This window comes from Daucus carota, chromosome 3, assembly GCF_001625215.2.
Source record: "Daucus carota subsp. sativus chromosome 3, DH1 v3.0, whole genome shotgun sequence".
NCBI lineage: Eukaryota > Viridiplantae > Streptophyta > Magnoliopsida > Apiales > Apiaceae > Daucus > Daucus carota.
The window spans coordinates 62,193,752-62,265,840 of NC_030383.2; the positions used below are offsets into that span (position 1 = coordinate 62,193,752).

Here is a 72,089-nt window from a genome sequence, read left to right on the forward strand (position 1 = left end):
TACCAAGTCATTCCTTATGATGTGAACTTATATTACTTTCAACAAAGAAATTAAAATTCATCCACAAGTTCTGTTTCTTATATGGCTATATAAAAATTAGATTTTGCAAATATAATCAGGAAAGAAAACCTCTTGTATCTACCTCCAGTTCAAAAATCAAAGAAATAAGTTAGGTGTGTGAGTTGAGAGTGTAATGGCAATGGGGCTCATTAGATCTGCTTAAAATCTCAAACACAAAACACAGGCCACGGCAATTCACCAAAAAACATGACACGATAAACACGAAAAGTTCCAAAGAACACAATTTATGAACCAAAGACCTTGAGGCTTTATAATTATACCTGAAGACCGGCACGAGAAGACCTAGAAATCGGCCTTTTCTTGTCATCCTTCCCCTTATTAGCTGAGGCTGATGCAGGTGTCTTCCCTGCTACAAGTCCCTTCCCTCCTTTTCCGGCCATCTATATCCCCTAAATTAAACAACTATCATAAATAAATAAAAAAAGCACATATTAACACACAAAAGCTTACAATTACATACACACAATTAGAATGATACAAATTTAAAAACACAAATTCACACACTCTTCTCCCTCCCTCCCTCTCCTCTCTCTATCTCTCCCTCCCCACTCCCTCTCATCTCTCTATCTCTCCCTCTCTCTCTCGCGCACATAAATATCTCTATCTCTCCCTCTCTCTCCCTTCCCCTCTCTCAATCTCTCCCGCACACAAACGCTTAAAAACAGTCACAATTAAATTACTAAAACAAAACTATGAAACAGTGAAGAAACACACACGAGATCTACGCAATTCGAGTTAAAGATCGAAGCTTTATCACCAAATCAACATCACAAAATCACAATTCAACCACACAAACATATACATACAGGCGCGTGCGCTTATACATCTAGAGAGAGAAAGCGTACCTGAGAGTCTGTTTGTGTGTAAAACTGAAAGAGGCGACGAATGCTAGAGAGAGAAAGCAGATGGGGTTTTGGTATTAGTAGTTGTTCGCTTTTATTTTCTCGAATTTATATTTTTGCCCCTTAAGTTTGGTTTATTTATAATTGGTCCCTGGAATTAGGAGGAGTTACATATTTGGCCCTTGAGATGGCGTGAGGATGACTTCTCATCGGTTTTAAAGTAGTCGGTCAACGGCTTTTACTAAGCTTCTCACGGATAATGAATTCTTAATTATTTAGAAGTCGTTGATACCATTGTTTTAGAAGTCAATAATTAATTACAATTATTTTATTAATTAATTCATTTTTTGAAGTTTATCAAATTATATTTCTTATTAGTCAATTAATTTTCGATCAATCTAACTAATTTTCGATTAAGTTTTGTTTTGCTATTCTTGTTTTTCTCAATACTGATCGATATGTTTTGATTTTAATATGTTCGATCAAATATGAATTTTGTTTAGAGAAAATAAGAACAATGTGTGATTATCAAAAATAATTTTTTTATTCAAAATCCGAAATTGAAAATTCAGATTTGAGGTTTGTGTTCGAATTTTCAAAATGGGGAAGTAAGAATGGACTTGTGAAGTTTTGATTTATATTCGTCTTGCTGATGGTTTTTTGGGCTGAGGACTGTTGGAGGCACTATTTAAGGCTTTTAGTGGGCTGAAATATGGACTTGAAAATTATTGTAAGACTCGACTACTATTTGCGGGCCTATATTTTCTTGAGGATTATTGCTCTGGCCAGTTTGGCAAGCAAGTCTTTCTCTTCTTATAATCATATGAAAAATTATGGAGCGGTTTCGACAAGATTAAAATAAGTGCTTATTGTTTAAAATAAATGAGTGAAGTAGAATTCAGAAGATAGTTCAGACTTATAAGTGGTTAAATTGTTTGGAAAAAAAAGTAGAAGTTCTCAAACAAAAGTTAGGATTCTTATTTTTTTTATACGTATTTCTCGACTTTTTACACAAACGATACGAATAAGTGCTTTTAATTTATAAACTCAAAAGCCTGACTTAAAAGTGATAGCCAAACCCCCACTACATAACTAGTCTGCCCGCTATGTATATTTTCAAATTAGCAATATAAATAAATATTGATAAATATTTTATTTCACATATCAAAGTTATTCATTATAAAATTTTAATTAGCCTTCAATTTGTTTCAAGAATAAAATTATGGGGAACGCAATTCAAAATTTTAATTTTGGGTAAACGAATCGAATTTTATCCTTACACAAACAGTAACGCTTATTTTGGACGAAATTTGGATAAATAAGTGTAATAGAAAGTAAATTAACAGTCAAGGATTGCATTCTGTCAGTATTATAAATTTGGAACCAAAACAAAAAAATGACCAAAAATAAACATACAATGTATTATTTACACTATATATTTATTTCCATTACAATAGTTGATATAGTCATTAGGATAAACTTAATTCATATAATACCTCACAGTATCATATTAGGTTTATCACATTACCTATATAAAATATAATTGAAATTGATATCTATAAGAATATATTAGTTTATTAAAATATTTTTTTTAATATGTTATATTTAGAAGTTAATTAGGAGGACGTGAAGTTCTTTTCGGATCAGGGGACCTGAAGTTTCTCAAATCCACCGAGTACAAATTTCAAACGCAAACTTAATCAGAACTTTTACTTTGCACTAAAGTTACAAAGAAAAAAGTTAAAATTCAATTGAATTGAAATTTCTTTACACAAAAGTAAACAAGAGGAATAGTAAAGTGAAGCACATCCGTGAAATTCAGGGTCACAGTCAAATAATGACTTGCACTCACCCACCGTAAAATGCCTTATCGCCCTCTAAAGTAAAATGGTGAAACAGTGTGAGAAGTAAAATTGAGTATTTTATTTGATTAATTCGATACTGAATCGAATAATTGAAATAATTTGGTTCAATTAAATATAAAGCACTAAAATATCAGGGTGACCGAGGGTGTCTCTCTGCTCAAATATCAAATTATATTATTTTTAGATTGTCTAAATTTAGGTTAAAAAAATATTATTTTTAGCTATTCATTCAATTATTTCTTCGATATTTGGTGATTCGTTTCGTGTCGGTTTCACATGTCCAGATATTATATTTATCATAAAATATTTACAAAACGGAAATTGGTTTACAAAGGAATAAGCTTTTATCAGCATTTAAATTTGATAATATAAATTTATATTTAGTGGAACAAGAAATAAAAATATGTCCAATTCTATCATATATGTAATTTCTAGAAGACACTATAGAAAAAACCCTATAATGTATTATATCCGCTCATTCGATTGCTCGAGCTGCACAGTGAATTGCCACAATATTTTTATGTTTCTTTTTTCAAGACTTTCGTTTTTTTAATTATTAGAATAATAGAGTTGTATTTGGAAGTTAGAGGTTTGGGGTATAATTAGAAGTTTGAGGTTTTTCAAAAATTTGACATTTTCAATCCGCTAATGCTAATGTTTGATAGTTAGCGGATTAAATAGAGTTTTGGACTTAAAAAATTATTTTAAAAAGTTTTTTTAAGTTATAGATTTTGGTATGTGGCATAAGAAGCTAATCAAACATCTATATGATAAATCATCTAGTTAAAAAGTCTACTTCAATCAGTTAATCAAAACTTCTATTTCAATTAACTAGTCGAAATATCTAATTCAATTCGTTAACAGATAACCCGCTTCTCGCTAATTCTCATACACGGGCCGAATATTCTTTTCATTCGCAAAACATCTAATTCAATTCCTTAACAGGTACTAACCCGCTTCTCGCTAATTCTCATACACGAGCCGTATATTCTTTTCATTCGCATGACTTTTACGAGTTTTTCCCAATCAGATATTATCAAGTAACCAAATGGTTTCCTTAAAGGTAGACTAGTTAGTGGATCGTGGACCCATATTTGATTTGATGAAGATATCAAATAAATCTGGCCCATGGATCTCTAGTCATTGTATATTATTATCATGGTGTCAGTAGCTTTGATTTTATACGGCCATATGACCATCATTAAGAGTATCGTGCAACAGAGGTCGGTAATATTAAAAAAATTCTTTTAATAAAATTTATAATTAATTACAAAAATTAAATCTTTAATGAGGAGGTTGGCGAGGGGTCTCAAGATTTTTAAAAAGTGAAATATTATAACTTATCACTTTAACTTATGTGCAATATATTTGAATGTTTTTATAAAACATATTTTTATAACTAATTATTTTAAAAAAGTATTCATAAGTAAAAATTTTAATACCAAAATTTCATCCAGAAGAAATTGTTTTAATTATTTATCATACTATATTTTATAAAATTCTTAAAAAATACGTGTTTTAAAGATGTATCCCAGGTATATACAATTTGTTGAGACAAAATAATAATATTTATATATTTTTATTTTTAACGGTGCTTGGACATCTTTCTTATCAAAACCTACTCCTATATATAAAACACAAAATTGTATATATATTCTAATAAATTATAACTATAATTGTCTATTAAGGTACATGTCCTTAATGTTGATGCGAAAACTTGCCGACCTTACTTGACATCTCCATCGTATCTATAAACGTCTAACAAAAATATCATGCAACATAAATTAGCGAAAAAAAATAATAATATCATGCAACATAAAGAGATCACTTTACCATTTGACAATCTTTCTTAACCCACCATGATAGGAATTGTTCAAAAAAGTCCAAAAATATAGTATGCGACTATGCGGGCATGAGGACCTCATCTTTTGGTAAGTTGATGGACAATGTTAAGTTGATAGTAGGAGAGATATATAAATCACGTATTATTCTTGTCATTTTAGTTATTATTTTGATTTTTTAACGTAATTTGTGATGATTAAAAAATGTTCTCGTTTATCATTTTTTATGAGATTTTATTTGTTTTGAATAAAATATATAAGCTAGATCATTGTTAAAAATATATTTTATTAATGAATTTTTTCAATTATCTTAATTTATGTATGAAATACAAAAATGATATAAAAAAAATTGCCAAGATGATTAAAATCATATAATGACGGTGGCCACGGACCAGTCAGCACAAGGAACTTGATCCCCAAAGTAAAACACGGAGGACAATATTATTGTTGCTCTTGGCCCAGATGGGGTACAACATCATGTCCACGACCTAACTTTAACCTGAGTGTCCTAAAAAAAAATTAAACTATTGTTTATACTTTTGATATTCTAAAAAAAGTATAATATGATTTTTATTTATCTTATATGTAAAAGATTTGTCGGTCATGTATTTGTATTATATGTATCGAGTATTTATTAAATTGTGATATATTTTTCTTACTTATCAAATACTCTAGTAATATTGAAAAATAAAAATTATTAGACTATGATAATAATTTAAATTTAGATATGTGATCTGTTTTTTTCTTTTTTTGTCATAAGATTTTCACGTCAGTGAATCATACCGAAATACAATACCGAAAGTATCGGAAGGAAGAGTTTCATTCATACATGAAAAAAATTCATCTAACCAAAGGGCACTTCAAAATGTCTCACAAGAAATTAGATAAAAAAATTGATGTTTAATTAAAAAAACACTTGAAATAAAAGTAGATTTCGCTGCACCAAGAAGAAAGGAGAACTTTAATTCAAAAAAGTCTACCGACCAAACAAATGTCATGCAAGTATGATACCGAAAAATTAGTCAATAAAACTTTAATGTTTGAAAGGAAAACCCAGATGAAAGACAAAAATCCGTGGAGAAGAAAAAAAATAGAAGGAGAAAAAAAGAGTAAGGAAAGAAAGAATCGGGCACAAAAGATTATATCAGGCACCGAAACAAAGTCATCAACATGACATAATCGTTGATAAACGACAGACCAAATCGTAATATACGATCAAAAAACATCAACTATGCCACTCCACTCGAAAAGGACATGATAATTAAAATTAAAGAAACAACAAGTCTAAAACACAGTTTGCAATATAAAGTCTTATATATCTCGTTATAACCGAAGCACAAAATTTAATTACGAAATAGATAACTAATAACAAAAGATATATATGACAAATGCATTTTAAAGCACTAAGACAAAAATTTTGAACTCGTACAATTGTCATGGTGTAAATTCACACGATCATTACCTTATCGAATATAAATATATGTAAACATCGGGTATGACCGAATCGCAGTTATCTAACTCGTCATTAACTCATCCCAATTGATTTATCATTGAATCAAAATCCAGAAAATCGAGTAGATCTAACATGGAACATACCCGGATGCGGAGTATTATTAAAATAAAAACAAATCAAAATAAATTAACTGATTCGGAGCATAATTTGAGAAAAGTAGTATTACTCAAACACTACACAGTAAAAATGTGATATATAACATGTTTGTGTCATCTTTAAGTCAGAGATTTAAAGTTCTTTATAACTTTAAATCATCAACGAATAATAATCAAAATAATATCAATACCCAAATAAATACGATGGGTGTTTGTTTAACATTTATAAATCCAACTTTTGAGTTTATAAGTTAGAAGCATTTATTCGTACCGTTTGTGTAATAAGTCAAGAAGCACTTATAAAAAGTTAGGAATGCTAACTTTTGTTTCAGGATTGCTAATTATTTCCCAAACATTTTAATCACTTATAAGTCTTATCTTACTTCTAATTTCTACTCTATTTATTTGTTTTAAACCACAAGCACTTATTTTAAACTCATCCAAACAGTTATCTCAAATTTATGATATAATTTGGATTATACCCGTGACTCAACCCTTATCACATACGGGATCATAATTTTACAAAAAAGAAAAGTATTATAGACTAGCTCTTTAAAAAGACAAATAATTAAATCAAAGGTCAAATCTGTAATTCCACTTTACACTCCTCCCACAACAAACGCGTCTTCCATTCGCGACGTGTCACCACAACAATCCACTCCACCATCCTCATCTCTCGCCACGTGCCCCCATATCCACAACGCCACGTCACCTTCCAGCGTGGCACTCATCCTCCACGTCATCACCACCCCACTCTCTTTAAAACTCCCCAAACTTCTAGTCCCCTCTTTAGTCCTCACAGCCTTATCCTCCCCCTTCACACATTTCCCGGCGATCATTTCACCTGAAAATCTAACCTCCGGCTGCCGGAAATTGGCCTGACGTCATTTCCCGGCCACTCATTTCATAAAAAACAAACAAAAATATAGTTAAGTTATGTGTGTTGATTTGAGATATTAATCGATAAACATGCCTTTTCCGTTGAAAATACAGCCGGTTGATTTCAATTCACCGGTCGACTCGGCGTTCTCTAAACCGGTGAAATCGCGGTTCAAGCGGCTCTTCGAGAATGTTCTCCGATCATCGGCGCCGGAAAAAGCTGTTACCGACGCCGGCACCGGTGTGACTAAGGATATTAGCGACGAATTTGAGCCGAGCTCGGTTTGTTTGGCTAACATGGTGCTGAATTTCATCGAGGAGAGTAACGACAAAACGACGTCGGTTAAGTGTTCGAAGAGCAGGTGCTATTGCTTCACCGGTGATCGGAGTGATTGCGATGATGATGATGTGGATTCTAATGCTTGTGAGCTTTTAAAGGTGTTAATTAATTGTTGTTTTATTTAATATGCTTTCAATTAATTCGAATTGAATCAATTTTAATAATTTGTTTCTTAATTTCATCAGAGTTTGGTGATGTGTGCTAGTGTTTTCGAAAGAAATTTGTTAGCGGATGCTTCCCGAATCGTTGAGAAGAACAAAATTTTTGAATGTAAGGATAATTCGAGTCGAAAATTGGTCACAGATGGACTTCTGGCTCTCGGATACGATGCTTCGATTTGCAAGGCGCGGTGGGAGAAGGCTCCTTCGTATCCAGCTGGTACGAAAAATTTGATCATTTCGAGTATTTAGGGTTTATTAGTGTGTTTTTGGTGGAGATGATTAATTGGAATTGAATTGTACAGGTGAGTATGAGTATATTGATGTGATAAGAGAGGAGGAGAGGCTAATTGTGGACATTGATTTTAGATCTGAATTCGAGATTGCGAGATCGACTAAGACCTATAACAGGATCCTGGAAACATTGCCTGTTATTTTTGTTGGCAAAGATGATCGCCTTCAGAAGATCATATACTTGGTTTCCGAGGCTGCGAGACAGAGCCTGAGGAAGAAGGGGATGCCCTTTCCGCCTTGGCGAAAGGCGGATTATGTTAAGTCGAAATGGCTCTCTCCCTATACCCGAACACCGCCACCAACACCATCACCGTCACCACCACCACTGACTCTAGAAAACCCGACTGACCTAACAACTGATAGCCTGATCCCCATGATCAGGCACAAGAACCCCTTTAGTACTATGAATGAGGGTGCTGATTCTCGTCTGAGGATAACCCCGTCTAGTACTGTGAATGAGGGTGCTGATCCTCGTTCGAGGATAACCCCGTCTAGTATTGTGAATGAGGGTGCTGATTCTCAGACGATGATAACCCCGTCTAGTACTGTGAATGAGGGTGCTAATTCTAAAACTGTGAATGAGGATGCTGATTCTAAGACGAAGATAACCCGGTCTAGTGCTGTCAATGAGGGTGCTGATTCGCCAAACTCTTCAGATCATGGTGGCGATACAGTCTTCACTATGTCTGAAGACGACGAAGACAATTAAGGTTCTGATCTTTCGACATGGATCACTGGTTAAAACTATATGACTACATCCTTATATAGTGTTTTTGTGAATTTTCCGCGATTTTTAGTGTGGCCGGAAAATCTAAGAACTACTAAAACTGTAGTATTAGCAAGGTTACATCAGTATATTGTAGAAGGAACTATGATCCCCTTATCCTTTTTGCTTGTAAGGGACTTTCAGCTACTAATATGATACTATATGGATCAATAAATTGTATAAGAAGCAGATTGTTATAAGTTTGTAATTCTCAGTCTTGATGATTATTAGTCAAATGGAGAATTTACTATGTTTTGGTAAAGTTTTTTGGTTGGTTTGGTCTATTGTTGTTCAGCTGCATATTTGATTCTTGTTTTGTTTTTACTTTTGTCTGTGATATCTTGTTTTCTCAGGTGAGAAGCAGCAGCTGGTAGGTTTTGTAATTTGTTTTTTCTCGTAAACCTTTTTACTAGTGTTCTGATTTGGCTTCATATGGTTGAGTGTTGATGCCTATCTTGAAATTTGCAGCACTTTTCTTACTCCCTCTGTTTCGATTTATAGGTCCATTTTGAAAAAAAAAATTGTCCCAAAATACTGTCCCACTCTTCTTTCAATGTAAATTTATCTACATATTAATTGTTGTGATTTTTTGAAACTCAACTATATTCTAATTTATCGATGTACTAATTAATAATACATGAGATAAGATTCTATCTAACCAACTTTTTTCTTAATATGCGTGTTTATTTCAAAATGGACCTATAAATTGAGAGGGAGTGAGTAATATTTATGCACAATCTTATTTATAAATCTTTGTGGATCCGGTAGAAAATCAGATTAAAGTGGTACTGTGGTAGTCTCCAGATAACGTCGGTGGACTTTTTGGTGTGAGATTTTTATCATTTCATAAAGATTTGCTCATATTTTCCTTCATCTGGTTTCTATTTGAAAAACTGAAATTTATTTGAATTTTTTTTGTTTATTGTTGTACGTCTCTAAATTTTGTTGATGAGCTTGGGATTAGATATGTGCTAGGTAAAAGCGTCCATTATCTAAAATATATAGATTTTAAAAATTCCGTAGAATGTGTCAAATATATAGGAATTAGTGTTATATAAACTATTTAACCAGGATATCGGGAATTTGATTTTGTCCAGTTTTATCGTTTTTTGACCAATTTTCTCTGATCTGGTAAAAAATATTTTTATTTTTATTCGATTAACGATCAATCAAGATTTTTTTATTCGAATAATGATTAATTATGGTTAACTGCAGACATGTTTTATCAATTTTTAACTAATTTTTCTAAGAAATAATTTTTTCTCCTGATTAATCGAGACATTTTTTATCAAAATAATAATTAATCATTATTAATTATCGACTTTTGGAATAATGTTCTCATGTATTAAGTTTTTCACACTGTTTATGTAAAAAGTAAATATAAATATAACAGTCAAAGACTGGAAATGTCTGATTATTCTATTTCTTACAGCCCGGATGCGGTGGTTGAAATTTGAAACTTAAAGCGAGATAAAGTGTAATTATACTCTGAGCCAATAGCGATGGTTTCAGAATTTTAAGTCAGTCTACTGTGAGTTAAAAGAAGAAGAAAAGGCAAGTTGAATTTAAGCTTTTGCTGGTAACTTACGATAAGGGATAGGTTGGTCCATACCCTCTTTCCTACGTAAGGAATTTCTAGTTCTTGACTTGTATTGCACAGTACAATAAAACAACCAAAGCACAAACCAAAACAAAAAAGATAACATACGCGATGAGGAAACTCAAAATTTGAGAAAGTCCAAAACTCAAAATTCAAGAAGTTTAGTATTGATGAATGTAGAAACTGAGATTCGAAATTAATCAGTTGACCTGTTGACTGATAAAATTTAGAAAAGTCTATAATCAAAATTTAATCTGTTGATCTGTTGACCGATTCATAATTTATAGGAGATTTTTTTGGATAAATTAAATTTTTTTAGTCAAATCGGAGTATAAAAAGTAAGTTCGAGACCTTTTTTCAAGATTAATAAAAAATGTTTAGAACACTGAATCAATTTAATCAAAAATGCAAATATTTATTTATCAAATAGTTAATCTTTTAATCGATCATTAATCGAAAACGCGGGTTCACAGGATATACAGAGTCTGCACTCTGGAGGCCTCTGTCTCTGTTTGTGGAAATTGTAGGGGTGATCAAAAAACCGTCCGCACCGCATCAAACCGCACCATAAAATACGGGTTTTAATTTTCGTGGTGCGGTTGCGGTTTGATTTTTTCACAAACCGCGGTGCGGTGCGGGTTGCGATTTGACATATTACTAGTGCGGTTCAAACCGCACCCCACCGCGATATTATAATATATATATATAAATATATTAATGATTGTCAAATAAAATTATATTATATACATGTATTTTATTTAGAATTATGTCAAATAAAATTATATTATGTTAAATTATATTATAAATTTTAAATCTCTTTAAATAATAGTTAATTATTATTTATCAATCTCGCATTACTATCATACCGAATTTGTATGAAATGATTATATTTTTATAATATGTCTCTTATTACTCATATTTATTATTATATTTAAATGTGTATTATTTAAGTAGTTGCAGTTCTGAAATGATAAATATCATTTAAATTCATTACAAGAAAATATTTTAGTTATTTTACATTTAAATTTTATGACTAACTTTAACTAAGAATATTTATTCATAAACATACACAAACCACACAAACCGCGTCGCACCACACCGCATTTTCGTGGTGCGGTTTACGCAGTTTTTATCCTAACGCGGTGCAGTTGCGGTTTGAGTTTTCATCGTGCGATTTGATTTACGGTTTCGAAGAAAAACCGCACCGCGATCGGCCATAGGAAATATGAAACTTTTAATGAACTAAAAGTACTTTTATTTCATCTAAAGAAATCAGTGTAGTTATGTGCCTTACTGTATGCAATCATTGCGAATCTAAACCGTGTAAGTAATTTAAATATTTAATGGAATGTGCTTTATATTTTATTAGGTGCTAGGTTTGTACTATGTCATGTACTAGTAGTTTAATTATACTAATACTACATGTAAGTTAAGATGTTTAAGATAGGAGTAGTAATTGTTTGTTAAAGCAATGTCCCACCAACTTTAGTTTACTTGTTACCGTCTAAAGTTCCGGTTCACTTCTTTCTACTTCCCTGTTTCTAGAACCCCTGACAATACCATTTGATTTTGTTTTTCTTGACGAGCCAAGGATTCTATCAACCTCCCGAATCAGCTTTCAAAGTAATACTCATCGATACTGATACGGACTCGTATCGCAGACTTGATCTTAACATGAATATGATATTCTAGCTAACTCATGGACCATAGCAGAAGGTTTAATAAAATTTGAGAAAAATAATATAATTGTGTTGTTATATCAAATCATATCTTGACAATCCTCAACAACTTCGATTGATAAAAACAGAGTGTATGATTATGATTATGCGGAATGATGTATTTGTTGGATGAGAGTCAACATAAATCTCACATCAGAAGATAAAAAAGATTTATTTTCAATATAAGTAGCCAAACAATTTCATTACAGAAGATCTTTTGAAAGGATCAGAAAATAACGTGTTATAATCATTGAATGTAACATATTGAGTATTATATTTTGTACTCAGGATCAAAATGATTCCATCCCAGATCGAACTCCTTATTAAGGCCTTCAAATTTTGAAGACAGACTTGATGAATTTTAAAATTCCGTTTAATACATTTCAATCTATTTTAAGTAAAAGTCATAAAATAAAAACTAATTTTTTCAACTTTTTATAGGTACTTCTTATAAGTATTTTTGGATCTTTTATACAAACAGTACAAATAAGTACTTCTAACTTCTAATCCAGAAGTCGGGTTTTTAAGTCCCGGCCAAACACCCACGCAATGTTCACAATTCATCCGCAAAGAACACAGCATGTATATTCAAGATGCCGATCATTGTTGAAGCACAAGACACTGCAGGTCTGCAAAAGTCATTAGCTTAAATAACCAATAGAAAGAAAAGCAAAAGATCCGGCAGTGAACATGTGCTTAATTAGGCAAATCTTTAATCAGAAACTCTAATACAGTATTAGTGCTTTGCAATGAACAAAGGACTCTTAAGTTGAACATGTTAAAAATGATTTATTTTCCTTGAAACAAAAGGAGGAGGTGAGACTCACGTGGTCCTTAAAGGCCGAAAGGCTACAAATCACGTGATAGAAGTACAAAATTGGCTCTATATACTTTTGCAATATTTGTGTGTTTGCAATATTTGTGTGTATCACAAATTTTATATGTTTGTGGAATACTTGTCAAGAACAAGATTTCGTTTACTTTACTTTAGGCCCATACCAAATTTGTAGGTTTACTATAAGTGTTTCCCTAGCCTAGGCTCTAACTCAAAGTGGAGTGTGTTGGTCATAAAGCTTGATTCAGTAGCATTTGTTATTGTTCATATAATTTATTATCACTATTATTAAAATAAAAATAATCATAATCAATGTTATACACACACTATATACATATATGATATAAAAATAATTCTCCATCTGGTTGAAATTGATGTTTAAAAAAGCTTAAAGCGTATGTCTAGAAAAAATCAGGACCCAAAACGATTCGATTTTGTACTAAACAGATATTGTAGCATTTTTTTTAAAATTAAGCGAACTATTAAGCGGAGTAAACCGTCAAAATGATATTCACTTGCTATTTTTTTTTTAATTTTAAAATATTTTTTTTAATTTAACTATAATTATATTTAATCAATTACATTATCTATAACACTGATCGAAATATATTTATTTTTCTGATTAAACTATAGTAATCACCAATTCACCATTGCCCATGGCTGGTCCAGAGCTGTTATGGACTGAAGTCACAGATCTGGTCTTATCCAAACAAAAAAGCCCATAAATTCACTAAGGCCTAACAATCAGCCCATTAATAAACCAACGACTGAGGTGCCTCAGAACCGCCCAGCCCATCCAATCAAACCCAAAGGCCAAAGCCTTTAGCCTTCTCCGTTGCGAACACGAAATCATAATTATTCTGACCAAAAATACCCCTGATTTCATTCCCTCTCTGATCCGGTTTTATATCAAATTGCCCACTAAACTCAGCAAAATATGTAACTACTTGATCTACACGGCAACTCGTTTAAACCACTAAACTATTATTATATATCATTCCTTCTGATTAACATCACCATCGACCTAAAAACTGAACCCCTCATATCAATTACCTCAAACTTATCCGTTATTAAACATGACCGGAACATAATCTTCATGTGAATGGATGAAAATAAAAAAGTTCTACCTTATGGTCCTACCTCCTGATCTTCATTGATCTTAAAGATTCGGTTTAAATCCCAGTTAAAAATCACAGGTCAAGGAATGCAGATGAAATGAAAATTATCTATATTCATACTTAGACTTTTTCATTAGTCTGTCATCAGAAATTTTTTAAAATTTCCTTGACTACCTGACAGAGTCTTTTTTGTAAATAGACAGACCATTCAGAGCCTTACTTAGGAATATTGTAGAAAGATTTTGGAGATCCGATATTCTCTGGTACCCCCATTACAAACTCCAAACACAGGTCAAGAAAATCAAAGCCCGTGGCAATAAATTATTAAATTGGAACAATACAAGACCCTTGCAATTATTTTCATATATGAATCAACAAATGTGCAGCTAAAGGAGATGTCAGACAATCAAAATTTTTTAAGAAAATTAACGAAATGATATATACTAGTACTTTAGCGGTTTAAATGAGTCGTCGTAGAGATTGAGTAGGTACTTGATATAATTTGCTGAGTTTGATGGCCAATCTATTATTATATATCTAATAGAGCAACCTTGAGTAAATTAATTCGAAATGACTAATCTACCCTTTGCTCATTATACATATATTTATACATATAAAGGTTACTATTGACTTTTAATACTAACGTATATATTATACATTAATGTCTAATCGTTAATATACATTAATTATAACATGATAATTATTTGGAATTAATTTAATATTATTCATATAAATAATATATATCTAATCAGTTTTAAAATTTCCGTACAAATTTTGTAAATATTAGTATTCTACGTGATTTTTGACTGATTAATCCAGTTTTGACCAATTAATCATCGACTTAACCGAATTTTGTCAAATCGTATTAAAAATCCGTCTAATTATCGATTATACGGTTCAGCCGATTTTTAGAATATTTAATTATTATGATTCAGTAAAATTATATATATATATATATATATAATATTAGAATAATTATAAATATAATATATAACTATACGACAATGACTCTGATCCAACAAGAATCTCATTTTCTATGTCAAATTTTAAATAATTTTAGTTGAGTGATAATTTATTTATATAATAAATGTAACGACCGCAAAACTTCAAGCACGTATATATATACACGTTATTATCATTATATTTTTATTTTTATTATTATTATTTATGCACTAAGTAGCAATTTTTTTTAAAATCAACAGACACAAGATTCGCGAAGTACGATTTTAGTGCAATGGAATAATTATTATATCAGGCACCGATACTAAGAGATTTTGTTAGACCTATATAGCGTATTATTTAAATAAAATTGAAACAAGTGTGTGTTTTAAAAAGCTAAGTTAGGAAGTCTTTAAAAGCAAATAACCCCAATCTATCAATTATAAAAAGGGGGCAAAACAAGAATTTATTGGATAAAATACAACTTCTAGAGTGAGAAGGACTAGAGAGAGAGAAAGAAATTGAAGAAAGAGAAGGTGAAGGAGGAAGGAGAAATTACAGTGGGAGAAAGGAATTGACTAAAAGCTTTTGATTAAGGTAACTAATCTTGATATCTTTCATTTATTTATTTGATTATTTAAGAAAAAGATATATGCATGAGATATATTCTATGACAAGCATTTATTTCTCTCATACACATGTTTGAGTTTAATTCAGAAAACCAAACTCGAATATATTACTATACCATCTCAATTGTTTATACCACTGGGTAATTGGGGTATCTTCAAATGCATTAAATTAGGGTTTCTATCATAAATTAGGGTTCTTTAGAAATTTGGGCATTTTGATTATGTTGATGATTATATGAAATTGAATGGGAGATTTTGTTAGTGTGTTTGAGGGATGTATTCGGAGGGTGGAATTGATGGGAAGGAGGGTCGGAGAGCCGCCGTGACGAGCTCGTCGACGGAGACCGACGTGGGGAGGCAAAGCGAAGAGGAAAAAAAGAAGGGGAATAACGAGGGTGTTGGGTAGTGAACGAAGGAGAGGGTGGTGTAGTGCCACCACGGCCTGACGCCGGCAGCGGCGGCGATGGTGATGTATGGCAGGGGAGAGAGGAGATAAAAGATGTGAGGGAGATGAAGAAGGGGCAGTTTTGTAATTTGCTTGTAAATGGGTACTGATAATTAGTCTGCTGGGTAAAATATTGTTGCTGGATTGTAAAATAAATTGTATATTTGGATTCTTTGCGGAAAAATAGATGGAATAGGCTTTTGAATCGTTAAAAACGGATTAGAAACGAAGGAGATATTAGCGGTCAAAGTTTCACCATTAGAGTTGACTTCGAGGAGAGAGAAAGTGTTGGTGAGGTTGAGGAAGATGATGATGATGTGTCATCTTCTAATTGGCTAAAATATTTAAGGTTAGTATTTAATTAATTTGAGGGATTAAATGATGGAATTAGTAGAAGTGTAAAATATGAAGATTTAAGTAAATAGTTTTTCGGATTTAATGGTGAAATCAAATTTTGGGTTCGAGAAATATTAAATACAATTCTATATTGGGTGATTTAATAAATAATTACTGAATTTGTGGATATGGTTAATAAGGAAGTGAGACTTTGGGAAATCGATATAATAACAAGAATGGAACAAATTAGAGATATTTGTGTGGATTCTTGTCGCGAATAAATAAATTATAAGTAGAGATTTATAATACAATATTTAAAGATTTGATTAACGAATGATTTAAGTGGATTACTTAGATTAATAATAGGGATATCATTATTTAATTGAAGTCCATTATTTGGGGATTTAAGGGATAATCGATAGACTAGAGGAATAAGATAAAAACAATCTATATATTATCAAAGGGAGGAGCTATAAATTATGAATTTATAGTAGATTAATCGAGATTATTACTTAAAGTGGAGAATTACTAAATTTGTTATTTCATGTGGTATAGAATATTTCTTATCTGGAAGGCGAGCTCAATTATCCAAATTGAGATAGGAATATTTTTATTTACCAAAGGATGCCAGGCAAGTTCACTTAATTCCTTCTCTTGATGTGCCAAAGTTGTGTTATTGATTTATCAAATGTGATTATGTCTGATAATTGATTCTATGCTTGAAACTCGATACTTTAATATATTTGAATATTTCGAGAAGATCTGGGAGAGACGGACACTAGAAGATTTGACATTTATTCATATTATTATTAAAACAAACTTTCTTTGTTACCCAAGTCCACTCATTGCTCTGGGTTGACTCAGTATTGTGGAAAACCAGAAATACCATTAATTTTCAAATGTTTAACCTATCATATTTTTTTTTTGAAATGATTATTCTATTCAGAAATCTTTGCATCGTTACAGAATTCATATTCAATATTTGATTACAACCTTGCTCGCAATTGAGAAGTCTAGTTCATATCTTTGAGTTATTGTTTCAATACGAGCATAATTCAATTGAATTGTTCCAACCCTGATTATTCGCTAATATTGCTATTTTGGTTGTCGAGATCCCTATCTTTTGATTCGCTCCTTCTTATGAACTTTGATGAACCTGATGTTCCCTTCAAATAACTGATTATTCCTTCCATATACCTTAAAGTGGATAAATTGCTTGATTATTGATTTCCTCTTATGTTTCCTTATTCTCTTTCAATCTGTTAAACTTCTATTCTTTAATTCGAACAATGATTAATCGATTTTATACAAGGATCGTTAACCATGTTCGGTTCTATGTTATTGTTCTTGGAATGTTGTGATCGGATTACTTGTCTTCATAATCCGAGAGGTATTAAATTCTGAATTGTGAGGATGCATTTGTTCGCATTCTTGTGAGAAAAGGGAAGATTTATTCAATATGAAGTGTGCCAATTTGTACTCAGGGGATGAATTTCATAAACTGGTCAACACGAATGATTTGCATTCGTGGAAGTGGTGGAAAATGTAAATTCTCTATGTGGGGTAAATTTGAGGGTTGAAAATGATAACCCTTATGCTAGCAAAGTGTGGAATTTGTGGGTGGCGCCATTCGACAGTCGCGATCAGGCTGCGAGGGCGACACAGGGTGGTACTCGCTCAATGGCAGTGATCGAGCCTTGTGTGGGACCACTGGGATGGAGACCAGTAATTGATATTTTATTCTTTCTTGAACTCTGTATGTGTGTTTGATTGCAGCACTTCCTTTGAATCTGCTTAATTGACCTGTGTAAATCCTTTTGTGATTTATCTTGTGATGATTTGTGTCATAGTGGACTTGCTGAGCATTCAATTGCTCATACTTGCAATTCTTGATTTCCTTTAAACAACAAAGGTAGAATAATGCACGATTGAGAAGAACAATCCAAAAGCGCACAATAGCACGAACAAGGACAAGGCGTGAGGCTGTGGCAAGACGAAGGGTGGGAAGACTTGTTCCCGTGACGAGGATAAGTGTAATATCGACTTTGGACTTGTGGGGCAAGGTATGCATCGTAAAACAGGTATGCTGAAGGGGTGTGACGGCCTAGATCCGAGGAATGCGGATCTGGGGGCGTTACATATTTGGTATCAGAGCTGTGTTATATTCTTAGGAGACGGGAACCCTAGGAATATAACGAGAGAGTGAGAAACAATAATACAAGAGATAAGATATATGTATATGATAGTTATACATCTACGAGAACAGGCAACGTTATACATGAAACCCGAAAATCTATAGTGGGACATGAAACCTCATAGTTATAAATACATATATGTATATACATGTATCTTTAAGATGAGAAACTTACAATGACATTGTTTAATTATTTGTGAAGATGATAATAGCTAGAGGACGCTCTTATACACCCTATCTTTAGGAATAATATGGGTTGTGGTGCATCAAAGTAAATTATGATTGCTCATAGCAATTCAGAGAATATGATTATTCTAGTCATTGAGCCTTCACCACCTGAGGTTATAGGTTTGGTAACCTACTAGTTACCCAGTAATTATTACCATGTCAGAGGGATAGGCATCAAATTTACCTTATAAATTTTTTCCGAGACTAACGTCTCACTATCATTGAATATCCAAATATCCACCCTCGTCTTCTATCCTTTCATTACTTACATCAGAGGTTAGATATGATCAGTGATTGTCGAAGATACTTGGATGCTTTCAGCTGACTTTTCTAAAGGCTACTTCATTCACTTTTGATTCCACTACGATGCTAACTCCTTATCGGTATCAATTCAAGTTCCATACCTATAACAACACCACATATTGGCGAGATTTTTCTCCCATATTTTGCAATTTTCCAGTTCAATATATATATTCAAATACCAAGCCATGAGCTCGAATGTTACAACTAGAGATTTCTACCCCAAAGACTTTTGTTCCCATCTCATGTTATATTAAGATTCCGATCTTTCTATTATAAGGTTCCTTCTTTTCTACTTTGAAACTCTTTTATCAATTTCTGTTCCAATTTCCGCATCAATCTCAACACCAAATTTTTATTCCAACACCAATCAGTTCTTGTTCTTATGCTCCATATGTTGGGAGCGAGACAGTGCCACTCTCTAAACACTTTACATTATATGATGGTATCAGATGTTATCGAAGTATTACTTTGAGTTTTCAGTTTTTCATGACGTATCTTTGGGGATACGAGAATTATATATTTGTTCAGGAAGTCTGGGTTCCTGGCTCGGGTAATTATGATAAAAGAATCTATCGAATAGTTATTTATGTATTCGAGAGATTTTGGATATATATTCAACAGACTTTGTCAACCGGCTTCGGACACATTGGAGCCATTGTTGTGAATTGAAAATTCTAAGAATTTTGGTATAAAGTTACAGAGATATTCAAACATCGATGGTTCAGATTTCTTTGGTATAATTTGATTTTTGTAAGATAACATTTATAATTTACGAGTATTTGGAGTTCTATTTCTGTTCGTATATAGTTCATGACTATTGACATTGTACGCTAACGGGCATGAGAGTCTTGCATTTCCTTATTATTACAATGCAGATTCGTACATAAGATCTTTCGAGCAAATAGGGATGTAGCAGACATCTTATTAATCATGATTATATTAATACCTCAGTGATTATTAGGACAATAATGTCTTCGAATAATGACAAAATGGTACTCGAACTTAGTGTGCATATGATGAAGACCAGTGAAAATGGACAGTTTTTTTTTGAGATGATTTACAATATGTGATATGCGTGATCTTTTGTACTTATGAAACCGCTGTTCTATCCTTGATCTCGGTATCTTGTATCACCTTTTTATTAAAAAACGTTTCACATACCTATTTCTTTTCAAAACCGCTTTTAAATCTAAACCACCTACCTTTTGCTAATGTGAAACCTTAGGCATGTTGATATACTTCCTTGAACAATTATTAAACCTTAACTGTCTTTACCATTTAATCTTTATTTCATAAACAAAACTCTTGTTAAACATTTGGTAAACAATTTTGCACCACTATAAACAGTTGCTATAGTTGCACTCTTGCATTTCAAATAAACCTGTACACCATGTGAGAATAACCTATTTTTGTTCCTCCCTTATAGAAACAAGATGAACTCTGAAATTGGTAAAAACCAAGAACATGAAATTCCACCAGAGAATGTTTCAGCCAATTCTGATCCGATATAAATGCTCTTTGATCTCTTAAAACAACATGCTCCCAACCTACCAACTCATACCAACGGAGCATCAATCAACCAACCACCTAAATCATTTGTTATATTCAAAAACTTTTAATTTTGTACACCTCCTGAGTTTTAAGAAACCACGGATCCTATTGAAGCTAGGACCTGGTTAAAAGAAATTTAAAAAGAGATTTTGAGATTGTGGGAGTTGAGGATGATAAGGAAAACTCTATTTGCTACATATATGTTAAACGTGGAAGCTAACTATTGGTGGGATGCTAAAAAGGATCTAGAAGGGACTAGTGTTATGACGTGGGAATGCTTTACGAAATTATTCCATAGAAACATTTTCCTAAATACCATGAGAATCACGTAACTCAGATTCTTAGAACTTAAACAAGAGAACGTGTCTGTGGCTGATTATGAAGCCAAATTTACATAACTTGCGAAGTTCGTACAACACTATGTTGATATTAATAAAAAGAGAGCCCGACGTTTTCGACAAGAATCGAAACCCTGGATCCTAAGCAAGGTAGTGATTTGAACTTAGTAATCATGCGAATCTGTTTTAGAAGGCTGTTATCGTAGAAAGCGGGAGTGAGCTATACAGCCGTGAAAAGAATGGCAAGAAATGGAGGGCACCAAAGCCTGGTCGTAGCCAAAAGAAGAAGATATGGGACTAGAATATTAAAAAAAAAAAACCTTTTGTTAAAATGCTATTCAACAGGGAGGGAACACTTTGAATCAGAAATTGAGAAAATCGCGACGGGAATCAGGGGTTCAGGCCCCCATATGCTGCAAATCTTCTCCAAGGAAGACCTCTTCTGCGTGAATGCAAGAATTGTTGAAAGAAGCATCCAGCTCCGGGCTATCAAGAGTTTGCCGTTTGTTTTATCTGTTGACAGAAAGGACATTATGCTTCGAAATGCAAATAAAAACCTGTTACTTGCTTCAACTATGACAAGATGGGCCACATGTTCAGGGATTGTTGAGCACGACGTAAAGAAGACACTATTCTGAGATTATCAACACCTCTAGAAAGGAGCAAGGCAACATTGTACACCTTTAATATGGCAATGAAAGACGCTATAGTCAATGACGACATTATTTCATGTACACTTACAGTATATCTTTAAGATGTTTGTGTGCTGATTGATTCCGGCGCCATCAAATGGTGTATTTTTGTAAACTTTATGCCAAAAAAAAAAAATACAAAAAAGTTAGGTAGTGTTGCGATACCTCTAGAAGAACCCACGAATATAAAAATAGCGAATCAGGATGTGAATTCTGTGGATCAAGTGTTTCCTAGTTGTGAAGTAACGATTCAGAAATAAATTTTCAAAGTAGATTTAATTCATTTTAAGTTAGGGGATTTTGACGTGATATTTGGAATGGAATGGTTACGAGTTACGGTTAACGAGTTACGACACTCAGATTTATTGTAGACGAAAACGTATAAGAGGTAATAGTGGAAAGAGAGTGATTGTAAGAAGACGAGACCAAGATAAGAAAATTTTGATCATGATACAGTCCAAGAAATTGCTTCGGCAAGGATGTCAGGCCTATTTGGTGCACGTGATAGATACGAAGAAATAGAGTCCTGAGATGGAAGAAATCTCGGTGGTAAATGAGTATGTGAATGTTTTTTTTTTAAAAGAGTTACCGGGATTACCCCCAACTAGGGAGATTGAGTTCACTATAGATCTTGTGCCAGGTACCGCACCTATATCAAAAGCTCCTTATAAAATGGCATGAGCATCAATAAAAGAGTTAGCAACACAAATACAAGAATTATTAGGAAAAAGAAAGAGTCATTGGGCCAAGTGTATCCTCGTGGGGAGTTGCAGTGTTGTTTGTAAAAAGAAAAAAAGATGGAAGTATGAGGTTGTGTATTGAATTTAGGGAATTGAATAAGGTGACAATAAAGAATAATTACCCTTTGCCAAGGATTGATGATTTATTTGATCAATTGAAGGGAGCAGCTCACTTTTCTAAGATTGATTTAAGATCTGGATATCATCAACTTAAGATTAAACTTGAAGATGTGCCTAAGACGTCTCTTAGAACGAGATATGGACATTATGAGTTCTTAGTAATGCCTTTTGGGTTAACCAATGCACATGTAGCCTTTATGGATCTTATCAATAGAGTATTCAAGAAATATTTGGATAAATTTGTGATTGTTTTTCTTGAAGACATTCTGATTTACGAAAAGAGCATATAGAGCATCTAAGAACCCCATTGAAAATTTTGAAGAAGAAAAAGTTGTATGTGAAAGTTTTAAAATGTAAGTTTTGGTAGGGGCAATACAATCTCTTGGATATGTAGTTTTAAAGGATGGTATATCAGTAGACCCTGTGAAGATTGAAGCAATATGAAATTGGGAAAGGCCTAGGATTCTGACTGAATTTAAAAGTTTTCTTGGATGGGCTGGCTATTATTGAAGATTTGTACAAGATTTTGCAAATATTGCAACTCCTTAAATACGATTTACCAGTAAGGAAGAAAATTTCGAATGGACGCCAAAGTGCGAGGAAATCTTTCGAGAACTTAAGAAAAGACTTACAACGACTCATGTATTTGCGTCACCTGATGAAAGTGGAAACTTCATGATTTATAGTGATGCGTCTCACAAAGGCTTATGATGCGTATTGATGCAACACGAGAAAGTAATTGCTTACGCCTCTAGACAGCTAATAGACTATGAGCTCAGGTATTCTACCCATGATTTGGAGTTAGCGTTGATTGTATTCGCATTAAAGACTTGGCGATATTGTCTATATGGCGAGAAGTGTGAGATATAACTGATCATAAGAGTTTGAAGTATTTGTTTACAAAAAAAAAATGAAAATGAGACAGTGAAGATGGTTAGAATTGATCAAATGTTACGATGTGCAATTAGTTATCGTCCTGGCAAAGGAAATGTAGTGACTGATGCGCTAAGTGAAAAGAAAGATTAAATATGCTAACCTTACCTTTAGAATTAAGGAAGGAAACAGAAAGTCTAGAGTTGGAAATAAAAGATTTGAGTTTAGAAGGAGAAAGACTTTACGTGATGTTGTTACAACTTGAATTACTAGGAAAAGATTAAGACATGTCAAGAGAAAGTGGTGGAGAAGCAAATGAAGGAATTGACATAAAGAAAGATACTTATGTCTAGAGGATGAGAAAGGAATTCAGAGATTTGCTATTAGAATTTGGATTCCTAGAGTATTGGAGTTGAAAGGAGAGATTCTGAGTGAAGCACAGGATTCAAATATTATGTACCGCGGGAAGTATGAAGATGTACCAAGATCTTAAGACACACTATTGATGGCCAAATATGAAATGTGAAATTGCAGATTGGGTGTGTAAATGCTTAACTTATCAAAGAGTAAAAGAGGAACACCAAATATCAAGTGGATTACTATGGCCTTTAGAGATCCCAGAGTAGAAATGGGAACACATTACTATGGTTTCATTGTAGGGTTACCGCAAGCACGATCAAAGCACGACGCCATTTGGGTTATCATATATAGACTTATGAATTAGCTCATTTTCTACCAGTAAGTGAAAAGTATACAATGGAGAAGTTAGTGACTATGTATTTGAAGGAGACTGTGAATCGTCATAGAGTGCCCGTGTCAATTGTATAAAATAGAGATGCAAGATTAGCTCAAGATTCTAGAAAACCTTTCAAGAGAGCTTAGGAACTAAGTTGAAATTTCAGTACTGCTTATCATCCACAAACAGATGGACAAAGTGAAAGAACAATTAAGACAATCGAGGATATTTTAAGAGCCTACTCATTAAATTTTAAAGAAAGTTGGCACGATTATCAATTAGCTCTTCCATAGGACTTGCAACATATTCGTAATGTATTTCACATGTCGCTATTAAAAACTTACAAGACTGATAAACGACATATTTTGGATTATGAGCCAATAGACGTACAACTTGACTTGACTTGAGAAGAAAGAATCGTTCAAATAATGCATACAAGAGTTGAGAACACAAAAAGTAAAGTTGGTCAAGTTGATATGGCAAAATAAAGCTGTTGAAGAAGAATTTGGGAGCTAAAAGATGAAGTGCAGAAGAATCATCTCTCTTTGGTTGGAAATCAAACATGATTCCGAGGACGGAATCCTTTAAGGGGGAGAGACTGTAACGACCGCAAAACTTCAAGCACGTATATATATACACGTTATTATCATTATATTTTTATTTTTATTATTATTATTTATGCACTAAGTAGCAATTTTTTTTAAAATCAACAGACACAAGATTCGCGAAGTACGATTTTAGTGCAATGGAATAATTATTATATCAGGCACCGATACTAAGAGATTTTGTTAGACCTATATAGCGTATTATTTAAATAAAATTGAAACAAGTGTGTGTTTTAAAAAGCTAAGTTAGGAAGTCTTTAAAAGCAAATAACCCCAATCTATCAATTATAAAAAGGGGGCAAAACAAGAATTTATTGGATAAAATACAACTTCTAGAGTGAGAAGGACTAGAGAGAGAGAAAGAAATTGAAGAAAGAGAAGGTGAAGGAGGAAGGAGAAATTACAGTGGGAGAAAGGAATTGACTAAAAGCTTTTGATTAAGGTAACTAATCTTGATATCTTTCATTTATTTATTTGATTATTTAAGAAAAAGATATATGCATGAGATATATTCTATGACAAGCATTTATTTCTCTCATACACATGTTTGAGTTTAATTCAGAAAACCAAACTCGAATATATTACTATACCATCTCAATTGTTTATACCACTGGGTAATTGGGGTATCTTCAAATGCATTAAATTAGGGTTTCTATCATAAATTAGGGTTCTTTAGAAATTTGGGCATTTTGATTATGTTGATGATTATATGAAATTGAATGGGAGATTTTGTTAGTGTGTTTGAGGGATGTATTCGGAGGGTGGAATTGATGGGAAGGAGGGTCGGAGAGCCGCCGTGACGAGCTCGTCGACGGAGACCGACGTGGGGAGGCAAAGCGAAGAGGAAAAAAAGAAGGGGAATAACGAGGGTGTTGGGTAGTGAACGAAGGAGAGGGTGGTGTAGTGCCACCACGGCCTGACGCCGGCAGCGGCGGCGATGGTGATGTATGGCAGGGGAGAGAGGAGATAAAAGATGTGAGGGAGATGAAGAAGGGGCAGTTTTGTAATTTGCTTGTAAATGGGTACTGATAATTAGTCTGCTGGGTAAAATATTGTTGCTGGATTGTAAAATAAATTGTATATTTGGATTCTTTGCGGAAAAATAGATGGAATAGGCTTTTGAATCGTTAAAAACGGATTAGAAACGAAGGAGATATTAGCGGTCAAAGTTTCACCATTAGAGTTGACTTCGAGGAGAGAGAAAGTGTTGGTGAGGTTGAGGAAGATGATGATGATGTGTCATCTTCTAATTGGCTAAAATATTTAAGGTTAGTATTTAATTAATTTGAGGGATTAAATGATGGAATTAGTAGAAGTGTAAAATATGAAGATTTAAGTAAATAGTTTTTCGGATTTAATGGTGAAATCAAATTTTGGGTTCGAGAAATATTAAATACAATTCTATATTGGGTGATTTAATAAATAATTACTGAATTTGTGGATATGGTTAATAAGGAAGTGAGACTTTGGGAAATCGATATAATAACAAGAATGGAACAAATTAGAGATATTTGTGTGGATTCTTGTCGCGAATAAATAAATTATAAGTAGAGATTTATAATACAATATTTAAAGATTTGATTAACGAATGATTTAAGTGGATTACTTAGATTAATAATAGGGATATCATTATTTAATTGAAGTCCATTATTTGGGGATTTAAGGGATAATCGATAGACTAGAGGAATAAGATAAAAACAATCTATATATTATCAAAGGGAGGAGCTATAAATTATGAATTTATAGTAGATTAATCGAGATTATTACTTAAAGTGGAGAATTACTAAATTTGTTATTTCATGTGGTATAGAATATTTCTTATCTGGAAGGCGAGCTCAATTATCCAAATTGAGATAGGAATATTTTTATTTACCAAAGGATGCCAGGCAAGTTCACTTAATTCCTTCTCTTGATGTGCCAAAGTTGTGTTATTGATTTATCAAATGTGATTATGTCTGATAATTGATTCTATGCTTGAAACTCGATACTTTAATATATTTGAATATTTCGAGAAGATCTGGGAGAGACGGACACTAGAAGATTTGACATTTATTCATATTATTATTAAAACAAACTTTCTTTGTTACCCAAGTCCACTCATTGCTCTGGGTTGACTCAGTATTGTGGAAAACCAGAAATACCATTAATTTTCAAATGTTTAACCTATCATATTTTTTTTTTGAAATGATTATTCTATTCAGAAATCTTTGCATCGTTACAGAATTCATATTCAATATTTGATTACAACCTTGCTCGCAATTGAGAAGTCTAGTTCATATCTTTGAGTTATTGTTTCAATACGAGCATAATTCAATTGAATTGTTCCAACCCTGATTATTCGCTAATATTGCTATTTTGGTTGTCGAGATCCCTATCTTTTGATTCGCTCCTTCTTATGAACTTTGATGAACCTGATGTTCCCTTCAAATAACTGATTATTCCTTCCATATACCTTAAAGTGGATAAATTGCTTGATTATTGATTTCCTCTTATGTTTCCTTATTCTCTTTCAATCTGTTAAACTTCTATTCTTTAATTCGAACAATGATTAATCGATTTTATACAAGGATCGTTAACCATGTTCGGTTCTATGTTATTGTTCTTGGAATGTTGTGATCGGATTACTTGTCTTCATAATCCGAGAGGTATTAAATTCTGAATTGTGAGGATGCATTTGTTCGCATTCTTGTGAGAAAAGGGAAGATTTATTCAATATGAAGTGTGCCAATTTGTACTCAGGGGATGAATTTCATAAACTGGTCAACACGAATGATTTGCATTCGTGGAAGTGGTGGAAAATGTAAATTCTCTATGTGGGGTAAATTTGAGGGTTGAAAATGATAACCCTTATGCTAGCAAAGTGTGGAATTTGTGGGTGGCGCCATTCGACAGTCGCGATCAGGCTGCGAGGGCGACACAGGGTGGTACTCGCTCAATGGCAGTGATCGAGCCTTGTGTGGGACCACTGGGATGGAGACCAGTAATTGATATTTTATTCTTTCTTGAACTCTGTATGTGTGTTTGATTGCAGCACTTCCTTTGAATCTGCTTAATTGACCTGTGTAAATCCTTTTGTGATTTATCTTGTGATGATTTGTGTCATAGTGGACTTGCTGAGCATTCAATTGCTCATACTTGCAATTCTTGATTTCCTTTAAACAGCAAAGGTAGAATAATGCACGATTGAGAAGAACAATCCAAAAGCGCACAATAGCACGAACAAGGACAAGGCGTGAGGCTGTGGCAAGACGAAGGGTGGGAAGACTTGTTCCCGTGACGAGGATAAGTGTAATATCGACTTTGGACTTGTGGGGCAAGGTATGCATCGTAAAACAGGTATGCTGAAGGGGTGTGACGGCCTAGATCCGAGGAATGCGGATCTGGGGGCGTTACAATAAAATTTTAGATAATGTATTTTTTTATATTTATATTTTAATAAATATCATAATAGTGAGGATATATGTACATTTAAACATTAAGATACTATGACTTAAAATACAAATAAATATAACATTTAAATTATTTTTAAAATACAAATAATTTAAAAAGATATAACATATATTAAAAATTAATTAATTAATTTTGAGCAACCCGTGGGTTAAAAAGCTAGTCAATCAATCATCAATATACTTATATAAAGGAGAAGCGAGGGGCGTGTAGGTGGCGCCTCTCACATCGCTCCGTTCTATTTTTCTAATTTTCTCGAAGTTTTGGATGAAAAATATCAAAAATTAAAACTACCTTTTTTAGGTTCGGATATATTAGAAGCAAGTTTCAGAATCTGATTTTGTTTCAGATTATTTGTGGAATATAGTAACTTGAAAGTTTTAATCTGATTTTGTTTCAAATTATTTAAATGAAAAATATCAATTTTTTTTTTTTAACGTAGGAACCCGCAGCCGCTACCCTTCGGGTGCGCACTGGGTAAACCCACGAGCTCACGCAATAGCCTGCAAACTACGTGAACCAAGGTAAACCACATGCTCTGATCCAGGAGGCATAATCACAAATTCTGCTCCCTTCGGGAGTCGAACCTGTGACCAAGAGGATACATGTCCTCTCTTTAACCAGCTGAACCAACCCTTGCGGGCTATAAAAAAAAAAATCAAAAATTAGAACTACCTTTTTTAGTTTCGGATATATTAGAAGCAAGTTTCGGAATCTGATTTTGTTTCAGATTATTTATGGAATATAGTAACTTGAAAGTTTTAATCTGATTTTGTTTCAAATTATTTAATTATGTGAAATAGAGTAGCACACAAGTCTCTCTGCACCTATAAATACCCATATAGATTGTAGGGTTTTGAATCATCTAAACACAACCTCTTCTCTCTCGATAAGTGAAGGCTGTTTATACGGTATTAAAAAATAAAGGTTGTTGCAAACAAAGTTAGTTATAGACCGCTATGTAACATGGGGGAAGAATAAAGTCTTGACATGATATTGATGGATGATATCAATAAATTAACTATTAGTGATGTATGTTTGTTAGTTATTCTTTTATAATATTTGTTTTGTTAATCAGACATGTTTGTTGTTATTAATTTTTATATGATTTACTTTGTATAGAGGGAAATATAATTATTCATACATAATCTGTTTGCTCCGTTCAAGCAACTTTTAAGTGAAGGCTGTTTATACAATATTAAAAAAAAAATTGTTACAAACAAGTGTAATTATAGACCGCTATCTCACGGATTTAGGTTAAATGTTTTTGTGCACAATCAATCCAAAAAAAATGGAGGAAGGTGACAATGTAAGAACATGATTAAAAAAAAACACAAATAAAAATAAGATTCGTCGTGCTTTAATTTGTTAATTACGTGTAGAAGTTTATTTTCTTTTTTTTCACCATGAATTACAATACAATTTTGCAATTTTATATATTAGTATTGGTATTACATCAAGATTTTTATAATATAAAATTTATTTTATTCTACAAAAATTAATTTTGAATCATTAATATATTTTTTTATAAACAGCCATAAAATTATTGCATTCTACAAATCTTAATATTAAATTATTAATATAATTTTTATAGGCCGGCGCAACGCGCGGCTTCTCGCATAGTTTGATATAATATAATACCCTTCTCTGATCTATCTCTCACTTTTTTAAAATTTTCACGGAAAGAGCATATGTGAATTGTACAACACACCCATATTAGAGTTTGTAATCTGAGCTTGCAAGAGCATCTCCAATAGGCTCTTAAATAGGTTCTAACTCAAGATACGAAGAGGAGTCAAAAAATTGAGCTCGAAGAGAAGGGGTCGTTTGGTTCGTGGGTTTCTGGAATGAGGTATGGGGTTTGTCCATTCCAAACCCATACCTGGTGTTTGGTTGAGAAAAACAAAATCTGAAACCCATACCTTAAACCCCCAAGGTATGGGTTTTTGATACCCAAGTGGGGAGGTGGGTATGAGATTGGGATATGAGCTATATTCATTTTTTTTCCCCTCTCTTTAAGTAATGAAATATTAATGTTTGATACAAAATTAAATCAATGATGCAAAAATATATGACAATAATAATTTTATTAATATTTTTAATTAATATATATTAATAACTTATTTTTTATAAAAATTATATATATTGATTCCAGCACTCAACCAAACACATGATATCAGATATGATACCTCAAACCCATACCAGCTTAACCCGATTCCTCATTCCAACCCGATACCACTGCTCGAACCAAACGACCCCTTAGTGGCTCCTAAGAGCAACTCCAGCCGCTTCCCTATTTGGAGTCTTAAACCAAAATATGAGGAATATGGGAAAATAATCCACTCCAACAGTATCCTAGTGATTCCTTAAATCACTAAGATCCACTAGCCATGCCTTATTTTTAGGTAACCTCTCTCCTCTCCTAAATCTTATTTTATAATAAATTTTGAATACAAACATGTTCTCTCTCTTCACCTATTGCAATAATGGTAACTTTTAATAATAAAATATTATATAAGGAATGAATATAAGGAATATTGTTGGAAGTGAGAATAGCTATTATTATCTTAAGTCACTAGGATCCAATATTTTATATTATATTTAAAGAATGGGCTAAGATGCTGCTGGAGATGCTCTAAGAGCAGTGTCTTAGTGTCTTCCTTATAAATATTATAAAATATTGAATCCTAGTGATTTAGGACAAGATTTTGTATTTCAACTCCAACAATGATCCTTATAATTCATTCCTTATTATTATTATAATAATAAATTTGGAAAGAGATTGATAAAAAGATGGAAGGAATAGAGAGAAAATAAGTTACAATAAGAGAGAGAAATGATTTTTTTATTAAAGAAATCAAATAAGGCATGGCTAGTGGTGCAACTCCAGCAGCTTTCATATTTCATGTCCTAAGTCCAATTATAAGGAATGTGACATAAATTAGTGCTCCAGCAACTAGGATCCTCTTTCCATGCCTTATTTGATTTCTTGATGCAAAAAAATGCAAAAAATGCTTTAAAATTCTAATCCAATACACCCCTCTTAACTTTGTCCTAAATTGCTAAGAGCCAGATTGTTTATATTATATTTAAGAACACTCTTCGAGATGCTCTGAGGCCCTGATACGTAGGCCCCAACTCCTTAGCCCATACACACACACTCTTGTTTCACACCCATATTCTCATACACTCACAATTTACATCATCTCCAAACCGGCGATTTCTTCGGCTGTTTTCCGGTAAAGATCGCACCTTTAAGTTGTTTTGTGTCTTGAATTGTACTTAACTGAGCTTAATTTGATTGAATTGTGTGCTAGTGTTGGCTTCTTGATGGGTCGAAGAAAAGGTTCGAAAAACCGTAAGCGTCAATGGAGAGTCGGTGATCCTGTGCTTGCCAAACTTACTGGCTTTCCGTCTTGGCCTGCGAAGGTATATGTGTAAATTGTGTTTTTTTTTTTGCGTGTGTTTTTGTGTATAAAGATGCTGACTTTATTGTAAATATGTGTGTAAATTGTGTGTTTCTATGTGTGAAGATGTGAATTTTGTTGTTAAGATGTTAACTTTATCGTAAATGCGTGAGCTTTAGTGTCAAGATAGGGAATTTAGTTGAATTGTGTTGTTTAGGGTATGTTTTGATCAGGGTTTGGTTTTAATTTTTGATTTACTGTTTATGGATTTGGCGGGGAGGTTTAGGGTGTGTTGTTCTATTTGGTTTTTGGTGGTGTGTGAATTTTTTATGGTGTTTGGTTTCAGGGGGCTGGAACTAGGGTTGTTTATGGATCTGGAGGGGAGGTTTAGGATGTGTTTTTTTATTCGGTTTTTAGTGTTATTTGTATTGTTTATGTTGTTTAGTTTTAGGGGGTTGAATTAGGGTTTTTTATGGATTTCGCGGGGAGGTTGAAGATGTGTTTTTTTTTGTTTTTGTTTTTGGCGGTACGTGAATTGTCATAAATGCCATATATGTTTCTACTATTATGTGGATGGTGACGCTTCTAAGAGAACTGGGTAGTGGGTTGTGACATTGTATGAGCTATTTGGTAAATGGGCAAGCAATTATGGACTCTAATAAATTAAGGTTTTTCGAAGAGGTAATAAAAGATTTGAACTTTAAAAGCGGAAAAAGAAATGGTAGGCGGAAGATTGCGATACAGAAGGCTAGGCATTAAATGTCAGTAAAATGTTGCTGTTAATTGGGCGAATGCATTTTTCTCGTGTGCAAGCGTCATATGATGCTCTTTACATCATAAAATACGTAGAGGAAGTGACATGCCTCAAGCACATGGGATAACTATTGTATGACTAACGAAATTCAAAGCTCGTAACTAGTTGTTTGCTTTTGGCAGGTTGAGGCGCCGGAGAAATATGGTCTTCCAGTGGACTGTAAAAAGGTGTTCGTGTTTTGCTTCGGCACCCAGCAAATGTAAGTCAGCGTGGCCACCCCTAGAGTACTATCTTTTATCAGTTTATGTCATCATTGAAATAGCTCCACAAGTAAGCCTTGATTTTTGTCTATAAAAGGGAATTTCCTGTGTGTCACGAGATTTTCATATGTGTACAAATTCATCTAGCCATATCATAGAATACATATGTTGAAATGATCTTTTTTTAGGCTCACTTGTAATTATCGTGCCAACCATCATAAAGGGGTGATCAAGGTAGCTCTGAGGTACAGGTCAGGAAAAAATTAACCGAGGTTCTTAATCTTAAACACCTACACTACAGGCAACTTAAGGATCCTATGTTGAGACTTGAGAAATTGTAAAGATCAATATATTGGGGATGGGTAACATTTTCCTATGTTTGTTAACCAGGCAACTTAAGGAAGAGAGTTTATAGACGGTCCTAGAATAAGTGCCTTTCTGATCTTCTCTGGATATGCAACTAGTGCAAATGAAAGTGCTTTGCTTGATTGCCATCATACAACTGGCTTGTTTTTCCCCCTTTTAACCTTTTTTTGGTCTATTTCTCCATGTAGTGCATTCATTAATCCAGTTGATGTTGAAGCGTATTCGGAAGAAAAGAAGGATTATCTTATAGTGAATCGTCATACTAGAGGTTCTGATTTTCATCGTGCAGTACTTGAGATTATTGCCTATTCTAAGAAGTCAAGAAATGAAGACAAAGGTACGAATTGTCCGTTAATGGGTGAAGTAAATATGACAAATGGTAGCAATTCTATAGATTCTTTGGCTGATTCTTCTGTGAAGGATGAAGCTTCTAAAGCAATTAGTATTGATTCTAAAAAAGTTAGATATGATGATGACTTTCTTGTTGGCGGGGCTTCAGCTGCAGATAAACAAGACCCTTTCCATATTAAGGAAGCGACGCCATCTGAGGATCCTCTTTGTAATGTCAATGCAAAAGAGATGTTCCTGCCGACAGGGGAAGATAATAGAGTTGCAGAAGAACAGAAACTATTCACGGAGAAACGGTTGATGTCTAATCGACGGTCAAGAAATTCATCTCAGGTGAATTCCTACAAACTTCGGAACTCTATAAAGCCGTCTAGCAAGATTATAGAAGGTGGAGGGATTGGAGGCCGGTATGGGATGCGGAGTCCCTCGTGTAGGAGGCGGCGAACTAAGAAATCACCAGATGTATCTAAACTTAAAGATGTTGGTTCAACTGCTTCTGTTTTTTGTGGCAGTTATGAAAAAAATGATTCAGTAATTGGCACGGTTGGCTCTGGTTCTCTTAGTTTCAATGAGGGGAGCACTATGGTGTCTGGTTATGGACTGCCGCAGACAGAATCTGCTGTTAAATGTACTGAGGGAGATACTGAGCTTAGTAATAAGCTTGACTTGCCGTCCAGTGCTGTTATTGTGAAGAAAAAAAGAAAGCCTATCAGGAAACGAGCCAACAGTGGTACTAATGAACTTACTGGACTTGAGAAAGAGCCAGCATCAGAGATTGAAGAGCATAAAGCCTGTCAGACTCCACCTAGTAGTAATAAGGATTGGGATGTGGATTACATCAATGATGACGGAGATGAGCATTTGCCATTGCTCAAAAGAGCTAGGGTCTGAATGGGTCTATTATCATCTGAAGTGGAGGAATTAGATTCCCCAGTCTATCCGGAGAAATCTTCTGAAGTTTCCTTGGTCCATCCTGAGAAATCTTCTGAAGTTTCATATTGTTGGATGATAAGCGTTGCTGTTTTCTTTCATAAGAGGCCTTAAAACATATCAAATACTGACATGATCAAATTTTATAATATTTTAATTGGCTAGTACAAGAGATATAAATATAAATTTATGTACTTGATTGGGATTTAGAATTAATTTAAATTTATATGCTCCTATTATACTAGTGTCAAAAAGATTATATATTTCAAGGCCCAAAAAAGAAGATATACCATGGCCAAATATTGCATGACTTAAACTAGAAGAACCATGTGGAGTAGGGTATTGATCTTTCTTGGAGCATATTCTTCATTATATGCGAACTGAAGTGAAATTTTTGTACCATCACTAGCTAATCTTTGTATCGAGTCATTGTAGATTTATATAAACACAAACCCGATTTAAAGGTTGGAAATGAAGTGTATCATAACTTCTGTATTATATATTTACTATCAACTTAAGAATATGTTTATTAGTACCTTCAATCTCCATCTTTGTTTGCTTCATCTTTATCAAAATCCTCAACTTCTCCATCTAAGATTCCATTCTTGTAATAAGTTGATGTAGTTGTCCTCTCAAAAAGCTTAGAAACCTTCGCAAGGCAGCACCAATTGATGCTTTCGCTGTCATGCTCGTTGTCGGATCTGGAAGACCAGCAGTCTATTATAGTAATCAAACTTGCAAAGTTAAAAACAGACATCACTAAGTTCAATACCACCTATGTAAACCATGTAGACTTGCTTGAATCTTGTCTGGAACTTCTAATATTGTAAGACCCCAGTCACCCTCTGGTGAAAGCACATGAAATGCAGCATATTTAACTGTTCCATTCATCAATGGCAGCCTAGATCTCCGTGGATTAGAATAACAGTGGAAGCAAATCTGAAACAAAACAAGTCAAGATTAGTAGGAGAAGTCATTAATTACTGCTAACTACATGAATGTCTACACGAGATCTATTTTTTACCTATACTCTGGTGCAGAAGCTTGATTTGAACGGTGAGTTCTTCCCAACGGCTGAATCGCGTGATCAACACTCCAGGGTATTTCTAAGGTGAAGTGTACCCTCCAAAGATATACAGCTATCATTTTGTATTATATAAATACAAACGGAAAAGACAGTTGGTATGTTAGGCATAAATTTATATAACATCCAAAGTACCTCCTAAAATGAATAAAATTTTCATCTTCGAACTACAAGGGGTGTTTATGGATCTTGATTGTTCTTGGAGCATCTTCTTCATTGTTTACTACATCGAAGAACAACATACACTCCATTTGAATAAAAAAATCATTTATAGAATAAAGATAATACCAATGAAATCTCCAACATTTCTCATCTCACCTCCAACATTGGTCCGGTGGCTTTAATAATTGGTGCAGATAAATTCATAGGCGGGGACCTTGCCATCTCAGTTTCTTTTGGACTTTCATGTAGGTAAATAAGAGCAGTTTTTCCCATACGGGCATTCGTTTCCAGCAAAAAAATACCTGCAAAGCATCAGCCCACCTGGTGTTTTTGGATAATTATCCGATGCCCGTGTACTTTTAGCATGCACCAATTCTTCCCAATTGGGCGGTGGAGCATGCAGCTCTTACAAGCCATGGGCAAAGGTACCTTTCTTCCCTTTTGGGCAATTACCCTGCATTTTTTTCCTGCACAACCGGCTCTTGTAAAAATTATTTCTAGTTTCTTTATTTATCAGAGGATTTTTTGTAGACTGGCTTATCCTTTGCTCCTCTTGGAACCTTGGTCTCTTAAAGGGAGAAGGCCCGTGCTGAGATCCTGAACCTGAACCAGAACGTTCCTTACCTGGTTGAAACAAAAGCTTGGAAAAGGTGATTCAGTTTTGCTGCTGTGTAAAAGGTGATTGTTTAATATTGCTAGTACTTATAATGTGCACTTGTAATCATAATGCTGAGTTTAAATGGTGCATTTGATGGTGGCAACATATTTTGCCACTAGGCGGTCAATTTCTCTAAGATCCCAACATATTAGTGTACGGATATATAGCTCATCACTTTTCTAGTATTTACACATTTGCGCACTAAGCTTTGTGAATGCACAAGAAACAGAATTTCATAGCGAATTATGAATGAAGTAAAACTGCGGTTTTGATCAGTCCAGAGCAAAAGGAGAAACTAACAGATGTGGAGCAGCAGCTGAAGAAAGCTGAGGCTGCTGATAGGCCTAGCTTGTAGAATGAGAAGGCAGCTCGTGAGTCACCAGCATTTTTTGTGGGATTATAACAGGTTAACTATATTTGATTTTGTTTCGAATCAAAGTTGCCATAATGCTGAATAATTGTGTACCTGAGACTGATTATAATTGACTTTATCTTTCAGTTGTTTTGAATGCAGACAGTTCTATAGTTCACTTTTGTAAACATCTATGTTAATACACTTAATCAATTGATTGATGTCGGCATTTAGCAAGTTTTCTTTACCATTCCAAATATACAAAGACACGCACAACCATATGTTGTTAAAGAAGAAAATGTGCAAAGTTCATCTCCGGAAGTGCACTGATACACAAAGATTTCTTTTATTTGGCTTGTGCACATATAATAGTTTGAAAATTTAGAATTATGTTAAAGAAAAGTGTCTGCGGTTTGTAGGAATATCATTTGTCGAGAAACAGGTATATATGGATACATTTTGACCACCCGACACTATAGAGCGGCTGTTCGACTAGCGACGCATATAAGTATTTTTAAGCGAACTTTAGGCAACGACATTCTACCAACCCAACGCTATAGCTCTAACCCTTTAGCGTCGATTGTTTTACAACCCGACGCTATACGCAATCCTTTTGTGTCGGTTAACAAGACTTTTGCGTCGCAGTTTAGCCATAGTAAAGTAGACTATAAGCGTCGGCTTTTTAACCGACGCAAGAAGAACATACCTATAGCTATAGTGTCGCTTTCATATATTATGCTGGAATGCTGACGCTAAAGGCCTAATTTGACCGACCCTAGGCATATGCTGTACTGACATATATTAGGAAGTATGAATAAAAGTAATGCAACAATATGTACAGGCTACATGATAAAATAAAGACAAAAATAACATCCAAAGTACGCCCTAAAATGAATATAATTTTTACCTTCGAACTACAGGGGTGATTATGGATCTTGATTGTTCTTGGAGCATCTTCTTCATTGTTTACTACATTGAAGAACAACATACTCTCCATTTGAATAAAAAAATTCATCTATGAAATAAAGATAATACCAATGAAAACTATGTTCTATATCTAATTTTGATATTGGTTCAATTTTAAATATAATTCAAAATTTGGAAGATAGTGAAATTCAAGAATTTATGTATAATCACTTCTAATCAAAATCAAAATGGAATAGATATCCATGGTGTATGTGTGTATATAAGAATGCTTAAAAAATTTATTTAGGCTCTTAAAAAAAAAAAAACTTATTTGGGCTAGTACTTACCAATTCATATGAGGTTGAAAGTTATGTATATATAATCATATCAAGCAAACAACTTAGTCACTTGTGAAAATGAGATATATATGGAATGTGAGCATAAAAGAAAGAGAAGAAGATAAGAGAGATGATGGTATGGAATGAAGGTGAAAAATATAACGTTGGTTTCTTTTATAGATTGGTACATAAGGATGTAGAATTACCAAGAAATTTCTTGAGTATGTGAGTGTTGGGTATAAAGAAATATATATGACACACAAATATTAAAAAATAAAAAACCGGCAATTAGAATGACCTCGAGTGTTTCTTAAATAAAAAATTAAAATATGTTTTATTTCACTCAAACGCATTATAGGCAAAGGAAACCGGATTACGCAAAAAAATATGATAAAATTCAATTTAATTTCACATGAATTCTAAAAAAGACCCTAAAGTCACATGTTCTCATCTACTGAAAAACCAGTAAAACATGACGTTGGACAATTAATTAAGATAATAAATGTAAAACTATGACATGTAATTGAAGAAACTGAGAATATATACCTACATAAAACCGAGAAAAGAAGATGTGTGATGAAACCACAGAATCCAATTCATCTATTCAAAACCCTAAAATCCAATCAAACCAATCGGGTTACAAATTTAGCCGGGTCCAAGCCAGATCCCAAAGTTGTGATTTTTCGATCTAATTCTAAGTTGGACTCCAATAAAGAATAGTTCTTCAAGCTACCTATTGAATTGAGTTATAAACGACTCGAAGCCATGTAAGGGAGGTTGGATGGGTAGATGGAAGGAGAGAGGGTTATAGCGGGATGGTGAAAGGGCCGAATATGGTTATAAATAAAGATGATGCGGGAAGAGAAACTGTCGCGAGAGAAATGGGGAAACAGAAAATGCGAAAATTAAGAATTTTATCTTTTAACAACGTTGTATTAAGATATAAATTGTTTTAATAGTTAATGTCGAAAAATGTGTTTTAACACGACTCTTATAAATAACTATGGTGGAAAGATATTTAACATGAGCGATTTTTACAAGTGATGTTAAATCTCTTTATAGTAAATATAACTTGTTTTTTCCAATTATTCTATATATTGAATCTTGGTATAATATATGAAATAACAAACCAAATATCTAATATCAATATTAAGAATATACAGTAAATTACACTGATATAAAACAAAATTGGTATTAACAATTAATTTTAAACTTATATTCAAAAACATATCAAATCTACGTAGTTTTTGGACTTCTCTGTCAGTATGGTCGGCCAATCTGTGATAACCCCTGAATACATATCACACGTAATTATGATTTCATGTTAATATATTTTTTTATCCAGATATTAACTCAGAGTCGAGTTTTTACAAGCACTAGTGACAAAAAAATATGTTTGTCATTTTGAAGAAAAACTAAATAAAAAAAAGACATGTGTGTACGATCATGCCAAATCAAGAAATATATCTATAACATGCTTGATGATTACAAGGTATGTTCATCCTTGCAGTTGCATGAACAGCTACTTCATTTATTATATAATACTAGCCTTTAACCCGTGCGAAGCACGGGCGACTATAAATTTATTCTAAATTTATATAAATTTCGCATATTTTTATATGTATGAAAAAAGATATTTGTCGTGTAACATATTAGAGTTAGAAAATGTTTCGTGTTTGTATTGAAAATTCGAAATAAAATATGTTATAGTTAAAAAGACTTATAATTAATATATGTTATTAATAGTAGTTTGATTTTTTTTAACTAATTATAAATTATATTTAAAAGGATAATGATAAAGTTTTTGTCTTGTAATACAAGATGAGTGTTTTTAGTATCTAAAATTATTTAACAAGATATGTTGTGGAGTTCTAGTTCTATAGAAAGAGTACCAAACTAAACAAACATAACCAAACCAAAAATTTGTACGACTACAAATTATACCTTGGCTTATTATTGCGAAACACGGGCGGGTATATAGTTCGTAATTTTTATAATTTAAATTTTAACATCATTTTATTAATATTTTAGTATTAATGGATTAAATTTTAATTAAATTATATTATTCAACTGATTATATATATATATATATATATATATATTAGTACATTTAATTCGAATTTAGTACACGTAAATTTAAAAATAAAAAAAATCAGAAAATTCAAATCTTTTCCAAACATAGCCGATCGTGTAATACCTTTGAAAGATTCAGTAATCAAATCAATCGAATTTCAAACGTAATTTTGTAATCTTGATTTTTTTTACAACAATAACTTTTAAGTTTAGAGTTAAATAAAGTTATGTAATAGTTCGTGTTTATATTAAAATAGAATACGTTAGAGTTAAAAAGAATTATATGAAGGTTCTTGTTAAAAAAGGATATTCAAAATTGTATATTTATAATTTTATTTATAACATCATTATAATTTTTTTTAATGAAATATTATATGATAATGTATTGTTATGAGTGTTTTTAGTATTTGAAACTGTTTAAGAATACAATACTAATAGACTCCACAATTGTAGACTTGTAGTACCAAAAGTAGAGTACCAAACCAAAAAATATAACTAAGACCTTGGACTACATATTATACCCATTTTGGCTTATTATAGTATAGTATAGATTAAATTAAAATTATTTTAATATATCTTTGTAGAAATAATTATCATGTGTTTAACCAAATTTTCAATTGATTAGATACAATTTTGATAATTTTCTAATCTTTTCTTTCAAATTCGTGCTCACAAATTCATGTATTTTCTTACTAACTTTTCATAATTTTCTGTTAAAGTTGACATTCACATAACAAGAATAAGAGGACATTCATCATCTTCCTTATCTACCGTACAAAGGCTTCTTGATGTATACTGCACAGAACGAAAGAACGAAATATATATTACAATAATGTAAATTCTTATCTATAGAATAATTTATGTGTATTTACAATTTATATTTATAGCACAATGGGTTCATAGAGCAATTTGTCCCAAAAAAGATAAGGAAATACCTTTCATTTGCCAAGGCACAAAATGCTAACGAGTTCCATATTTAGAATTTGATGTCTAAATATAGGAAAAAATAAGTGCTTCTAAATCCAAATTCGGATATATTATTGCATCTTCTTTTACCTCGACAACTTTAGGATCTATTTTACCAGAGTTATCGAATTATTCCCCCATTTTATCCACCAGCACATTCTTCCCAGTAATAGCAGCTTCTAACAATCCCAAACAGACACAAGAGCTGCATTAGATTTAAGCAACTTATAGTAACATTCACAAATTGAAATCAGGGTTTAAAGCATATTTCCAATTCAAAACTGGGATCAGGTCCCTGGCAGCCGTATGCCAGGGACTGGTTAACCAACATCCACCTCCTGGGCCGTTGGATGCATATCCAACGGCCAAGATCATATTAAAAATTTAATATGTCCAGCGCTTTTTTAGCGCTGGACGGGGATTCCCATGTCCAGCGCTAGCGCTGGACATATTAAAATTTTAATATGATCCTGGCCGCTGGATATGCATCCAACGGTCCAAAAACTAATTGTTATATAACTCGTCCACAGCATCCGGCTGCTGTGGACCGCTTCCCTTCAAAACTAATTCAACTTTATTATTCGGTAAAAACAAAAATCCAACTAAATCATTTCAAATAATAAACCATATTATAGTGGAACTCTAATTATAATATTAGATAAAACCATTAGCCAGATATATCTGAAACAAATGTTCATCACTACCGCAACTGGATGAGAGATAATAACATGTTGTAATAAATGTAAACAAAAAGCATATATTTTAACCACTGTATAACAAGTTTTTGGTTTATTGAACATAACTGCGGATTACAGCAAAACCTCCTACCCATCAGTTATCACCTCAATGGAATTCTCGTCTCTGGTAAAAGAAAAAATTGTATTCAACTGCGCACAGCAAAATTCCGAATATACACTTAACTCTCTGAATTACTGCATTCTGGAGAGGGCACTCCTAAAACTTTTACTTGAACTCCACAGCAAAGAGCCTCTTCTATGATGCGATTTTGATTTCTACAGAAAGCAGCAGTAGGATGTCATCTTTACAGGTTACTGAAACTGTGAACGGCTGTCTACAAGTATAATGCTATTATTTTCTGCAAAAAAAAATAAAAAAATCCAAACAATGTCGGCAAATCAGACACACCAGTGGTTAAAACAACATTTTCATGCCATGTCATGGATTAATATCTTGTTTCAAGAAAAAGTTTGCACAAAATGATGAATAGAGAGCTGACACATCTTATATATAAAGTTAAGATTATGATTTAATCGCTGAGAAGCCCATGTGTTCGCAAAAAGTGCAAAGATAGACATTCAATTGTTCGCGGAGCAGATTGAACCACAGAGTGTGCCTTATTGGTTTATCTTAACTTCATTGCAAACCATGTCGGCAAAACAGACACACTAGTGGTTCAAACAACATTTTCATGCCATGTCATGGATTAATACCTTGTTTCAAGAAATGTCTGCACAAAAAGATGAATAGAGAGCTGACACATCTTATATATAAATTTAAGGTTATGATTTAATTGCTGAGAAGCCCATGGGTTTGCAAAAAAAGCAAAGATTGACATTTAATTGTTCGCGGTGCCGATTGAACCACGGAGTGTGCGTCCATGGTGTATCTTAACTAACTAAAACCATTAAATCATGAATACAATATCTCCTCTAGGCTCTAGCCACACCTGTATAACTTCAATTTGTGCCTTGTAATTTGTTTCATCCTAGAAAGCATGAGTGCGGGTGAGGAGTGCATGGTACGAGGATACGGGAATCACACTAAAGAGATACTTAGGGTCTGTTTGTTTAGAGGATTGGCTTCTGCTTTTCTTGACCTGTTTGTGTAAATAAGTAGAAGCACTTTTAAGAAGCTGAGAGAGTGAGAGTGCTAACTTCTCTCTCAGAACTTCTGCTACTTTTCCAAACACTTTATTAATTTATTTACTTCTCACTTCTAATCCACTTTTTTACTTTAAGCAAGACGTCACTTTTTTTAAGCTTGTCCAAACGGCCCCTAGTAACTAAAATGAATAATGTTAAATGTAATACTTAAAGTAATTCAACAATTAACCTATTTATAGAAATAATCATTAACATGCAAAAGAAACAAGCAGTAAATTAAAATGTGATTCACACAATTTCAATTGACACAAAAATCTACAGAGTAACACACAATAAGTCAAGATGGGTTTGGGCTGACGAACCCTAAAATTTTATGATATATGCATAATATATAAATTTATATTACACAATTGTATACATGTGTGGTTAATTTATATATTAACTAAATAATTTTATTCACATATCAACTAATTAAGTTGCCATTTTATATTCTTTATTATAATACTAGCTTATAGCCCGTGCAAGGCACGAGAGCTTTTTAATTATTTATAAACTTTTTAAAAATATAATAAATGATATGAAAGAATTTAATTTATAAATAATAAATTAAAATTTTCAATTACATAAAAATTGAAATTATGATTTGTTTGTAATTCAGAACTATTGTAAGAATATATAGGTTCTACTTTCCAGACTTGAATCTGTTGAAAAAAAACTGGTCACACATGTTGGATCATTCGATAGTGGCGATACAGTATAAAATACACCGTCACAGTTATTAATGGCTTCAAATAAACTATTGTAATCAAGCCATTCTTTTTCTCGTATGTATCATGCCAAAGTATTAAATTTTTTCTATCAAATTTTAATATATATTGAGTGGAATATGTGACGTCAACTTCCATTAGATTATATTTATAAATGTATTTTATATTAGAATTATTATAATATGATTTAAATTTGGCTTACTAATTTTAAAATATATTAGATAAAAATAATTTTGTGACGGTGCGATTTATATGATTCTACAATTAAAACTGGTAGGAAATATTTATTTTGGATTAAAATATCCGACTCATTAATTTTAAAATATATTAGATAAAAAAATAATTTTGTGACGGTGCGATTTATATGATTCTACAATTAAAGATGGTAAGAAATATTTATTTTGGATTAAAAAATCAATAACATGTGAAAGACAGAATTTGTTTTGGATTCAGAAAAAGAATTATCAACATGCAAGTAGATATGAGTTGCCTTATAGAATTAGAAAATAATTTTGTTCTAATCTAACGGTACTTATTTATTCAATATACGATCCAACGGATGATAAGCTTTTGAACCATGTGACCATGCGACTAGATTATCTCCCTTACGCTTATTATATATAAGTATATAATACGTAAGTAAATAATTATATAATCAAAATAATTATTTAAAATAAATTTTGGGTCCCAGCGAGGTAATTTACAGGTTGACCAGGTACATAACCGTTCGGATTTGGCTTGAAATTTTCAGTCCATTTCGGGTTCCGGTTGACCCAAAAACAAGACAGGGTATAACAAACCTGACACGAACTAGATCCGTTACCCAAAATTACTACCCCTAATACCTACACCCCAAATATATCTCATGTGCAGTAGTTGTGGGTGCCGCACCCCAGCTTCAACGGTTTCGTCCCAAAGAAAAGACATGACTATGCTTAGAAACTCATAGAATGACATGCTTTCATAAGACTTGACACTTCATTCCACTTTCGGCTCTTATTAATCAGAAGTTGGTTAAATCATCATTTTTTAATAAATACATAACACTTTGAGGAACATGGTTGGTATAGTCCAAAACCTCATACATTTTGCACATTGTATTTCAGAAGTACTTAATCAGAGAGGGCCCTTTTCTTAATTAGCATAAATAAACTTGTGTTGTGTTAGGTTGGGGTGAATGAAAATGGAATGAAATTTGAACTATAATTTAGTAGAATTTTTAATTATTTCATTCCATCCACCATTCAGTTCCTATCACCCTTAACTAGAGCTCAAACCCTCCACTTTGTGAAGGAATGCTCCATTCCTTATCATACTTATTTTCTAGCCAAATCTCATAATACAATATTTGCATTCACTCATTTTTTTTAGAAGTCATCCCTCTTGCCCTCTATTTCTCCTTTTATTTTCACTCATTCCATTCCATTCCATTTTATTCACCCCAACCAAACACAACAGTAGAGGTTCGGTTTGGAAGCAAATAACATAACAATAAAGGTGTAGACGAAACATCTTTTATCTACTAAACTTTAAGGTGTATCAGAACACCTTAAACTTTAAGGCATATGATTTGGGTTAACTGAGTATACCAGAACACGGTACCTTGTCTTCAGAGCATTGGAGTCAGGTATACTGATCAAGCCTCCGTCAACTGTAAGCGGGGAACAATATTCATAGACTGTAGTTCCTGGTAGGTTGAGATACAAAGGAACTCTTTAGAATTATAACCAATTAGCTACACTTATCATATGAAAAAGGAAACACACCTCTCGACAATCTTTTAAAAGTAAGGTCATCAGTTCAACTTATTCACTTCCACTATCTATGCCAAGTTGTATAAAAGATGTCTTATCATAGGTCATCAATCTTTACAGTTGTGGCCAACAAATAGGTACTTATATTTTAACAGTTAAGATCAACCCATATGTGGGAAAAAATTAATAGGCAAGTTTAGGCACACGCTTAAGAAGTCAAACAAAACCAAACGATAGAGTCCAACACTCCACAACATATAATTAGAATGTTTACTTTGATAACTGAAGCTATAGATCCTGGGCTTGGACTCAAAGCTTACAATCGTTTCGTTTCGTATACTTTCGTTTCATGTATTTTCATGTTTCGTATACTCAAAGGTGAAACCCGTATTCGTCCGTTATTGATTTCGTGTACGTAATTTAAAATCCGTATCTGATCCAAAACGTTTCATGTATTTTTCGTGTACTTTTCCTATATAATTTTACAAAATATGAACAATATATTTATGCTTGCATACAATTCTCTACAAATTTGTTAATGTATCTACAATATATATCTATGTATACATATAAATATTTATTTTTTACATAATTATATATTTAATATATTATAGAATATGAGTAAAGTTCTATGGAGACCACTTTTATTGGAGACCGTGGAGACCACTTATGTTCTGCAATCAAAACACTATAAAATACATTATTTTGTGAAGTATGTTCAACAAATATCATGTATTCATTAAAATTGTTGAAGATCATCTATGTTTCATAAGTATATAATGTATGTTCTGCAAGTTGAACAATGTCCTGCAAACTAAATTTATTTCATAGAATATAACATTTTGTAATGTTCTACATGCGAAACTTATATGATATTCAAGATTTTAAAGTGAAATAATGATTTTGTACAACATGATGTGCAAAACTATACATTTTGCAATGTATAGTAGTAGTAGCGAAGCAGTAGTGGTAGTAGTAGGAGCAGCAGCAGCGAAGCAGTAGTGGTAGTAGTAGCAGCAGCAGCAGCGAAGCAGGAGTGGTAGTCGTAGTCGTAGTCGTAGTGGTAGTCGTAGTCGTAGTCTCATCTATGTGCACGAATTAGAACTATGAAGAAGACTTTAAAACTAATAACATGATAACAAACTACAGCACAGCGTTCACAAATATGAAAATGTTAGATGTCAATGCATCTAAACCCTCCGAACAATAAGAATTTAAAAATCTACTATCAGTATCGCTCGTTTCAGAGAGATCATTGAAGGCAAAGAAAGCTTTACAGTTGAACAAATGGGATCACCATAACTAAGCTCCTTACAGAGAAAGTAAAGCAGATGGCCAAGAAGAAGTCAAAAAACAATCATCAGGCAAGCAATGTTTCAGCTACCCAAAGAAGAGTGAGAAAGAGAAGATATCACCTAAGGTGTCTTGTTTACAATCAACACTATTGAAATCTTCAAAATCAGCAGATAAAGTTATCGAGTTAAAAAGACTTCACTCAGTGGATGTTCGATCACAGCTAGCCAATAGTGAAATCTGCTATATGACTAATTCTATACACAATAACTTCAGCATTAAATTGTTAATACTAGTTCCCCGTACATCTACATGATTTTCTTAGTCTATTTTAAAATTTTGTTTATCAATTGATTTTCTTAGAATACAATGGTATCATTTAAGTGTTTGCGACTTTGTGAGTTGCAAGTATAAGAAGATAAGGAAGTTACTACGAAGACAAATTCAATTTCTTTTCTTGCTAGATTGAGGTTAATCCATATATCAATCAGAGAGACTCTAACTGAGCCAAAGTGACAAGAAAGAGAATTAACCAACAATATGAATGCCAGAACTTAAAGCTTGATACAAAATATCATAGTAATTGAGAACCAAAGTTCATCCTTACAAATAGTACTTCTCTCATGTAACAAAGGTGTTCCCCTTAACGCTTGACACAAGGATAGTGTGATACATAGAGTTCTTCCCACTTTTTTTACACACAACTTCTTGTCTTCAAGTTAAACATTAATTTTAGTCCGCATTGGCGCCATCTTCGACTTGTTTTTTTTACTCTGGTTATGGTAGGTGTTCCTTCATGTTCCTCTCATTGGGAGACTCAAATATGAAATTATTGATGGTGTTCATTTAAATGCTTATATATACTCCCTTATGGATGATCCTAAGAATATAAGAGACGAAACAAAGAATTTTAAAGATAGCATATCACTTAATTATTACTTCCTGAAGTCCGTCCATTTGATTCCTACAATATGACTGTATGTATTAGATTTGCTCTTTGAGTGCATCTATTTATTCTTACTTGCTCTAGTTTCCTACCACCCCATACACAGTGGCTTTTTCTTGCTCAGAATCTCCACAACGGTAGATCTTAAGAAAACAGGTGCACAATTGTGTGTTTGTGCAAGGGGTTTTCATTTACTACAAACAGCAGATATAAACAAGTGAAGATGACTTTCAAATGGAGCAAAAATTCTAAATTGAAACAATATTTTAAGAAAAAAAAAAGTGTACATGTATATGTATATGAAAATACATAAGTCGACTAAAAGTGTTGAATATGTGGGGAGAGGCTTCATGCAACTCAGTTTAAAAAGAGTACTCAATGTAAGGATTTTAAATGACAACTTGCCTGGTTATAAGCGATATTTCCCATTGCTTGCTTTCCCATTGCACACTGATGGGATAATGCCAACAAAAAGTTCACTTTAATAAACACTTAAATTAAATTTAATGCAGATGTCCACAATATAAAGAACGAACTAGAACCTGATATGTGTTTCGGGGTGACTGATTGTGATGTGGAAATGGAATTAATCCAGCGCAAACACCCAGTATAGTAAAAGGTTCAATTTCAACGTGGGTTGTATCTATTGTGGCCTCTCCTTCATATAGAGCAATCTATATGCAATGAATATAGAATAAGAATGACTTTTAGGCAGTGACCAAAAGAAAAATATGATATACACTACAGTTATACATACCAATGCATTGTTCTCCTCGTTAACATCAAGATACTCTATCAACCCCTCCCGTAGAAAACTGTCAAAATTGCGCATTCCGTCCTACAAAGTAAAATGTTTGTCACATAACATACAAGGACATATTGGAAATATAGACATAAAAAAATCACCTTTAACTCTTTCATGTGATGTTCCTTGATTCTTGATACACCCTTGTCAGCAATTACAAGAGGTCGACATACGCGGCCACCATCTGAAGCAATGTAGAGGCAATGCTGCCAAAGTTTTATTTGTTATTATCATTAATTCAACTGAAAACAACTTTAGCATTTAAAAAATCAAGATCATGAAAAGATATATCTTGACGAATAATAAAAAAATTAATCCTTACCACGTGGGTCTTAATTACCAATCAAAAACAGGGCATAGTATGATATTCCGTGATTCTGTTCTAATTGTGCATAATGTGAAACAAAAAATTCCTAGTGCAATGATATGTGATGAAATTACAGTTGTGTAGTACTAATTCTTTTTTCTAATGTATTGAAGTAAAGGAGAATTATACAAATGCTTTAAATAAGAATGTCTGAATTCATCATTGTTTTAGTCATCCCATTCTGTCTGCACTTCCGGAAATGAAATCTAAAATTGGGTGAAATGTAAGCAAGCTTCGAATATTTACAAGAGTTATACTGCCGCTACAGCTAAAGCTATTTGCTATCAATAATAAAGTGAATATCACTGAGATGCTACGTTACTGTCTCTCCTAAAACCATAAGCTGTAAGGATGACTTAGTTGGATCATAATATAGACTATACTATAATAACCTGAATAGGGTACATTTGGTTGGTTGTAAAACATGGGTTCAGGAAGAATAATAACTGTAAGATCTTAAGATAAATTAGAACCGTGAGATCTATAATTAAGGAATCTAAAGGATATTCCATATTTTAATATTTAAATATATTGTAAATGTCTTAGGTTTCAATCTCGTCCACAACATATTAAAAAAAGTAATAGTATTGTTAATTCTAAAATATACAAACAAATAGGACTCACTTCTCATCATCCACGTATTATTATAATTATTTTATTTCAAGTCTCTGTAGTTATTAAATTTCTAATAATATAAATTAACTATAAAATCATTCTATGATTTTATAATTATTAAATTTTCTGAAAATTACTCCCCCTGTCCCCATCAGTTCTTTACGTTGGGGACAGAGAACTTGGCACGCATTTTAATGCTCCTGTAAAATATAGTTTCATAAAATATTTTGAACTTTTTTTTTCTTCTGAATTAAAGTTTGATGTTTAAATTATTATATATAAAGAAAAATAAAATTTCAAAATTAAGTTATGAAATTATATACATAAACCTTAAAATGCGTGTCAAGCGAATAAAAATTGTAAAGAAATGAGACGGACAGAGCGAGTACTGAAGAAGATTTGTGCATCGGACGAGTAGCGAGCTAGTATGTGTTTAACACGCATCCTCACTTCATTCCCATTTCTAGGTTGGAACCTATCGTTCTTTGGGGCAACAATCAACCTCAGGACCAACCAAAATTATTTAGAACATCATGCGAGGTGGGTTAAAAACCTAAGCTAAGATACTATTTTAAGTTGCATGCTAAAATGTGAAGGTTCTTAAAGGAATTACCTGGATCATATAATATGAATCACGAGTGCGGGGATACGGGAATTCGGCAAAAAGAATATGGGGATTCGGGTGCGAGGGGTACAGCAATTTAAAATAAAATAAAAATATATTATATATATAATAAATTAACAAATTAAAGTAGTAGCATTTATATTGAACCAAATAGTCACATACATAAGTTCATCATTGTACCATGCCCACTACAAAGTGCATTTATATTTTATACAATTATAAACGAATATAATTGTATGGCTATACATATGGATAAAAAGACACCCATATACAAATCATTATCTTACCCAACGTTTACAAGTATATAAATACATATATACATACAGACTCAGCCACACATATATACAAACAAAACTACATAAGAGGAGAGGAAGAGAAGAGTGGAAGAGGAGAGAAGAGGAAAGGAAGAGGAGAGAAGAGGAAGAGAAGATAACTGCAAAATTACAAAAAATGCCCTTCCCGACCCCCTTTGATGCACCCCTGTGAATCCCCGACACAAACACCGGGATATGCCACGCAGCACCCAGCCGCACCAGCACTGCACCCGGTGCGCAGTGCAGCACCTGGGTGCTGCACCCATGCTTCCTAGACATATTATGTATTCAAAAGTTGTACTACATTCTGAGACAATGATAGTTACCTGCTTCTCATTCACGAAAATGCTAATGAACTCCCCAATTTTACCAGCTCTTCGCAGCTTTCTCATTGCTTGTGCAAATTGCTGGACAATAAAAGAAAGACATAACGATGCATTTATATAGAAATGCTCTTCATTAATAATGCAAAAAGATAATAATAATAATAATAATAATAATATAAAGATCCGCTATATAATACAGAAGAGTTTTAAATCAGATATATTGATATATGCCTAAACAAAGCACAATACCTTTGGTCGCCGATGCTTGCCAAGTATAAGCCCATTTAATATAATCAGGTATGAGTTTGGTGCATGAAGTTCTTCTGCGGACAGTAATTCCAGATCTTCAACACCCAAACAGTAGCACTAACACAATTCAAGCATATGAAGTATGAACAATAATGTAAAGCACATGATGAGTTTAAAGGATAAATGTTTTATAGACGATTATTAAAATAGAACTCAGAGCACCCAGAAATTTTGGCTGTAGCGGCAGTTATTAGCAGAAATCAATAAAAAAAGGAAAAAGGAACAGAACAATTACACTTCAAAAATTTATTGGTAACTATAGCATTAAACAACAACTCAATTATGCATATAGAAAAAAATAATTCCTTCATGTACTTGACTAGACAAAAAAAAGTAACTTGCTGAAATAGTAATGGAGAGAACGGAACCTTTAGAACATGGAATGATAGAACTGGGGCAAATTATAGCGATGAAGTGATCCAGTGAAATATTTATACAGATTAGAAACAAACCCCCCAATGCAAGAATATAGACACTCAGATGTTGACAAACAAGCAACTTAAAAAGAAAGGGTGATAAAAATCTAGTAAGAGAGAAACAAGCAGTACCAAAATTCCAATATAGTTCTAATGATTATAGAATTACTGCAAGTATCCTTTCAAACAATTAAAAAAGTTAATATTCTTGGAGGATGAAATAGTTCGACTAACAATAGTAACAAATTATGGTCTATGACACATGTTTGATGTTCTAACTCTGGTACACAAGCATAGCATCAGTGTCATTATTTTACTTCAAAAATTACAGGATTTGGAGTATTTGTGATTGTGAACAAGGTCCTACGAACAGAATTTGTCCATGGAACCAACTATAAGTAAGGTTAATAGGTTATGTTCATCTTAGAAAGAAAATTAGTGCAACTCCAACGCAACACTTATATAAATGTCTTTCTTTTTAACTTTCTGCATGTATCATAGATTAGAAAATGAGTCATAAGACTTATAATTGCAATATACTTGGTGCAATCAACTTCAATTAAACGTGACCCACATCATAACAATAGCAGCTCACCAGCTTCTAGTACATCCCTGGATTACAACTACTAGACAGAACAATTACCAGAGAAATTATAGGGCCTTCCTCTTGATCAGTTGTAACATGAGTCATCAGAGCTAAGTTCTTTACTAAACCACATGCTTCACCTTCTGGAGTGTCACAAGGGCAAAGCATTCCCCACTGCAAGAAAAAAGATTTAATACATATACCAGTATCATTGCATGCGGGAGTCATTAATACAGCACTATCAAACATAAGTACAAGGAAATAACCCAGCTGCAGAAATTTCTAAATTCACTACATTAGCATTAACTGGCTAGGTTGCAAGGCTCTAGGTCCACTAACTTTCCTCGACTTCTCAAATTGTGGTTGAATTCTTGTCATCATACCTAATGTTCCTATGAAGGAAAGTCTAGCAACGACCTGAAAAGATATGTATGCTTAACCTACATGGCTCCTAAGATATGATTTAATGATTAATGAAGGAAGGAGGAAGAAGTAAGACACCTGTGTCATGCCTTTCCGGTGCATCCTAAACCTTTTTACATCCCAGTTACCTGTAGAAAGGGCCCTCTCTAGACCAACTGTGATTCTACCTTTAGTAATATACTGTAGAAGCCCAACATCAAGTCAGAAGATAAATACAGCAGGCAATAATATAATCGAAGATTCTAAATATGTATCTCTTGCTGACTTACGGTAGAAAAATCAAAACGAGATCTACTTGGCTTGTTGAGGACAGCGTCCACCTCCTTCACAGCTTCTTCATTCAACGTCTTGAACAAATCCTGTAATACATGTTCCATTATTTAACACGGAAACTATACTTCTTCTTCTTCCCTTGCATTTTTTATTATAGAAACTAAGCAATATAAAGGATTACCTCAAAGAGTAGAGACAATAATTGCCCTGAAAGCTCCAATCTTTTGTTCCCCACATAATCCTATTACACCAGGAAATCATAATGAACAAAAATGTAAAAAGTTAAAAAAACACAAATGTGAAACTGGCAGAGACCATGCTCAGTAGCGCATATCATAGCCACTGTAAAGCCTTAGACAATCATGCCAAAATATGATGGCACTCGATTAATGTTTTACAAAATATAAAATAATAAGCCTTACATCAAGCAAGCAAAATGCACACACATAGAATAATCATAATATCATCAAAGAATAACTTTTACCAGCTAATAAATACAAGGCTCGGTTAGCAAGATAAAAAAATTGGCTTATATTAAAGTTCCAAATAACATATTCAGAGACCTTATTTGTAATCACTAATCAGTCTACAGATATTACAACACTTGAAACAGTTTTAATTCCTGTCATCTAGTTACAAGGATACACAAATTCATAGTGGCACAACAACAATTTTCACTACTATTCACCAAGTGTACAAGGCCTTTTTAAGTGAAAGTAAGGTGTACCTACAAGGGCTCAACTGATCACCAGAGATACATGATCGGTAGATTATGTGATTTAATGTACTCAAGTAGAAATATATGTTATTCAATTGGTGTAAAACATTTAACTAACTACAAAAATTAAAAACATTTATTACTAAAATAAAGTTAGTACAAGTAACAAGATTTGCACAAAATTTATTATCCTATCACTCAGCACGAGTTCTTCCTATATGGCCATACCCAATCAGTATATAGTTCAGATCTTCCAGTCAACTGTGAATCATTAGAATGAAACAGAGGAACCGAAATATTGAGTTATAGTCGCACAGTAAACTTTTAATTCTCACTCCCAAACATCTCTGGTTATGGCAATAGGTAAACAAAGGGAACTTTTTAATGCTCTCTAAAAACAGATACATGCATACTGAAGATAACTAAAAATCAATATTCAGCAATTTTACTTGACAGCATTATTTGTAGTAGACCAATTCCGTACGTAATCCGTTAACCGAAGGTTAAAAAATATGCTAACAAGATTCTTGAAATTACCTTGTCATCCATTGCATCTTTGTTAATAATTGCTTCCATCATGCGTCGCATCATTACAGCCACATACATACACTTCAATCGAAAATTGTTTTCTCGAACCTGCATATAAATTTCATGCACAAATTGCATAAAGAAGAAGATTACAGAGGAGAATGCAACATAAATGTCTTTATTCACGAATAAAAACTGTAACTTACTGGAATGTTAGCAACAAATACATCACGAAGGATAACCAAAGCTCGACCTTCCTGCTTGCCACAATGGAAAAGTGTTAACTGATGTATTACCGGAAAGAAAGTAAAATTTAAAATTTTAAAAAATGCAAGTACAGAAGACGAGACCTTTTCAACCGAAGCACTATAAAAGCGTGACTTTGCTACCTGAAAATTGCAAATACAAAACAGATTATTACATCAATAAGAAGAATTAAAAAAATTACAATGCATCACCTATTGCATTTAGGAAGTTCTCCGATCCAAGTTGATAACAAGGATCTTTTCACTAAAAAGAAAAAAAATGAGGTTTAACTAAAACAGAACTATCAAATTTTAATCGATTTACACCAAGTAAGCCAACCTTTCCCTCAAGGAATTCGAGGGCCTCCTGTTGTGTGTAAACGTGATTTAGTGCGCATTCCTGAAATTAGAAAGAAACGAAATTACTCTACAAAAAATAAACAGAAAATTAATATTAAAAAAAATGATCTCCTAATGCAAATAAAATACTGTCAGCCGCGACAAACCTCATAAAATTGCAATTAACGAATGAGATAAGGCAATAGCCGACAGTACTACTGTTTGAGAGACACTTTACATATTAACTACATATATTAGAACTCCATGTAAAACAATTCCATAGGAGTTTTTCCACAAGGAACCAACAATTTTGTAAGTGTTCTCTCACTTTATTTCCTTTCTTATTTCAAGGGATAATGAAAATCACAACCAAAATAAATTCACCTCAATCGATGGCAAAAGTAATGCACCATATCGAGGATCCCTTCCCAGCATTTGCACAACCTCTTGGTCACTCTCCATACCCATAGCCTTCATAACCGCCATAATTGGCACCTATAAAATCACAATAAAATCTTATAACTCTTTTTAAATTAACAGACTAAATGTAGAAATATTTTAACTGTCACACACAAGGGCTTGAAGAAAACTGATTTGTAACTAGTAAGAGGCTTACCTTCTTTTCAAATTGGTTCAGACTCAAATAAATCTTCTCTTTCTCCATCACTATAACTGTTTTACTTTTTCGTGCTTCAGTACTGCTCATAACAGAGGCTTGGACACTAAAGAGGTGTTAAAAGGAGAAACATAATTAATTTACTGATAGTATGGTGATTAAAATGAATTTGCAAGATAGGGGCATTTAAATAAATCATCATATTCTCAGTCAATGGTCTAATCTGCCAGAAGTATAAAATGATGCTATCTTAAAAAATGAAATTCATAGAAAGCTATAGAAGAGTTCAGCCACGCCGAATAAAACAACAATTGCTGCATACAAAAGCCAAATTATCTATTGATTTGGAAAAAATACTTTCTAATATTATTTGCATAAATGTGTATTTTATTATTCTTTTCTTGTTTTATTTTATGTCCAGATGTTGTCGAATTTTTGTTTGTTGTCACTTATCTTTTATACCGTGTTCTTCTTATGTTTGTCTCTCATCTTCCTATAAAATGCTCTTATTATTGTATTCTATATTCTTCAAGCAAGGGGTCTTTGTGGAAACAGACTTTCTACTCTTCTGAGTATGGGTAAGGTCTCATACATTTTGCCCTCCTGGAACCCTGCTCGATACACTCAGTACGACAAGTTGGTTCTGTTGCAGTTCATTCTAACAACTCCAAAAAGTATGCAGCAACTTGTATATTCATGTATGATTCGCATAAGTAGTGAACTTAAAAACATCAGCAGCATTTAAGTTCTTGTATCAAAAATTTTCCTCTTTTCAATTCAAGTGAAACCATACATTCTCTAACAGGTCATGCAAGTAACTATCCTGATCTTAGGGATGTTGCAATCCAAATGATAAAAGGAAAATAGTGTTTGGCTATCACTTAATTTGCTTTCATCTTTTTCACAAAGTTTTTGAGTGAACACTCATCGTCATCTATTCTATAACTAGTTTATTGCATCTAGTTGTGGCGTCATATATTCTAAAGCTAATTTCTTTAATCTAGTTCTGGCACACACAAGTTAAAGACTATGTCAGCCTTTTGTCTACTGTTGGCTTCCTACGATGGGATACACAGAGTGCAGAATGATTTAATAAATTCTATTAACAACATATGTTTGATGTTTCCATTCAGCAACTACCGAGTACTGACAAAAAATGGGACCCTAGAAAATATCTACCATTTAAATAGTAATATCTATTACTTTTTAAGATATATGTTTTCCTATTCCACAAGAAAACAAAGGTATCAAGCCTGAAAAATATGGATAATTTATTAGAAGATAATTTTTATAATTAAAATACACTTTTTACTAATGCCTGTAATCAAAACTTACCCTCTATTCAAAAATTGGAGCACCTATATTTTTACATATATGCACCCCAGTTTATCACTCTAATGTTTATCCTCTCAATTTCCGCTACCCATATCCCAAGATTCTTCTCTAAGGTTGGTCAAATCAATAAAATAATATATAACAATGAAACATGTTTACAATAACAAAGAACAATTATTTGAATCTGCTTACCATCCTTTCTTATCGGTGTCAATAATAATTCTGTTCTTGGAAAGTTGTTCTTGAATCAAAATTACCTAGCAAAATGATGGTAAAGTCAAGATGAATATTGTCAGATGCATTATTTAAAATAGTCAACTAGAGCTGAGGACATATAACGCTCTTTCAACTCTTTTGACCAGCACTTTATATTGAAAATTTAAAAAAAAAATCACTGAATCATGAAAATCTGTACTTACAAAATTATGTGAGAATGAAAAAATAACTCCTAAACAACAAAATCAATAGATAGTAGGATGTCCATTTTTAAAACCTCAGTGAAAACTGGAAACTAAGAGAACACAGTAGTCATGCAAAGGAAGTAATTTATAATTTCTCGTTACTAACACCCTTCTATCTATAAATTTTATGATTTAAGTTAAGCTTCATAAAAGTTCTAGAATCACGTAAAAAAGAAATTACCTTTTCTGTTCCTTTGACGATAAAATATCCTCCAGGATCAAGTGGGCACTCGCCTAATAAAGAAAAAAGAAATATTAGCATCAAAGAGTAAATGAAACAACAGAAAACTACAGATAATATATACATGTTACAATGAACTGTTCCAGATACTCAATTGAGCATCAAAACCAGCCTGCTGCCTCCTGATAAAATAATCTTATATACAACTTCCAAAAATTTAGCAATGCATAATGGAAAAAAAACAATGAAACAAATATTAAAATTTACAATTTAATTGGAGCACTACAATTTATGCATATGTATGTGTGTATACATACATACATACATATATATTGCTGAAAGATTGCAATTATTATCGCCATAATAACTTTTATATGCTTACCTAATGTGAAGAGAAACCTATACTTCATTGTCTTGCCTGCTTGCACATTATACCTAGACCTAGATCCATGAATCCTATTGAATGCCTAATTGCCTATGTTATGGTTGGGTATACAAAGTTATAAGGCACAAACGATTCTCGAAATTCTTATAATTACCAAAAGTGCACTCTTTAAACTATATATATTTAACTTGTTAATATTAATGTTTACATCAAAATTCTCAGTTGACTAACCCAATCTCGCCAGTTCTTCTTCATCTTTCCCATATAAGAGAGCAACAGCTTCTTAACATTATAGGCATTTTCCCAATGATTACGTCATTCTGAGAACACAAATGGTAAGATCTTTTGCTAATGTATAAATATGACTTTGAAAGTATCATTGAAATGGGGAAAAAAATTACCTTCATCGCTACGCTTTTTTTACCATTACTTTCTGTAACATATTCAATGTCAACATATATTGGAGCAGCATACCTATAACCATGTGTAAATGAGAAAAACAAAACACTAAATATGAAAATTTAAGTAAACAAAGGCATGGTACAAGAATTATCACAAGAAATATCAAGGTTTGGCAGTTTTGATTTTACTTCTTTGTGTAGGTATAGATTACTATAGACGATGTATCAGTCAGAGAACATGAATATTGAAACAGAAATAAGGGACAGGGGAAAGTGAGATTAAAAGTTAAAAACACAGATCGATGGAACTCAGAATAGCTATTGATCTACCGGAGAGACAAAAATAACAACCTTACTTTGCTCATACAGTCATATACATACACTTTTAAGATCCGCTTTGTTTGATAGTGGAATTCACCATGAAGTCATGAAACGCTAGAGTTTGCAAAGTCAAAAAATATTGCTTGGAGTTCGTATGAGTATGACTGACTAGATATGCAAAAGTAGTTTGGGGCACTAACCTCTAATTGTATCAGTGTATAACATGTGAAGATGCCAACAAAATTTCATGATACAAAATTTTGAAAATGGACACCAGAAGGGAACATTATGTTTTTGCGAACAATTCAGTTCTTATAAAAAAACTGTAATTCAAAACTAATACTTGTTGACTACAATGAATCGCCAAATATGGCACATTTCTTCTCCCAAAAAGTGCTCACAAAATAAAAAAGGGATAGACACTTACGTGATGTCAGATAAACGACATCTGTGAGGGTTGAGCTGATCCATGACACTATTGACTACCACTGAAGGTTCACCAATACGAACACTTTTATATCTGTAAGCATGCATAAGGCAGACGGAACAGGCAAATATTCACTCTGAATCTCATAGCAAATTCAGTACAAACACATTGTAAAATAATTTAAGCATGGTGGAGCAGAAAATTAAGTGTTACCTGAGATAAACATTTTTATCAACAGTGGATCTTATCTCTTTATTGGCTCGCACAATATTTTTCATTCCTGTCCTGACGAAGTAATTGAAAGAGTCAAGATGTTGCTTCACTAAGCCTCTCACCTACAGATCCAAAAGAAGAAGACAGAACTATCATTAATGGACATCATATTTGGCTATCTGCAACTTCAAATATATCACACATCATGCCGTTGCTAAGTGGCTATCTAAAATGGAGCATATCAGATCTCAAAACCTAATAATCTCATCCTCCAACAACCACACTGACACATTCTCACTTCCAAGTTCTGCCAGATGTGTGGGTGAAACTGGAAAGCAAATTTTAAAAACATAAATAACAATGTCAATAAACCCTGAAGCTACAAGGCACTTCATAGTTTTATTCATTAAATGTTTTTCACTGTCCTCCAAATAGTTTGCAATTATATAAAAAGTCTACAAGAAGACGAGCAACAGAGCTTCATGTTTCTGTATCCTAAAGTGTACGAGCTGCACCTTTTTATCATTCTCCTCCAGAATCACAATGGAACAATAACACACAATGATATAACTTGCTGATTCAGAAACATGGAACAATGTGATAATCCGAACTGAACAACTTGACACATAACAAATAATAAATATAACGAGACGAAATCAGACAAACACTGGAACATATCCCCTAAAAATCCAACAAAACGCAAGGTTTTTTTAATATTACCTTTAAAAATTCTGGAAGAAGCTGGAACTTATCAACAGCAGATTTTACCGGAGCAGCAAGAAATTGCTTGTCGATTTCAGCACTGCAAAAAAGAAAATGTTTCCGAAGATGTAAAGTAAATAATGTTTTATAGCATAAAGCGAAAGTTATACAAAACGAAAGAACTCCTCCGGTCTAACAATTGGTCAAGCATTGTCAAGCAAATGAAATTTACTGGATCACATTATTGTCAGCAGATGGTTCTATACAATTTCAAGGCAGAACAACAATTGTGATTTCTATATGATCAAACTGCAACTCCAATAAATGGCAATATAAAAAGGAAAGACAATAGTAAAGAGTCCCCAACTAAAAAAAATTATAATCCAGCAAGGCAACACTAAGGAGGCTTCCATAGCTTCTTATTGCTTGGATTTAACCGATATTAGTTCCATTTTGGAAATAGTTGCAAGGTTAATTAGTTAAAATGGACCCGACAATCCCCCGAGATATCAATCTATCTTAAACTATAAACAAGCCAAATTACTTAATACAAATAACGCTTATAGACCTCAAAGATCAAGTAATAAAAACAACGAATTATTAGCATAATAAGGTCTCAGATAAAATACGGTTCATAGGCACATGAGTCCATTTTTTATAATACAGCAAGGAAAGGTTAAGGAGGCTTCCCTAGCTAATAATCCTCCATCTCCCTCCCTCCCTCGCGTTGTAAAAGCGTGAATTGGACTTAATCGGAATTAATAGGATGATTAATTAAATAATCGGGTATTTAATAGGGTATCTAATAAGCGGTCAATTAATTGGTGATTAATTAATCACCAATTTTTAGAACAATGTCTCTCACACACATCCAGCAAGGCAACATTAAGTAGGCTTCCCTATCCTCCCTCCCTCCCTCCCTCCCTCTCTCTCTCTCACACACACACACATAAATACGCATAAATAATCATCCGTACATCTCAGTAACGCGTATAAAACATCAAATTGCTCGTACTATCAAAAAATAAAACCTAAAAGCATAAAATCACAAATAAACCCTAATTTAAACAATAATAATTTAACATGTAAAAACAATGAAGAAACAAAAGAATGATGAGAATAAAACAAAACGTACTCGCGTTGAATCTCATTGACGCATGGTGTAAGTATAGATTGTGATGAGATGGAGGAGTGTGTGTAGATTGCGGGGAGAATCACGACGGGGTTTAACGAGGGTTTATCGTTTATAGAGTGGAGTCTTGGGGTTTAGTAATAGGGCTTGATGTTGGCCTCCATCACAGGGATGTATGCACAAAGTTGACGTCTCTGGTAAAGCCTTAAGGCTTAAGCAAGCATCTCTCACGCCATCACAGAGGAAGTTACAGAATGTTGATTTATCTGGTTGGTATCCCAACTTATGGAATATGAAAATATAATGTTATGACGTTGGGTTAAAAGTGTATCCTTGAAACTTGCAGGTCCAAGCCAACGTTCTCCATCGTCCAGGCTCATAAACAGGGGTATAACAGGCTCCAATCAAACCATTGCATTCCAGATGCCAGCTTCAACAATAAAGAGGCCTATTATTCCTGGAGCATCTGATAATATCTCAAATAATTGTATTCATCTTCCAAGAATATCTTCAGAGTGATTTTGAATATCTTCCAAGAATATCTTCAGAGTGATTTTGAATATTAGTTTATCCAGTTCTTTTCTGTAATTTCAGCTTTATGGATCAAGCATGTTAGTAGTTCTTTTGTGTGTGTTTGTGTATATATATGAATATATGAAATATGTATTGAACACTCTTCAACACAAAATGCTTATAACTATGATTTACTTGCTATTATAATCCTATTCAATGCACTTAATCGTATACACCCTGTAGCATGATTTTTATAGTAGTTCACAAGTGTCATTCTAATGCGCATGATAGTCAGGGTACTGGGAATGACCAATCACCACCAAATGAAAATGTTGATCCGAATAGAGCTATCAGGACAACTACTGAGATTGGTACATAATAGTTACTATCTTTTTCGCATATTGTAATCATTCTGACAGACTTTGATTATTTGTGATATGTAACAAAATTGATCCAGGTTTATGCTTTGATTATTTGTAATAGTGAAATGCACAATGTATACACTGCATTCTTACTAACCTTTTCTCGATTTGACATTCTTTATAATTTCTTATCTTAGGTTCTGGTGTTACACATGTCAGGACTTGCTTAATTGCCGGGCTTGAACTCCACCGACAATATGATACAACATATTTATACAAGGTACACATTGTGACATCAATGCCACTAATTATAAACAATGAAATATCTAAATATATTTATTTCTTAAATTGAATAAGGCAGCAGGGAGCAACCAGTTTGTAAAACTGGACAATGGTATTCAAACATAAAGATTCTACTTTAACTGAACAGGGGACACATCAACAGCTTTTATAAGGAGACTGATATAAAAGGTGAAACAGAGTGTCTGCAATATTAGTCCCATTCATGGTATATACTATATAATAACTTGGGCTTCCTGCCACATTTTTATTCCTTTTAGTGTTTAAGTTGTTTAACCCTATCATTCTTTTAAGAATATATATACTCATGGCTGTTTCTAATATCTTTCAATTGGCTGTCCAGTGTATTCATAATCCTACTGCCTACAGGTTGTGGCTTCACTATTTCTGAATATTTTTGTTATATATTTGTCAAGTTAAATGAGATATATATATGCATCACTTACATATTTATAGTGCAAGGGTATAATATATTCATGTGATTACTTATTTTTGATGTTTCTGGACTAACTTAGCCGTAGTATTATCTCATGTGCTTCAAACAAGATATATCTTGGTTTGTGCTATAGAATACGATTTGAATAAAAAAGAGTAGAATACAGATGGACCACTTGGATTAATTAGTGATACAGTATTTAGTTTGTTCGGCGCTAAGTGCAGTCATACCTTTCTAATTTTTGAAACTGTGGGTGAGGTCAGGGAAATTTTAGTATTACCTGGAGAGTTCCATATGATATTTTAATACAACTACTGAGCTCTGTTTATGTCCTTTTTAGGATAGCATAAAACACAATACCATATGCACCTATATCTATAGTTTCTAATGAATATTTTTGACACTGTTTGTCTGTGGTACTGGTAAAATTATATACATATTTAAAATTATTCATGAATAATTATTTTAAAATTTATTTGTCTATCATCAATGTCATGTACTGGTCGTTTAAGATATGCACCCATGCTCAGACAAGATACAGGGACCCATCCCATAAAAAAATGAGGACATAAAAGCATATAATTCTACCACGCAGCAAGTAAAAACGTGTTTCCAACTTACCTAATTCTTCCCCTCGAACCGTCCCTAGGCTGACGCTGCCTCGAGGTTGTGTTCAATGCATCATTATCAGCTCTCGCAAAGTTGTCAACCTTGCAATCCTACAGTATTTTAAGGTAAAGGATATGAACCCGAAAAATTGCAGAAACTAGCTGAATATCATAAAACACACTGAAATTAAAACAAAAAAAACAACTGCTACATAACCTCGCTATTTCAAGGAAAGAATGATTACCATCTTATCCACTTTATCTTGCTCACGTTCCTCTTGTATTTCCTGATCGGCCGACGTGGCCTGAAAAACAAAATCAACCGTGAAAACAGCTCAGAACAAAGATCTGAATCAATTAGACACAGATAGATACGTGAATGTGTGTGTATAGGTGAGAAATAGGAGTGAATTAGATCGAGGCGTGTGAATAGAGGTAGAATGAGAGTGAGAAACCGGAAGAACCCGCCGGACGTTTTTCTAGGGTTTTGCGGAAACAGATACGAGCAGTCGAGCAGATGTGATAGAAATAAGATGGGATATTTCGAATGAAAATTCAGAGGGAAAAATGTATTTATTAATTTGCTTTATTCTAAATTATTTTCAAAAATATGTATGCTAAGAGGTCATTTGGCTGAGTTTGTGACATAACGTGACTTATTTGATAAGTCGGAAGTTTCAAATTTTGGACAATTTTGACTTATTAACGGCTTATGAGTTATTAAAAATATAATAATAAAAATAAAAGTGTTTTAATAGTAACTTATAACTCATGGGTAATTTTTATCAGAAAAAAATTTCAAAAAAATTAAGTCACTGAAAAAAGTACCTCAAACTAATTTCTGGTTTTAAGTTAGCTCCTGGCTTATTTTTGACTTTAAGCCGGCTTCTGACTTATTACTCAAACAGATATTTTTCAGTTTAAAGTTGGAAAAAGCTTTAAGTTGGGGCTTAAAACTGCCCCCAAACAAGCTCTAACTTATAGTATATGCGATGTATTGTATTTTATAATATAATATTTTTTTGTTGTATGAATTTTAATATTTAATAATTGATAAATGTGCGTAAGTTGATATATTTTTATTTAATATTTTTATTGACAGTGTAAAATAAATTTTCGATAAATATAGACCCAAGAGATATATTTTAATGATGAAATATGTTTAAGTTATAATAAAAAAATCATTTGAACATGTTATAATTTTGAAAGGGTCATGTATAGGCCTAATTACCGACGAATTAACCGGAATTTTTGATATTTCGATTTTAATGATGTGTATGTGTATATTCTTACTCCATCAAATCACCAAAATATAAATTAAGAGGGGGATGTATTCAATTGGGATTTAAGATATCTTTTTTCACTCGTAAAATCCGAGGATATTGAACTCGGATTTTAGAAAATGTATCAAAATTTTGGAATATTCAATTGGAATTTTAAATTATGTGATAAAATCTGATGTTATTCAATCATGATTTTAAATTATACCTGAAATCTAATGGTATAAAATTGGGATTGTTTAAAATTCATTAAAATATGATGGTATTCAAATGTTGATGGAATTTTTTTGGACTTTATAAAATGATGAATTTTGAGAGATTGTTCAGTGTATCTTAGATTTTTGAAATCCCCAAGATCCCATGGATTATGAATCATTGTACTTAAATCCTAAATAATCTATTTTGAGGAATTTTATAAAATTTAAATCATTAACTACATTATCTTTCCAAATTGAGCGTTCACTCATCTCTTCCACGATTGTAGCGTCGTATTTTGTTGTTGAGTTTGTGGGAAAGATATTATCCTGCCAAATGTTTAGCAACCTTTTTGTCGATGAGTTATTTCTTTCTCTGTTTGTTCTGCAACGGCATTCTCTGTATGTTATGAACACGATGTCTAACAATGAAGATATCTTGCTTATGTTTTGCACCTTTTCAAATATTTCTTCATTTGTTTCCGGGTTCCTGTAACAACATACCTCTAAGGATTTGGTAGCACAAAAGGATGAATTTTATCGTGCAATTGAAGATGATAGCAAACCTTCGCCCACCTGCTCGAGAAGATGAATTATAGTTTCGCCTAACCAAACTGTTCTGCTTTGCAAGGTCAAGATGATATCCATGTTGCAGGATCAAACAAGCCGCATGATATCAGCCACGTGGTTCCTGCAATACATACCTCTACGGATCCGGTGGCACAAAAAATGGATATCATCGCGCAATTGAAGATGATAGCATATTTTTACTCATCAACGGTGATATCTTGCTCGAGAAGATGAACTATAGTTTCGCCTAACTAAACTGTTCTTCTTTGCAATGTCGAGAATATTTCTGTGTTGCATGATCAAACAAGTTGTTGGATATCATCCACGTTCATTAATGTGAAATTCATAATTGCCCACTAAGTTTCATTGTTGGTAACAGTGAAATTCACATGCTTGTTTTAAAAAATTATACAGTTTTTTTTAAGTCAGTAACTCTATCTTGTATATGAATCGTAGGATTAAAACTATATCTAACGGTGATTAGCAGGGACTCAAAGGACTGTAAGGAATATGGGTATCTAAGGAGCCCAACTCTCTCTCTATATATATATATATAATTTAGACGATTAAACAATCTTATAATTTGTGAGATAAATGTGAAAAAGTATAAGAAAAAACTCACAATGAACATTTCAATTATGGAATATATGAACAATCCTGAAAAAATATCAAGAAAATTATTATCACTAATAAAATTGTACTTCTATAATAAGAAATAATAATTAATTGACATTGCCGGAATATAATATTATGATATTATTTGCATTCGGATTATCTATACATCTATACATTTAGTTAAAAGAATGTTATTCATAATCATTTTCTGAGATCATTTCACAATCTTAATTATCATACATTATAAATACTACTCCCTCCGTCCCTGAGTAGTATATATTGGGGGACGGGGACGCGGCACGAATTTAATACTCCTGCAAAATGTAATTGTGCAATTTATTTTTAAATTTTTTTTATGAATTAAAGTTTGAATGTTATATTTTTATACAGAAAAAAAAAATCTCAAAAATAAGTTACAGAACTATATTTTATAAGAGTATTGAAATGCGTGTTTAAAACGAAACGTATAGAATTAAATGGGACTGAGTAGCTGTTATGTACTAAAGTCGGAGATTTGTTTTCATCCAAACAAAAACAAGCCCATACCTCACTAAGGCCCAACAGTCAGCCCATTAACAAACCCATGACTAAGGTGCCTCAGAACCGCCCAGCCCATCCAATCAAACCCAAAAGCCTTTAGCCTTCTCCGTTACGAACACGAAATCATAATTATTCGGACCAAAATACCCCTGATTTCATTCCCTCTCTGATCTATCTCTCTCCCTTGTTTAATTTTCACGCAGAGAGCATATGTAAATTGTAAAACACACCTTGACCCATTTATTATATTTGTTTACTCCCCCATTAAGTCAATTAATTAAATCAATATTTGTATTCTACACACATATTTTTCTATTAGTTTTATGATACTGAGCTGATTTGATTTTGTGGGCACCAATCTCTAAGTACAGATTTTTGAAAAAAGAGTTGATCTTTGATCTGGGGTTGTGTGAATCTGAGTGAAAATACAAAAAAATTCAAAGCGAAAGAAGAAAAATTGAATCTTGGAGATTCTTGGACTGGAATCTTGGCTGATGGGTCTTGAAGTGAGGGCCATTGTGTAGCATTGTTGGATTTCTGGGATCAGTGATGAAGGATTTGAGCTGGGTCATAGTGTTTCTGGGCTTGCTTTGTGTATTTCCATCTGGGTTTTCTTTGATTGATGATTTTGGTCAAGCGTAAGTCTTATCTTTTCTTCTTGAATTTGTGTTTTTGGTTTGGAGCATTTTAGTTTGCATAATTGTTGGGGTTTTATTGAGTAAAATGTGATCTTTTAGGGTTTGGATTGATTGATACTGAAATTGTAGTTTGTGTAATATACGTAAACTGAATACATCTGTGGGAATGGTAGTATTGGAGAGATATTTTTAGGTTTTACGTATAACCCGTCCATGATTACACCCAGGGGAATGTGGATAGAATTAGTTAGTTGCTCAGGTAGAAGATGGTTATTGAAACACTGAATGGATGAGAAAAGTCGAACTGCAAAGTTGATTTAGCGTTTGTACTTGCACGATTTATATGGATACTAGATAAGTTAATTATTGGTTGTCTTAGATTTTTGTTTTTTCTGCCTGTCTAGTCATTACGTGGTGATTTTGAGACATAAAATGGGTGCTACATAGAAGTGCTGGAGGAGTTAAAGTAGTTTATTAACTGAATTAACTACCTAGTAGCCACCTTGGAAGATTGAGTTGAATTGCAGATAGCGTACTAAACATAGAATTATTACTAGAACAAAATAAAAACTGATTTCATTATCCTAGAAACACATTTTGGACATCTCTTAAATGCAGCAACAGATCACTCTCGACTTTCACGTCCTCTTCATCTTGTCCATCCTCATTTCAGTCTTCATTTAAAAGCTATGCACACATGAACATGTGAATAAGGGCCGCCTGCAAAAGGAAAGTGATACAAGAATCACATCTACCACCAATAGTATAGTAGTGCTATTCAACCTCTCAATGTTATTCAGTTAGCGCTTAGGGTCTTGGTTGCATCTGTATGGGAAAATTTTCATCCGTTATGATATTTGACAGATCTTTCTTTTAAACTTTAGACTTTGCGCGCAACACTTTCATAACACTTATTCTGTACTAGCATTATATTGGAATTGTACTGACTATTTAGGGACTGTCTGGAGGCAAAAATATGTAAAGATTATTTGGCTGCTTTTGTCTTGCTCATATCTTGTATTCTTCTTCGTAATATTGCACCGTATTTTTGCAGACTTGACTGATTCTGGTGTCTGTTTTGTGAGCTTTTAAAAAACGCCATGCTATACACAGACATAATTTTATGGATAATTACATGCAATACTGCATTTATTACTATTTTATCTTTGCTTTCCAACTTGTAGCGGTTTGTCTGTCACATATAATAACTTCCCTTATGTAAAAAACAAAACATTAAATATCGGGTTTTGGGAATGAGATTCATAAAGACTTAGATGATGTGGGATTTTTGATTATGGGTGTATATCTTTAGTTAGTAGTTACCATATACTAATGCAAATAACTCCCACCTGCTTCATTGGTTGCTGTGATCCTTTTTCTTACACGGACAGTCATCTTATGTTCATTACTTCATTTTCTATCTCAATTCCAACTTGGAAACACAACAATTAAGTATGTTCCGTTTCATTTGCTTTTTAGGTTTCCCATTGTAGAACCTGATCCTGGTCATACAAAACTTCGCCTTGCGAGGGATGGACTGGAAGCAATTAAGAGGATTACTACTCCAATTGCGGCTGTCGCTGTAAGCTTTACATCTATAGCAGTTTTAGTTTTATACTTGTATGTCTATGTTTGTTTACTAAATATCAACTTATATGTATAAACTTATAATACTAGTTCGTATTAATAAATCAGCCTTTCTTCTGTTAATCTCAGTTTTACATTTTTCAGTTGTTAAATATTGTTTCTTGTGTCTAAAAATGAAATAACATGTATTTTTTTTAACAAATTATTATAAATTATTATTTTTTATATACAAGATCAGAAGTAAGAAAAACTTATGCCTGACTACCTTTTTCTGATACACATGAAAATCAAAGGGGGACTATAGAAGTGTTATGGAGTAAGCATATTGGACCCCTATCCTTCACACCCCCTCACCTTTCTGGAGTAATATTAATTTTTTTTCCAATATAATTTTTATGGGTGTCTTAACAGGTAATTGGTCCGTATCGCTCTGGAAAATCTTTTCTGCTTAATCAGCTTCTCTCACTATCTTGCAACGAAGGTGCACCCTTATACCTTGTTATTGTTTAGTTTGAAAATGAAGTATTCACTCTTGGTAGTATCTCTAATTCTGGTTTTCAAACGAACTCTTCAATCATGGTGTTTGCGTATTTGCAGGTTTTGGCGTTGGGCACATGCGTGATACTAAAACAAAAGGTGGCTGCTAGGTTTTATCGTGATGCTTTATATTTGCATGCTTATTAACTTGTAGATATCACTTACAACATCCACTTTTGATCCTCTACAGGTATATGGGTATGGGGAACTCCTGTTGTGGTAGATATTGATGGAGTTAAAACATCCGTCTTTTATCTTGACACAGAGGGGTTTGAAAGTATCGGGAAGTCAAATGTTTATGATGACAGGTGAATCTTAGAGCTACAGTTTTGCCGTCATTGTGTCTCAGATGTTTTATATGGTGGTTCCTGAATTTCCGTTTCCTGGCATTTCAGGATTTTTGCATTGGCAACTGTTCTGAGTTCCGTGCTTATCTATAATTTGCCTGAAACGGTTTGTTATCCTGCTTGTAACATATTATTTTATATAAATTTCTCAAGAGGCTCAGACAAACACACACACGCCCATGTACTAGCATATTTGCCTGCAACCTACCACTTCTGCATCTAGATTTTAGGTTAGAGATTGCTGGTTAATTCTCTATCATCACTGTAGCTGCTTTAGAATTATAGACACATCAGTTGCCAGTTGGTATACATTTAATCGTGTATGCAATGTAAGAATAAAATATCAATGAGCACAGACTGATAGTTCATATGGCCTCTAGATGGCTATGAAGCGAGTAGTTCTGTTTGAAGGACTACTATTATTGATTTAAGACTATTAGACTATCAGTATTACTCGTTAATATCTGTAATACAATTCTTCTCAAAATAATATTTATGGGCTAATATTAATGATATTTGGGATCGTTTAATGACTTCAGTCACATGCTTTTATGTTTGATTGACTTTCGTTCTTAGTTTTGATGCAAGTAATCTTAAGGATCTTAAAATTTTGTAATGACAAGAGAGGAAATGATAGAAAATTGAAGTAAAAACATTGATGACTTTCTAGATTTGTGTAAAAGTTGGTACAGACTCTAATGAAAAGTGCTTATCTGAGTGTTGTGCCCTTGAAATTTGTAAAAATTGCCGGACGTGCTTATCATATTGTTCTTACAAATAAGGACAATATTTGTGATAAAAGAAACATCTCACTAAATCTATATCCCGCTATGTGGCTCTTTTAGTCTTTTACCTTTCTCGTTAGGAGAATAAGAATAGATAATTGTGCCTATAATAGTTGTGATATTAGAGGCCTGACCAGGAAATAGATTATATGTGATGTAAAGCTGATTATAATACTATATGAAGGGATTTATACCATCAAATGTGTTTGTCATGCATATTTTTGGAAGATCGATTTCAGTTCATGTTTGGTAATGCCTTGATGGACAACATCTTTTTTATCATTTGTCATAGGCTCATAGGTGAGCTAGGGGATTGCAGAACAAATTTTAATATGATATTTATAAAGGTGTTCAAGTCGAAACGGGAATAAAAAATAATCTGGGGAGATTTAGCAAAATAAAAATAAAAATCTTAGGAGTGTGAAAGAAGTTGAAGGTAGCAAAGCAGGGAAAACTTTTAGGACTAGATCACTGTATTGTGCATGCTTGTATTATCTCTCTAGTCTGTGTATAGTAGGCACTTCACAGTATTCATGAGATAGAAGAGCAGTCTGATAGAAACGTCTGCAGTTAGAAATCTTGCATGGCCCTGTAATTTATTCTGGAATTGGATGCTTTCACACCCATAGACCATAAACATCTATTAACTCTCATGTCATATATGGATTTTTATGTGTAGATATTAATATTACTTTTATCTTTTGCATGCCTAGATTCGTGAAGCAGACATATCTCGATTGTCATTTGCAGTTGAGCTTGCTGAAGAGTTCTACGGAAGGTGTGCACTTCAATAATGAAAGATGTCAATTAATTCTGCATGATCTGGCATTTAATAAATCTTCATCTTTATTAATTCGTTTTCTTTTGCTCAACACTGACTCGTTTGTTTGATATTCTTTTGCCACAGGGTGAAGGTAATCTCAAGCCACACTAATAAATATGCTGTTCAATGTATCAATCACATGTTTCTGTGGATATTCATTGTTTAACCGAGTTTGTTTCAGGGGCAAGATGTTGCCTTCGAACCAGCTAAGCTCCTATGGCTTATACAACGTGACTTCTTGCGTATGTTTGATTTGATTTGATTTGATTTGATTTAGATGGGCCGTGTAGTTCCCTCTCTGGTAATTGCTTATGTTTTTGTCATTTACGAGCTTGATTGACATTTACAGAAGGAAAGTCGGTGAAAGAAATGGTGGATCAAGCTCTTCAACATGTTCCTAATTCTGACGGTCAGTTTTCCATTAATGTCTGGTTTAACGGTGATATTTGTACCTTCCACAAGTATGTGTCAAAAAAATTTGGATTAAAGGTGCTGATTTTTATTGCAGGTGACAAATACATTGATCAGGTATGCTCTTTCGGTCTTTCCTAAATCTTAGAGAGTAAAATCACATACAAATTGAAATTCACCTTGCGTGGTTTCTGATATTCATTCAGATTAATCACATCCGCGATTCCTTAGCTATTATGGGTGACAATAGCACAGCCTTTAGCTTACCTCAGGTATTATTTTTTGTTACATTTATACTCTTGCACTTGCTAGTAGGTTGAAGACACTGTATACCTTTAGCTCTCATTTTATGTTTTGTTGAAATAAGACTCTGTTAGCAATTCTTCATTGTTATTGTGACTTTCATGAGAACAACTACACATGTGGTGTGAGTATCAATGCCCTTGACAAATTAATCAGCATCTCTGGTAGTAATTTCATGTGTGATAAGCTGCAATTTTTTCTTGTGCACTTGCTTCATCGAAGTTGTCTTTCCAAACAGCCTCATCTTCAGCGGACAAAGCTTTGCGAGTTAAAGGATGGCGATCTTGATCCAGTTTATGTTAAGAAGCGAGATCAATTAAAACAACTTGTTGTATCTGTCATTCGTCCAAAAGTTGTGCAAGGCAAATTTTTAAATGGGAAGGAGTTTGTATCTTTTCTAGAGCAGGTACGTTGTTCTACCCAACCTATTCTTTTTGTACTGTAAAAATGTTATGAATTAACTAGGTTCATATTTCATAAGCTATCAAGAACCAGAATGCGAGCTTAGTAGTTTTGAAGTGGAAATCAACCACTAATTACTGTGGCTTCCTTGCTAATGTGGTTGCATCACATTTAGGACCCCCATATAGGCTAAAATAACTGTGTAATAGTGTGAAATCGAAAGTGATTCTTGTGAGTGCTATAAAAGCTTTAGATAGGATGTATTTCATGAATGTTCCACACTTTCTTTTTGTTGTTAATAACCGAGTGTAACTTCTCATTGCATATCCTTTAAGGTACATCTGGTACATCACGCTGTGCAAATCTTTATATTAATCCTAAATATCAAACTCAACTATTGCTAGATAGGTGAATAAGATAGTGGTGTTGCAGAAGAGGGCTGTGAT

The 72,089-nt window shown here is 33.1% G+C and overlaps 4 protein-coding genes and 1 pseudogene across 16 annotated transcripts in view; 3 read left to right on the forward strand and 2 right to left on the reverse strand.

The window, feature by feature from the left end:
* The window catches only part of LOC108210836 (probable histone H2A variant 1), a 4,124-nt gene extending 3,052 nt beyond the window's left edge, over positions 1 to 1,072 (reverse strand). Inside the window, exons 1-2 of one of the 3 annotated variants that reach the window (XM_017382262.2) lie at positions 927 to 1,072; positions 342 to 470 (exon numbers count right to left, since the gene is read on the reverse strand). In XM_017382262.2, the coding sequence (XP_017237751.1) occupies positions 342 to 461 (120 nt within the window). In that variant the 5' untranslated portion in view covers positions 462 to 470; positions 927 to 1,072. Of the gene's footprint in view, positions 1 to 341; positions 484 to 926 lie in introns of all 3 variants that reach the window. The other 2 variants (XM_017382263.2, XM_017382264.2) reach the window with 2 other exon arrangements.
* Positions 1,073 to 7,028: 5,956 nt separating this feature from the next.
* LOC108211095 (uncharacterized) lies at positions 7,029 to 8,936 on the forward strand. The gene is made up of 3 exons (XM_017382601.2): positions 7,029 to 7,554; positions 7,642 to 7,834; positions 7,920 to 8,936. Exons 1-3 carry the CDS (start codon positions 7,207 to 7,209, stop codon positions 8,615 to 8,617), a joined length of 1,239 nt encoding a protein of 412 aa, XP_017238090.1. The 5' UTR covers positions 7,029 to 7,206; the 3' UTR covers positions 8,618 to 8,936.
* Positions 8,937 to 15,176: 6,240 nt separating this feature from the next.
* Positions 15,177 to 34,776, forward strand: LOC108214739 (protein HUA2-LIKE 2). Of its 11 annotated transcripts, none has more exons than XM_064090217.1 (9): positions 15,177 to 15,481; positions 15,776 to 25,116; positions 26,485 to 26,560; positions 27,837 to 28,010; positions 28,564 to 28,645; positions 31,439 to 31,550; positions 32,465 to 32,541; positions 33,097 to 33,245; positions 33,408 to 34,776. In XM_064090217.1, the coding sequence occupies exons 4-9, from the start codon at positions 27,995 to 27,997 to the stop codon at positions 34,145 to 34,147; spliced, it is 1,176 nt and encodes a 391-aa protein (XP_063946287.1). In that variant the 5' UTR covers positions 15,177 to 15,481; positions 15,776 to 25,116; positions 26,485 to 26,560; positions 27,837 to 27,994; the 3' UTR covers positions 34,148 to 34,776. The 11 variants fall into 11 exon arrangements, with proteins under 11 accessions (XP_063946287.1, XP_063946288.1, XP_063946289.1 ...); XM_064090218.1 differs by having other exon boundaries at positions 16,850 to 25,116; XM_064090219.1 differs by having other exon boundaries at positions 15,177 to 25,116; positions 25,411 to 26,560.
* A 10,162-nt stretch (positions 34,777 to 44,938) lies between these two features.
* Positions 44,939 to 63,184, reverse strand: LOC108215066 (DNA-directed RNA polymerase III subunit 2-like; annotated as a pseudogene).
* A 2,760-nt stretch (positions 63,185 to 65,944) lies between these two features.
* Positions 65,945 to 72,089, forward strand: part of LOC108215164 (uncharacterized) — an 8,115-nt gene continuing 1,970 nt past the window's right edge. The window contains 13 exon segments of the mRNA XM_064090226.1: positions 65,945 to 66,448; positions 67,928 to 68,030; positions 68,447 to 68,516; positions 68,633 to 68,671; positions 68,763 to 68,880; positions 68,968 to 69,025; positions 70,418 to 70,494; positions 70,634 to 70,700; positions 70,703 to 70,769; positions 70,877 to 70,936; positions 71,036 to 71,055; positions 71,145 to 71,210; positions 71,480 to 71,647. Coding sequence (XP_063946296.1) covers positions 66,360 to 66,448; positions 67,928 to 68,030; positions 68,447 to 68,516; positions 68,633 to 68,671; positions 68,763 to 68,880; positions 68,968 to 69,025; positions 70,418 to 70,494; positions 70,634 to 70,700; positions 70,703 to 70,769; positions 70,877 to 70,936; positions 71,036 to 71,055; positions 71,145 to 71,210; positions 71,480 to 71,647 — 1,002 coding nt within the window. The 5' untranslated portion in view covers positions 65,945 to 66,359.

Bases quoted from the DNA above. Each gene is read 5' to 3' on its own strand.
- LOC108211095 (XM_017382601.2), top strand. From the start codon at position 7,207: ATGCCTTTTCCGTTGAAAATACAGCCGGTTGATTTCAATTCACCGGTC. The intron at 7,555-7,641 runs GTGTTAATTAAT...TAATTTCATCAG, and splicing joins ATGCTTGTGAGCTTTTAAAG to AGTTTGGTGATGTGTGCTAG. The intron at 7,835-7,919 runs GTACGAAAAATT...TGAATTGTACAG, and splicing joins GGCTCCTTCGTATCCAGCTG to GTGAGTATGAGTATATTGAT.
- LOC108214739 (XM_064090219.1), top strand. The intron at 32,542-33,096 runs GTAAGTCAGCGT...TTCTCCATGTAG, and splicing joins TGCTTCGGCACCCAGCAAAT to TGCATTCATTAATCCAGTTG. The intron at 33,246-33,407 runs GTACGAATTGTC...GCGGGGCTTCAG, and splicing joins GTCAAGAAATGAAGACAAAG to CTGCAGATAAACAAGACCCT.